Source organism: Polypterus senegalus, chromosome 9 (assembly GCF_016835505.1).
Source record: "Polypterus senegalus isolate Bchr_013 chromosome 9, ASM1683550v1, whole genome shotgun sequence".
In the NCBI taxonomy this organism is placed as follows: domain Eukaryota; kingdom Metazoa; phylum Chordata; class Cladistia; order Polypteriformes; family Polypteridae; genus Polypterus; species Polypterus senegalus.
Genome location: NC_053162.1, coordinates 50616717 through 50688805, shown reverse-complemented (window position 1 = coordinate 50688805; position 72089 = coordinate 50616717). Strand labels below are relative to the sequence as shown.

At 38.9% G+C, this 72089-nt stretch overlaps 1 long non-coding RNA gene across 1 annotated transcript; it reads right to left on the bottom strand.

Moving 5' to 3' along the window:
• Window positions 1-39628: 39628 nt before the first annotated feature.
• LOC120534947 lies at window positions 39629-46954 on the bottom strand. The gene is made up of 3 exons (XR_005634816.1): window positions 46723-46954; window positions 40434-40536; window positions 39629-39740 (listed from the first exon to the last, which is right to left on the bottom strand). It is a non-coding gene; the product is annotated as an uncharacterized LOC120534947 (long non-coding RNA).
• Between the last annotated feature and the right edge of the window lie 25135 nt (window positions 46955-72089).

The window sequence follows — 72089 nt, the reverse complement described above, 5'->3', positions numbered from 1 at the left end:
TGCGAAGCTGCGAGGGGGGCACATCACCGCACCCAGAGCAGGGGAGACAAGATGGCCACGGGCCGGATGTCCCGTCCGCTGACAGGCACAGGATTGGCCGGTGTGTCTTGTGTGCCTGCCAATGATTGGATGGAGGCGGGACCAAGGAATGCCAGTCTCGTGCCTAGGAGAGACCCGATTGGGCCAGAGGGAGTGGCCCACAGGAGGCAGACGACGAGTGGGGCTGATCGACAGGTAAGCCCACTGACGTCTGCCTCTCTGTTTTCACCAGCAGCTCGGCGTGAGCCGGAGGAGTCCCTTCGGCCTGCCGAGTCGCCTTTATTGCAGTTGCTGGGTGTTCTTGTCATCCGGTTGGAGCAGCTGAAGGGGAAGGCAGTCGCGTGAGACGGAGAATCAGTGTGATGCTGGAGCCTTTGGCAGACAAGACACCGCGGGGGAGGTAGGTTATGCCGTCCCCGTAAAGCATGAGGGGGGATTCGCCGAACATGGCCGTGACTGTATAAAGGAAGACCGGCTCCAAGTAGGCAATTCCCCAACAGCGGACGCGACGCTGTAGACGGTCTGCGAGGCGAGGAGAGCGAGAACACAGGGGCTGGCAGGATCGGGGTTAATAAGTACCCTGGGTCCTAGCGCCCTGCACTCCAAGCCCGCAGCAGTCTCCTGTCGCTCTGCATGGACGCAGACGGGGCTGGATTTGAACTTTCGCCATGTTCAGAACCAGACCGTCAGGGCGCCCAAGAGAAGAAGGAGAAACCGAGGGGTGAATGCTGGTGCCTCCGATAGGAGGGGACGCGGCGCAGGGTGCGCGCGTTCGGACAAAGGCCGTCCTTTGTGGAGGCAGAGAGAAAACCCTGGGCGGCTGGGCGAGGCGCCTGTGAGAGCGGACCCACGGACATCACAAGGATGGCAAACAAGGCAAGTCGGGGGCTGTCGATGGTGGGGGAAGCGCTGCCGGTACAGAGACCGACAGGACGTTCGGGGTGAGTGTCCAGGCAGTGCTTCTAGCCCTCCCTTTTGTCTTTCCACAGGATCGAAGCCCCGATGAGCGCTGGACCCGACGCCATCTGGAACCTGCCCTCCTGGAACAGGTCGCTCCGCGGGAGGGCTCCGTGCCGGGATGCCGATGGTGCCCCGGCTGGCGGGGACCGTGGAGGCGAGAGCAGCACAGAACGTAGGGGCACTTTGGCGTCGGAGGGGGTGCCGAAAAAGGGTGTCCCAGGGGGCCGTGTTGGACCCTGGGAACGTAGTAGGACCCTCTCTGGGAATGTGCTGCCCTTTTGGGGAGTGTCGCTCTGACCCACATGTCTTCGCTAGTGGTGGGGCACTGTGGTCCCCAGCCGGGATGCCCAGGAGGACCGGAGGAGGGCTTGTGCCTCCTCCAGACCGCGAGGTGGTGTCCGTCCTGGTTATGTTGGGGGCATCGGGTACAGGACTTGGAAGCCCAGCCCTGTAGGGACCCGTGGCCACCACCAGGCGGCGCCCAAATGCCTGCATATCCCTGGAGCCCAGCACTTCCGCCACACCAGGAAGTGCTGGGGGGAAGACGATAGGGACACCGGACGGCTTCCGGGTGTGCAGCGGCACTTCCGCCACACTGGGGTGTGGCTATGACTGATTGCCGGGAAGCAGCTGGAGCCCATCCGGGTTCCCATATAGCCGTCTCCTCCAGTCAGCAGTGGATGTCGGGTGGAAAAGACAGAGCTGGAGAGAGGACGGGAGGCGGCCAGGAGAAAGGCATTGGACTTGTGTGGCCTGGACAGTTGGGGGAACGGTGCAAGAGGCACTGGGGGTGCACGTGAGCACAATTTGTAAATATTGTTGTATAATAATGTGTGTGTTGGAACTATGTTGTTCGTCTGCCTGTGTCTGGGTCCCAGTTCACTATATATACATTATGGGGTGTTGTGTGTAGAATTCTGAGGAAAAAATGAATTTAATCCATTTTGTAATAAGGCAGTAACATAACAAAATGTGGAAAAAGTGATGCGCTGTGAATACTTTCCGGATGCACTGTATATATATACTGTATTTACTCGTGTACCACGTGCACATTTTTTCCTGAAAATGAGCATTAGAAAATCAGGTGCGCATCATACACGAATAAATGGTGCACGTCATACACGAAGAATACGGTAGGGGGGTAAGTTTGTTTTTGAATCAGTTTGGCGTTGTCATTCAGCATTGATAGTAAACGTTTACGCTTCTTCACGGCGGGAGAGAAACTAAAAGTGATTTTGGAAGCAGAGAAGATAGGAAATCGGGCAGCAGGTCGCAAGTACGGTGTTCCAGAGTCATGTGTTCGAGATTGGCGACAGAAGAAAGAAAAACTTTCATCATGCAACATAAACAGATGGGCATTTCGCGGAAAACGTGCCCAGTTCCCACAAGTTGAAGTTACACTCGCTGATTACATTCAAGGCAGGCGTCAGCTTGGATATGCAGTGTCCACGGAAATGATTCAAGTGAAAGCTCATGATATAGTGAAAGAACGTGGAATACCCATCACTCAGTTCAAAGCAAGCTGCGGATGGGTTACGCGCATGAGAAGGAATGGCTTATCAATAAGATGCCGCACGACCATTTCGCAGTGTCTACTAGACGCATATGAAGAAAAGCTACTAGCTTTCCAAAAATACATTATTCGGTTGAGGCAATAGAAAATTTATTTAATGGGGCAAATCAGTAATGCTGATCAAACGCCAGTTTATTTTGAGAACCCCTACTGTTAATGCAGTCGGAGACAAGAGTGTCTCGGTACACACGGGAAGCAGAGAGAAGCAGTGGTGTACCGTGTACCGTATGGGATGTCAGTAGCGGTGGCAAATCCAGCAGCGAATCGGCAGATGATGATTAAACTGAAATATTCTGGTGAGCACAATAATTTTCCATTTGCCATTACAGTCCTTTACTGATTGTCTCTATATGGTTCTTTCTTTTCTCATTTCACAGGGCTATTTGTCATTCCCACCTTTTGCAGCATGGTGTGACAAACACTGAACGTTCTGCAGTAGGGGTACTTCTTACAGTTAGTACAATATACTGTATCATGTGCAGAAAGAATTAAACAAGACATTATTATTCTCAATTACAGTTATTCACGTCGGTGTCTTACTCCAACCTCACTCGCTTTCTATACAATCACAATGCATGTCGTACATGGGGCAAAAGATTTTTTCCTGATTTTCTTTGTAAAAATTAGGGTGCGCATCTTACACAAGGGTGCGTGGTACAGGAGTAAATATGGTATATATATACTGTATATATATATATATATATATACTGTATATATATATATATATATATATATATATATATATATATATATATATATATATATATATATGTGTGTGTGTGTGTGTGTGTGTGTGTGTGTGTGTGTGTGTGTGTTAGGGACCTGTAGTCCTTGATCAAGTAGGGGCTCCTATCCTGTCTTTATCAACCAACAGCCATGTTGTTCTTTTATGTACAATGCAGAAAAACCATAAACCAGCAACTGCTACATCCTTTATGCATACCACAAAAGATTTTAATTGGCCACAAGACAAAGCAAGACGACACCTGGTTGAATCTGTTCAGTAGTCGCACAGATGTATGGCAAAAAGAACCACAGCTATCATCTTTGTTCCTGTTAAAGGTAAGTTGTATATTGTAAAAGGAAGAATTGACAGATCAGTTGATTAATTATCAGTGGTACCTTTGGCATTACCAGTAATATACTACAAAAATAGTAAGGCACCCATCCAGGGATGCCAAATTAATGTAGTGTGTGTGAGGATTTTAACTTCTGTTCACCCAAGGATCTCTGTTTCAGAGAGAAAGAGGGTCATAAAACAGTTAAAGTCTATATTACATACTTTCAATTTCTCTGTTATAGTCACTCAAACATGACACAATAAATCAAATATTACAATGTATTTATAACATAATGTTAATAGAGAACGTATATGTGCAAGTATATGTATAGATATATATGTATATAGATATATTGACGAAGTAGTCTACAATAACAAACAACAACAATACATAAAATTATGATAGCTTAGTTGAACTTTTTATCTGCTATAGAAAAAGGCACATAACATTTGAATTCTGATCTTTCAATTCATGTAGTCACAGTGGTTAATTTCTTTAGATAGCTATATAGTTCCTAGCTCCTGCACTGTTAAAGTAACTTTGATTTACTCACATCTAAGCTGCACTGGCTTAACAAAAAAAATCCCGTTTCTGCATATGAGTGCATGCATGTGAGAAGCTGCTCTGAACATTCCTACTGGAGTTAGGAAAAATCTTATGAAAGCTAAAGACTTTCTAGTTATTATGTTTCAGTTACAGTGATACCAATGCCATAATACATTAACTGGACTAACCCTAAAAACTAAATTACAATTAGTAATACTCAGAATCAAAGAAGTTGTACTTTAATGTAAGTAATGCTTTGTTCTTTTACTGTTTGGCTTTCTCCGGCATGTGAAAAAATCTGTTGTGCTTTTCCGTCTTCGTTCAGAAGCTCTTTTCCTTTATCGCCCTGGTTGCAACTTCTGGTTTTGAGTGGTGCTGAAAGTTTCCTCTTCAAGGGTTTTTTTTTTGTTCAATGTACTAAGTTCCTAGCAAAGTAATGCCTTCTGGGTGACTAGTGATCAGTAAGTTACCATTGTTAGCAAGATTAGTGGATTGTATGTGCAGTCTGTTTCTGCTCGCGCACTTTTTTTGCTCAGCATGATTTAGACCTGAATTCAGCAAAATCACTGTAATATTTGGGGTCTTCATGAAAATCAAAGAAATGAGTTGAAGTTTGTGGGGAACAAGGAACTGAATTATGTGGATTATAATGGTACAATGGTCTTTTAAGTGTCCCTGAGGACTACACACAGACAAAAAGATATCCATAAACAACATGTAACAAACAGATGATCACAAACTAACAATAAGCAAACAAAAAAAAAATGACTTTTGTAATTCTTATTCTCCTCCTTGCAGCTCGGTTCCTCATGACATAATGCTTTCTACCGTCCAGGCTTGACTCACCCCTGTAGCGCTAAATGAGCTAGTGTCACACTGCTGGACATTTGTACCCTGCACAACTGCTATTCTTCTATAACCAGAGCTCTCACAGCACCATCTTTTCAACCTCTCAAAGGCAGTGCCACCTTGTGTAACTATTTACACCATCCTATAAATCCATAGTTTCACACACATTACCCACAGGCAAACATTATATTTTCTGTAAAGAAGCATTGTAGTAAAGTTACTGGGAGCACAAATTTAAAATCGTTGCTAACAGTCTCAGTGTGGGCACCCAATCATGGCTGTGATGCCCAGACCTAGCCCCACCTCATTGCACTCAGGTTACCATAAAACTAGATGGGCCCAGAAGGTGGCATCTTGTTCATAACCAGGAGCCAAGCTCCCATGCATCTTCCAGGAAGGAGAAAAGAGAGAGAACTCTGTGTGAGTTGATTTTTCAGTCGATTTTTCTGTTGTGTCACAGTGCACCCTGTTTGCTTTTTTCAGCTTGCTTGTTAAATGGAACTACCAGGTTGGTACCCCAATAATTTCTGCTGCATTGCTGTAGTCTGTCTGTCAGTCACAACTATCCTTTCAAATTCCAAAGATGTTCATATTTGGTTTATCGATAATTCTTAATTGTTTAAATTGTTGAGGTTAATCAGAGAATACCAATTTTCAAGCACTTAATGGGACTGCAAATGAATGTATTTCTCTATTGCTTTAACAAACATGACTTACAAGTTACAAGTGTGCATAGCACAGATGTAGACATATTTGTACAGTTGGAACTCTGGCAGATAAATGAAGGAGAATGAACTGTCAGACTTGAGGTTTATACTCTGGTGCTCTAATCAGTAAGATACCCTGCCTGCACATTTTAAAATAATCATAATTACTTTGACTTTGAGTTATGTGTTTGAAATTAATCAAACAATCTCCTTATCTGCTCATGACAACTTAAATTTTCTAAATCTCATAGCTTTTAATTATTTTTTAAATTAATTACCCAGTAAGACTTTTTAAAACATAAGTTTTCCTACTGTAATGAGCACATTAGCTTTTATGACCATCTGGCGTTGTGATCATTAATATATGTAGGAGAAGAGCTATATGTGTAACAAAAAAGAATGCTGTCAAAACTAGTCTCTGAAGAACATTTGTATCAAAAGTGAGAGAAAACTGGACATGCTAACTCTATTACTGGCTGAAAGTGGTGCAAATGAAAACATATACTTGAGTCCACAGATGGAAGTATTTTACAGTGTACTGTTGATTATTTGTTTTGATGATTTGTAAATTTGTACTTATAGCTTACAGCAAATCACTAGTGAATAATACATGGTACAATAACCATTAGTTATAACCACAGGTACATTTACTACAGTAAATAGTGTACTGGAAGTTTAATTCCAGATTTATAAAACGAAAAGAAAAATTGAATTACCTGAACAACACATTAGTCATAAAATTAAATTGTATTTCCTATTGTAATGAAAACCATATCTTGGAGGAAGTAATATTTTATTTCAAAACTGTTATTTGTAAATGTTCAGTAACATAAAGTTAGAATTTTTACATACTTACTAGATCAAAATAGTTGATCATTTTTATATTTTATAGACCCAGGAATGTTAATATGCAGTACATGAATAATAACTCAGGCTCCCACCGGAACTGAATGTATCCAGTAGCAAGTCAGAATGGGATGCCAGTCAATCACAGGGCCCTTGCATGCAGAAGGGACCAATTTAGAATAGCCAATTAACCTAACAGAATACAAAACAAAATCAAAGAAAGAGTCACATTTACATTGGGAGAATGTGCAAACTCCATACAGACAACAACTTGGCATCTGTAAACTAGGATCCTGGAGGCAGCTGCATAAATTACTCCATCACTGAAACTCCCCAGATGATAGAAACCTTTATATATATATATATATATATATATATATATATATATATATATATATATATATATATATATATATATATATATATATATATATATATATATATATATATATATATATATTATTATATTGGGTAAAAATGCTCAAGGAAGGACCAGTTTAATTTGGTTTAAATTTGTTGTCAGATGCACAATTGTACAAAAATTCCATGTGTTTATACTGTCAGCAAATGTTGCCAAGACATGGACCCTAAAACCAATTATGTGGCAGAGGTAGTCCACACCTCCAATTCGGGGATAGCGTTACATGTATCAAACCATAAGCTATCAATTTATACCAAGATCAAGGTTCAAGGCCCAGTATTTAATTTTTATGTGACAGACGGATAGCTCTTTTTACAGTATATATACTGTACATATAAGTAACTGTATGCATATGTTACTCTAAGTACAGCTGGCAAGGTATAAAAAAAATCTAATGCTACAACATTTAGAATCACCATTAAATGCATTTAATTGAGGGAGGTAATTAGAAAACTACTATGGGAACAGGTCCATCCATTATTCCATCTGTCCAGACATCCATCCATCAATCTATTCTCTTAGCCTGTTATCCATTGTCACCGGCAGCAATGGGCTCCAGGTGACAGAGACATTTTCTTGACCTCTTATCTATTTGAGGGATACAGCAATGTGCAAGTGATAGCCAACCACAGACAGGACACAGATATGCTCACAAAATACGGGACCAATTCAGAGTCACCAAGTAACTTGAATTACATATCATGGGGACATGGCAGGAAAGCCCACATGAACCCATGGAGAACCAAGGAATCCAAGCTGTGAGGCTCCAGCACAAATCAATACACCACTACACCATGCCATGACTTCCTATACAACATTAAATACATTTTCTTTAGGTTTTTTGGCTGACATTAGTCTTAATATGCTTTCACAAATTTACAAATATAAAAGAATAACAGAAAGTAACATCAATCTGCACCATTCATATACAAAGGAAACCTTTCTTATTCTCATCTTGGGCCTGATGCTTGCTGGGGTGGGCTGCTGCTTCCCTGCAATCCTGTTCTGGATGATGGGTTGATGGATGGAAAACATTTCTTATACAGAATTTGTGTTCATCATAAGTACACATCAATAAGAAATATTATTCTAAATAAAAAATAAATAAATAAATAAATCTTTTGATGCAAAGGTGTTTATTTGGTTTCTTCCAATCCTTATAAATTTCCTATTTGCTTAGAGATAAAAAATAAATGTTGAAATTTGACCTAAATAATGTGCAGTCTCCATAGAGCTAATCATTATTTGCAGTCAGGCTTTATTTTTAAACCATCAATTGCTGCCAAGTTCTATGCTACTAATAACAATTTTATAAGAGGAATGCCAAGTGTCTCGAGTAACTAATAAAACTTGATCAAATTAACCTCCTGCTTCCCTTTGAATTCTACACAATGGCTGGCCAAGATGTTAATAGCAAAAACATGTTTCTGATTATATTATACTGATTTGTTAGTCAATAAAAAAATCTTCACATTCGGAAATACATACTGTAGATCACAGTTTGGCACACTTTAGGGCTGGTTTACTATGCACAGGTTAATATCATAATAGTTAAGTGCATCTTAGCCCTTAACTACTATAACGTTAACTAATTCTGAAAGTTTTTTGAAAATGTTAATTTAAATGTGAGTGGTGAAGTAAGTCAAACTTAAACGATGATTTTGATATATATATATATATATACATATTGTCACGCATGCGCGAGTAGGATGCCGCGGATGGACCTTAAAACACATCGAGAGACATTCGCCGGCAGGGAATGGCGGGGTACTAACATTTTTCCTTTGTTTTCCAGAAGTAAAGACGCTCCGCCATGAGGCACTGTACCGCAGTACGTCTACTTCCGCCCTTCCTCCGCCATCTTCCCTGACGTCAGCAGTCCCATCATCCCTCACGCCTCCTTCCCAGCATTCCTTCACTTCCGGCTCCTCTCATATAAAATGGCCGACGACGCCTAGTATGGCGTTGCACAGTTGAATGTTTTGTTTTGCTGTTTTGACCCGTTTCTTTTGTTCAGGATCTGGATTGCTGACAATATACGGGGCCGGAAAACCCCAAACCCTTTTTCTGTTTGGCATTGAGTTTATTACAATATATATACATACATATATATACAGTACATATATATATATATATATATATATATATATATATATATATATATATATATATATATATATATATATATGTATATATATATATATATATTTTAAATTATGTTCTTTCAGCCAGATCAGCAAAATGCACAATGTATAGCAGTGCTTCCTCATGGCAGCAGAGACCTGAATTCGAGTCACAATCCTGTTGTTGTGTATGCAGAGTTTAGACAGTCTGTCAGCATGCGATTTCCTCAGCATTTCTGTTTTACACCTGCATTCCAAAGACAAAGTTTTGAATTGATCACCCCAAAATGATCCAGTACTATCCAGGTGTCCTATTCAGGGTATTATATGTTTAAGAAAAAAAAAAATTAGATTAACATTAGATAATGTCTCATCTACTGTAGTTATCCAGGGGTCAGAGTTATAAAATGTCCATACGCACAAAAATAAACTCAAAATGTGCATATAAAGCTTTACATGCAAACATTGGGATTTATAAAAGATACAAATACAAGTCTCTATCAGAAACAATCCGATTGATGAGCTGACAAACTTGAGACCTTGGCCCCAACTCCTGGTCAAAAGAAAACAAAGTCTTCCTCATTAAGTGGGGGCAGCAGCTTGGAAGCAGCGACCGGAGCGGAGGGAGTCTGAGGGAAGCGAGACAGGAGAGTGAGACCAAGGATGGCCGTGGCTATGTGCATATATTTATGGCAAATATGACCCATCTGTACACAACATTTCTGAGAAGTTGGGAAATCACAACACCATTGATCAAGTAGGGAAATGCAGCCAGACAAGCTAAATGACAACTGCCGCTTATAATAATTCATATCCCTGAGATGTAATTATAATGTGCATTGACATGACAAACATTACACTTCAAAAATTATCATTATGATGTACAGACTGTATTTTAGTTCCCTTTTAAGAGGGTCAATGCTGAATATTTACACTGAAGAACTGTTTTGGTTTCTCATCAGTTTATATGTTACCTGTTGTCACTTTTCTGGGAGCTGATTGACAAGTCAAGAATTTTTACTGAAGTTTCACTTCCTTATGCCTGCTGTGCTGGAAGCTGCAACTGACTGGTAAGGAGCTACATCCAGTTTTTGAATGGTGTAGGTGTCAGTCAGTCAGTCAGTCATTACCCAACCTGCTATATCCTAACACAAGGTCACGGGGGTCCACTGGAGCCAATCCCAGCCAGAATAGGGTGCAAGGCAGGAACAAATCCCCGGGCAGGGCACCAGCCCACCACAGGGCACACACACACACAATTTAGGATTGCCAATGCACCTTGCCTGATTGTCTTTGAACTGTGGAAGGAACCCGGAGCACCCAGAGGAAACTCATGCAGACACGGGGAGAACAAGCAAACTCCACGCAGGGAGGACCCAGGAAGCGAACCCAGGTCTCCTTACTGCGAGGCAGCAGTGCTACCACTGTGCCACCGTGCTGCCCTGGTGTAGGTGTACATGCATAAAATAATGTATGTTTTTGCCAACATAAAAAAGTAATTTGCAGCAGTGTCTGGTTCACCTACCAAAATAGTAGCACTTTACTGCAGTTATATTGCATTAACGACATCTAGCGAGAATGAAATTGCTTTCATTAACTGTAAGCAGTTACATTCCATTTACACACAAGGCATCTGTAATCCCAAGATGAGACTGACAAACATCATGGCTCAGTAGACTGGGTTTGGGGGATGTTACAGTGCTATACGTGATGGCTGGCTTGTTAGTAAGATAATTTGTTGAACCCTCAGTTTTTTGTATGGCCTGTTTTATTCATTGTAACAGGAAAAACAAACCTTTCCTGAAGAATTAACAGCGGCTACCTGCTCAGACACTGATGTCTTACAGCTTTCCCCGACAATCAGAATGCAGAGGTGAAGTGCTATAACGCCACACATGATTGTACATCGTCAGTTGTGGAGCAAAGCCTTGAATGCAAGTGTGGGGTCTGAATGTGTCAGGAGGGAGGCTGCTCTACTAGCCAGAGAACATCTGCAGTATTGTAGTTACATATGCACAAGAATGCTAGCATATTCACATATGGTTGTTTCAGGGCAGCAACCAAGGAGAGTTTGAGGTGCGTTCCTGTGCACATATTTGTAAAATGATTGTGATTTACAAAGGGTAAATTGTGGGGAATGTGTGTGTGCCAGTTCACATAATTTAATGCTCAAATCCATGAAAAGTTTTAAAAATGAGACCCCAGGTCTTAATTTAAAACATGGAGTAGTACATTGTACTTGTCATTAAAAACTTAATAACAATAATGTGCCTTTTTATGATTCCACACTAAAGAAACAGTTGTGTCAATAATCATAGTCTTAAAAAAATATGAATGTAAAATAATACTGATTATAAAAATAATGCCATTTACTATTCTATGGGTAAAGGAATTATGATCTTTAATAAATTTAATTGCGACTGCTTATTTTTTCCACATTGCTAAATTTAGAGTTTGTGTCTTAATATAGAAGATTGAACCATTTGGCACACATGATAAAATGCCCATACCCTGTCAGTTTAGGGTCAAAGTTTCAATGTGTTGTGTTTATTTTAAAGCAATCATGCTTGAAAGATCACTGATGTTATGTCCACACGGATCACCCTGGAAAGGCCTCATGACTTAAGGGTAAAATGTACATTTTTGAAAGCACTGCACAGGCTGTTGTGATGTTGATTCAGCAGAAGACCTAAGTGCTAGCTTCTTATAAAGCAATGTTTTAAACTTAACAAAGAAGAGGGATGACATTTCATGTTGATGTTATTATTGTACTTTTAGCTCTGTGGGTTTCAGACATACCAGAAAAAAGTATACTAAACACTGTAAATAAATTCCCTTAAGCAGATTATCTTCGTGCCATCTCATTTCAGGGCCCCTTTGCAGCCCAAATGAGAATTCTTGTGTACCTGACCTTTTCTCTCTGAAGTGCTAACTCTTTTTTATTTTGAAAATCACAAAGAGAATCCTACTGCAACCTCAAGCAGCATTTCCTAACAGCTGGTACTACTTAGATCTGAAAGCATTATAAATTATAAGAGGTTTCTTTCTCAAACCAGTCAATGCTTGCTGTTACTCAGGCATGCACTATAATTCTACGCCAATAAACAGGTTTGTACAATGTCAAAGTGAAATATCATGTGCAATTTATGTGTATTGTATATATGTGTGTGTGTGTATATATATAAATATATATATAAACATCTATTTCATATATATGTATGGATTTGTGTATAAGTGCATAAGAGTGTTTGCATTTATTAGTCTCTGATATTGTAAAGCAGGAACTACATGACCCACAAAATTCCTTATTTCAAACAAAAGGAGATGGGTCCAGCAGCAGACCCCCACAGCTCCATTGGATAGACAATTGAATTGGAGGTTTTTGTTACTTGGTTTACTTGACTTGAGTCAGACAACAACCATAATCTTAGACAGAAAGATAAATAGATTGAACTTTATTTGTCCCCTAGGGGAAATTTGGCTTTGTTCAGGTAAATAAATACTGTACATAAATAGGTAGATAAGTAATGTTAGAGAGAGGTTAGAAGCATGAGCTGATTACCACAACTACCACACGACAAACCACCTGGATTGGGATCCAAGTGCAGCAGCTGGCACCACAGCTCCACACTGGAACATGTGATGTTTTTTTATGGTGGCTGGAGTGCAAATCCCACCACCAACCTCCAAGTTATCCCTGTAAGTTGGAGGATCGGCTTGCAGGGCAAGATGCAGATTAATGTCATACCCAGAACAAAGCAATTGCACATTAATGGCCTTGCTCAAGGGCCCAACAGAGTGGAGTCAATTCTGGCATTTACATGATTTGAACCAGTAACCTTCTGATTGCCAGCACAGATCCCTAGGCTCAGAGCCACCAAATCATTCAACTTAGTAAGTAAATAAATAAATATACATGCATACTTTAGTCAAAAGGATGACTATAAAGCTAGAAAATTAAAAAGAAAGAAAAGTTCTGACTTGGCTGTCACAGTCACAGTTAGGCATTATGCAGATGTATTGCTATTGGTATAAAGGAGCCCCAGTAGTGTTTCTTGACACACTTTTCCTGAATACTTCGTTGGATAAAAGTACTCATTGTAAGTGTGTCAGAAACAGCATTGTTCATAAGTTCAGAAAAACAGTGAGAAATATGAAGCTTCTGTAAAAGGGCTGCTGCTGCTTGCACAGCACCGGGAAGTAGACTATAGTGTAACTGGGTGTTATCACTGACATATAATATAAAGTGACAGCCTCCTCAGTGGAGTGGACCTCTGGAGATCCTCATCTAGACTCTATTGATAAAAAGAGACCCTTTCCTTACAATTTGCAAATATGTGTGCAAAATTGTTTGCATTTAGAGGGGAAAATGTTGTGATTATTTAAATTCTTAAGAAAAATAATATGAGCTGTGGAAAAAGGCAGTATTGTATAAAAGAATAATGTTAAAAGAGACTGGAAAATAAAGTCTTACTTTTAGGGTAGAAGTGTCAAACTTATGGCCCGCAGGCCAGATCTGGCCCTTGGACCAGTTCAAAGAAGCCTGCTTCATGAATATTTAATACAGTGGTAACCATCAACAAATGCCCTCTAAAATGGCATACAAAAGAGATGCAAATTATTTATAACTCTTACAAATACTGTTGGAATTCAGTTCAAAATATAAAGAAAAATTAAACATGACACAAAATCATAACAACTAGGGTGTGAATTCTGACTTATTTTTTGTGCATAATCTGCACTTTCTTTTCCATGATCAGATTTTTTTTTTTGTAGTTTTATTTTTCACCTAATTGTCCAAAACCATTGTGTAAAATGAAATGGTGATTATAGATTGTTTGATCTAAATTAATAAGGGTGTGTATGTTTTGTGTGCTATAAAGGCCTTGTGTGCAGTTGGTTCATAAATTACACCCAAAGCTACCTAGGTAGGTTCTGGACCTCCACAATCCTATTGGTAGATAAAGTTGGTTTAGAAGATTGATAGCCAGAATGATATAGACAAAAATGTTCAGTTATGTATTCTGTATTAATTGTAAATTCCTTGGCCCAGCAGTCAAATTTTTATATGGATACCTTATTAAACTACCACATATATAGAATGGTGGCTGTCTGGCTAAAGGATCTAAGCTTTTAACTGGAAGGCTGATGGTTCAAATCTCAGAAGTGCTAGATGGAATGCTGTGCCATTGGGTCGTTGAGCAAGGCCCTCAAACTGCAATTGCTCCAGAGCACTGTACTAATAGCTGACCCCGAGTAACTATATTTTTATAGCTGGAAATCACACAAAGGGAGAAAATGAATCACATATCTTAAAACAGTTTTTTTATTCTTAAGCTTATCAGGGGGCATTGATGTGGTGGCTTATGGAGGGTGTTAGTCATAAAGAATTATTTATTATTTATATGTTCTTCTTTTCAAGCCTGCATATGCTGGGTTCATGTCCAAATGTCTGTTCATAGCATTTTCATTGGATAGCCACGTTTGAGCCATTTCTCTGGTACTTTTAGTATTAGCCTTGAATTTAAATATGTGGTCGGTCAAAATTGTATGTGTGTAAATCAGAGACCGAGGGTCCTTCCTTCTGACTGCACTACAATGTACCTGTATACGTATGGCAATTGTTTTTGATGTTTGTCCCATGTATAAAGCTGGACATGAATCACATGGTATGCTGTAAACTGTGTTCTGTGTCTCTGTTGCTGCTTTTAGCATTAAAAAGCACTGTGAGCAGAGAGTTTGTAGGCTTGTGTGCTATTTTAATGCTTCATCTGGGCAGGATATGTGGTGTACCTTCTGATGATAAGAGATCAGGTTAGAGCTGATTGTTTGCTGAAGTTTCTTGTGTCTCCTATGTAAGCATTGTTTAATGAATGTTTTTGGGTAGCCATTTCATGTGAACAGTGGGAAAAGATACTGCCTTTCATTATTTTTAGTTTACTTGCTATTACAATGGGTGTGAATTCCTCTGAATAGTGTCTTAACACTGCTCCATCTATGTAATGATGGGTAATTGTTAGCACAGTGTAATATTTTTTCTGTATAACATTCCTATAACATGAAAGGCTGAAAGTGCTAGAGAACTGGCTGAAATGTGGATATCCGAAAAATGTCATTAACAGACAATTGGTCATGAACCCAGCATATACAGGCTTGAAAAGAAGAATATACACATAAGGAATAAGACTTTATGACCAACACCCTCCAAACCCCACTTTATGAATTCACTCCAACATCCATCTACCCTCCCCTCCTTATCTTCTATATATTGCCTTGGATTCCTGTACATCTAACCATTTCCCTCTGATGATGATTCCTGACAAGAGTCGAAAGCTTAGGAATAAAAAACAATTTTAAGATATCATTTTCATTTTCTCCCTTTGTGGAATTCCAGCTACAAATATGCAAACTGTATCACAGACCTTCACTTCCACACACACACACACATATACAGTATATATATATATCTTGTCACACACGTGCACATGGGAGACAGCTATAGGGCCTGAATGAGAGTAATTCCATGTCAAACCCAGGGGTGGTGGAGTGCACTAACACTTTCTCTCACTTCTCTGCACTTCTCTGTTACGAGAAATTCTGCCTGGCTCCAATGATGTCACTTCCAGTTCTGGGCCTACTGATGACATCACTTCCGGTCCCGGGCCCAATGACGCCACTTCCCGTCCCAGACCTACTGATGATGTCACTCATGGTCCCGGCCCCAATGACACCACTTCCGATTCCAGCCCCAATGATGACCTCACTTCCTCTGCTCTCCTTTAAAGCCGCCATCTTTGTGCCAGCAAATCAGTTCTGTTTTGGACTCAAACCTGTATACATCTGTACACTATTGAAACCAATTTTGCAACCAGGAAACAATATACGGGTGGCTGCCCAAAGCCTTTTATGGCTCTTGTCTGTTCTTGTGACAATGTATTTATCCATGTGTGTATGAACAGGGGTGGGCAAAAGTAGGTTTACAGTTCTTTGTATGAAAAAAAAACTTTCAGGTTATGATTGCTACACTCAAGCACACTTTAATAATAAGAATACAAAGAAATATTACAATAATTAATAAATACTGTAATTGATAATGCAAGAATAAACTCTGTGTTTCAAGTACTCACAATTATAAGCCAACTTTTGACCACCACTGTATATACAGTATATATGTACATACATGTACAGGCTATAGTTTCAAAAGTATATTTAGCTTAATTTTCTCTGCCTCCCAAAGAAAAACACATTTTCTCCCTATATTTGTTGCCTTTATCTAGGGACTTTTAAATATTCCTTACTGATTAGACCTAATCATTTAATCATAAATTTTTCAATCAGTGGAAAAAAGTGACACTTTAAACTTATGAAGGAATTATTCATTTTAATTATAATCTTTGCACATGATAAAGATAATAATTTGGGATTTCTAATTCTGCAAACGGTTAACTTTCAGAGGAATATTTAAGCAGCTGTGTTATTACTTGACTAGTATCACAGGCATAATCAATGTCTCGTGAGAATTTGAAAGTCAAGTGTAAATTACAGTATTGGCAGGAAAGGTGAGCACTAATTAAAATTCAACAATTATATTAGACCTCTCACTGTAATAGAGATGCAAAATTAGTGTGTCGAAATTGGGTGGAGAATCTTAAAGTTCTCCTTTAAGAATAGCAGTAGTCTGATTATCATACCAAAGTTAATAATTCTAATTTAATTCCACTCAAACCTCAGTTTCCAGAAACAGTATAACTCACATTTTGTGAAATGACCATTGCAATATTTCTAATCTTGTATTACAGAACAGGAGGACTACAAAGAAAAATAGAGCAATGCCTCTACCACTGCCAAACAAAAACTGAAAAAAAAAAACCAAACAGACTGGAATACAGTGTGATCAAACTATAAACGTCTACAATATTATTACTTTATACATGGTTTTATACTTGGAAGCTGCATATAGATATTGAAAGGGAACTAGTTTGCTCCATAGCCTTCTGTAATGCATTTGCTTTTTCTCTCTTGTTTTTTTTTTTTTAGTTAAACTTAAAATTTTCCTTTTACCTGCACAGTCCAAACTTATTTGTGCGAGTAATTGATGATGTTAAATTGCCCGCATACATGTTACCTTGTTCCTACCATTCACAGTAAGATTCTGCTTTGCACCTGTTGTGCCTATGATTGGTTCTGGCTCTTTCACAACCTTGAATGGGATAAGTGGCTCTAAAAATTGATCAATAGACACAAGCAGGGTTTTTATTTGGCAGACCTAAATGTGGAAACTTACTGTTCAATCCACCTGCTAAGCGTGAGAGATGAGAAGCTATTTAAAAAAAAAAATCTGTGCACCAATTTAGTCAAGATACATCACTATTTTTTCGGTAAAGTAATGAAGGAAGTAATGTCATCTTGTCAAGGCTCTATCAGTGTCATTCTTAGTTCTGGTAAACAATTAAGACTGATGTCATTCAGGCTGATAATGAAGCATACAAGTCTCACAATTTATGCTTTTTTTATGTTGTATTATATAAACTGAGAGTTCCTTAGATTGTGTGAGCTGATGGGATCAGGATGCCAGGCAGGATACCTAAAGCTGAATAGTGCTAATCTAAGTGTATAAAGTGCAAGCTGAGTTATACTGTAGACTAGGACATCACTCTACGTCAATACCGAATATGCCATATGCACTTTTAGATTATTCATTTAAGATATCATTCAACCCTGAGTAAAACAAATTGCCATGAAGTAGTTAATTTCTATGTCATATATTATCCAAAATCATTTTGAAAACCACTTAGAAATTACACTAAGCAAAATATGTCATTGCTGATAAAGCAAAGTATCTGGCCAAATAAGATGGCTTATAGAGTTTTGCTGTTCACATTGATTTCTGTAGTCTCTTTCAGTACTTTACTGCCAGACCCTGCAATAAGCATGTAGATAGATCTGATTGATTTGCACCCTTCTTAGCAGTTGATCCCAATTGCAATATATTTTAAGAAGAGTATGGTTATGATAAAAGACTGTGTGAAACAGGAAGCACTAAGTCCGTTATGTGCACCACAGCTCAGCTATGAAAAAGTATAATCAGTGCTCTATGTCTGGGTCTCAAGAATTTGGCCTTTTCCCCATATTACAATTATTTGATGAACCAAAGAATCAAAGGGCAATTTCAAAGGTAATTATATCTACTGAGTTGCTTGAGAATTTAGATAACAGTGTTAACAGGACATCATTCAATGATTAACAAATTCTCTTGAAGCATTTCTTCTCATTTAAATTGTTTTTTTTCATTCTTTTTAAGTTATTGATTCAGAGGTACATGATTATTTATTTATACTTCAACCAAAATGTATAAATACTCAACATATGAGATATCTGTAAGTATACTATTTAAGGATAAATATTGTTTGCAACGTATATACTGTATATTGTGTATATATAATGTACATTCACTGAGCACTGTGCTAATACTGGGTAGAACCTTGTGGTCTCAAAAGCAGCCCCAGTTCTTCATGACATGGATTCCACAAGATGTTGGAAACATTCCTTTGAGATTCTGGTCTATGGAGACACAATTTCAGGCAATTTGTGAAGATTTGTCAGCTGCACATTCATACTGCGAATCTCCCATACTACTAAATCCCAAATGTGTTGTATTGAAATTCAGATCTGGTGAGTGTCATGTCTATGAAAGCAGTCTGAGCCAATTTTTACTTTGTGACATGGTGCATTATCATGAGGGAAATAGCCATTAGACAATGGTCAAAATGTGGCCATGAAGAGATGCACATGGTAAGCAACAATACTCTAATAAGCCGTGGCTTGGTATTAAAGAACCCAAAGTGCGGCAAACAAAACATTCTCTACACTACACCAAGACCTGCTGTGTGCATGGATTTATGTTGTTGTGCCAATTTTTGACATTACCATGTCTGTTCCTCAGCAGAAATTGAGATTCACCAGACCAGGCAATGTTTTTTCCAGTCACAAACTGTACAGTTTTGGTGAGTCTTACCCATTACAGCCTCCACTTACTGTTCTTATCTGACAGGTGTGTTACCAGGTGTGATCGTCTACTGTTGTAGCCCACCCACATTAAAGTTCAACATCTAGTTCAATTTGAAATGTATTTCTGCTCACCAAAGTTGTACTGAGTGGTTATTTAAGTTTCTGTAGCCTTACTGGAAAAGTTGTAGAAGTAAAGTTCACACCTGACCCATCTCAAGTAGGCAGTTATTGACCAGTCTTTCTCTCCTCTCACTTCTATCCAAAATGTTTGAATGCACTGTCTCTAATCAAGTCTCTTCTTTGCTTATACAGAACAGATTGCTTGATCCTAATCAGTCAGTCTGCCATTCTACTGAGACAGCTCCACTGACTGTTGTCGAACTACCAATATGTCATCAGTGCTTTTCCTACCAGATCGCTCTAGCACCTTTGGCTGACACAGTCAAATATTAGATCCTACTTGTCACCCTCTCTGACACTGACATCACTGGGACTACCCTCAGGTGCTTTGAATCCCACCTCTTGGGTATATCCTAACATGTGTCCTCTCGAGGAGAGATGTGAAGGCTGCATCAAGCAAGGATTCCTTAGGACTGGTTCTTGGTCCTCTTTTCTTCTTTTTATAGACAACCTCACTAGGCAAATCTCACGATTTTTCATATTGGTTCTATGTCACTGACACACAGCTGTACCTGTCGTTTCCTCCAGAGGACCACACTGTATCAGCTAGTAATCTAGGCATGTTTTACTGATATCTCAACCTGGATAAAGAAGCACCATTTCTGGCTCAACCTGGCAAAGATGACCTCCTTTTTATCCCAACCACAGAGTCTATTCAACACCTCATCTCTGTTTATCTTGGCTTATTATTGTTAACACCTGTCAAGTCAGTGGTGACAAATGACTGGACATCTTTTACTAACCATTTTTCACCCATTTAATCAATTATGTGTCAGGCAGGCCACAGTTTGTGAGACTCAAGGATTGTGTTTCTGATACCGATGTGAGCAACACTGGAGCACCACTAGGAACAGTCCTGTTTTCTTTAATCTTTATTCTATACACGTCAACATATAAATATAATGCCAGGTCATGTCACTTGCAGAAATTCTCAGTTGATTCTGCACTTATGGGGTGCATCGATAAGAGGATGAGACAGAGTATAGAAGTCAGGTGGAGAACTTCGTTTCAAAGAAAGAATTGTCTGCATATTAACATCAGCAAAACCAAGGAAACTGGATATTGATTTTTGCCTTGCCAAAATTTCTGTACGTCTGGTCACTGTTCAAGGAGTGAATGTAGAGTTGGTCCACTCCTACAGGTACTTGAGCGTCCACAGTAATGACAGTTTGGACTGTTCTCGGAACAATGGGGAACTATATAAGAAAGGGCAGACCAGACTGCTTTTCTTTAGGAGACTGTGTTCCTTTAAAATAGGAAGTGACATCCTTCTCATCTTCAATAACTCTGTAATGGCCAGTGCAATTCTCTACATGTGGGTATTCTGGGCTGGTAAAATCACTTCAAGATAAGCCCACCAAATCAACAACCTAATTAAAAAGACAAACAAAGTTACAGGAAGCACTCGGCACCCCTTGGAGGTCATAGCAAATTAAGAGAGCTGAAAGACAACTGGGTGTTATTATGAACTAAGTTGCATATCCTCTCTCTGATACACTTACACTGAGTACCTTCAGACAACAAATCATTCAGCAAAAGTGTTTCAAGAAACACTACTGGGACACCTTTATGCCAATGGCTATACGTCTGCATAATGCCTCACTGTGATTGCCAAGTCAGGACTTTTCTTTCTTTTTAATTTCCTTGCTTTATAGTCATTCTGTTGTGTGTTTAGATCAAAATGTGTGTCTATCTATCTATCTATCTATCTATCTATCTATCTATCTATCTATCTATCTATCTATCTATCTATCTATCTACAGTATCTCAGTCCTGAAGATTCATCAGTTCATATCTGACAGAGTATGCAGCACAATTCCTGCTCCAGGCTTTAGTCTTGTTATGTCTGGATTTCTGCATCTTTCAACTGGCAGGAGTTACTCTATGAGCTACCAACCAGTTCCAGTTCCCCTGACTGATGTTTACTCGATTGTGTTAACCTCATTTGTAAATTGCTTTGGATAAAATCGCCTGATAAATTAATAAATATACATGTTATAAATGTAAATGGCAGATAACTTCAGATTCCTGGGCATAATTTCTAGCACACTAACACAGAGAGCTATCCCATCCTTTATGTTCAAGTTCACTCGTGATGTTCTTTCTGATGAAGGTAAACACATTCTTAATGTTAACTGAAGCTATGACCCATTACTAAATGTCTTTTGTATTTTGACCTTTTAAGTCACATTGTGATATTTTAGCATCTTTACCAAGCAGGAAAAGCAAGGAGAAGAAAATGGTATGCTCTACTCATTAAAAGGCAGGATGCTATTTTTTGCCAAGGGCCTATTAAAAGTCTTATGGGAAAAAAATTTCTTGAGTATTTCTGATAACCAGTTATCATAATGGGTCATTGCGTTTTTATGTATCATTGAAGCTTTGGAAATTAACACTTTAGAGGTAATCCTATACCAGCAGGACCATGGTGGAGACTAAGCAGTGAAACAGTACACTAGGGAGAAGATGAGTGGCCCTTTAAAAGAAGGTTGCAGTCCAACAGTGTAGGGAAACCTAGTGTTGATATGGGGGGTTCTAGGATCACAGCCCCTGGGAATCCCTAAGTCATTTCTGAGTAAGAAGGTTATACCTGTAATAAAATGGATCCTTTTCTCATTTTCATGAATCATTTTTGTTAAGTTTTATTTAATTTTGTTTAGCGTCCCTGGCATATAATTATTTATGTCCTCTGCTGGCCACTTCATGTATTGCATCAGCATACACCACTTATTTTAGACTTGCAAAACACCCGTGCTTCTCAGTGGAAGAAGTTGTGTGTTAAAGAAGTAATGAAAAAAAAGGAAACATTTTAAAATTGTCAATGTAATTGTTTTGTCACTGTTATGAGTGCTGCTGTCATATATATATATATATATATATATATATATACACACACACATACAAACATATATACATATACATATATACATATCTACATATACACATATATAGATATATATACATATACATATACACATCTACATATATATGTATATACAGTAATCCCTCGCTATATCGCTCTTCGACTTTTGCGGCTTCACTCTATCGCAGATTTTAAATGTAAGCATATCTAAATATATATCACAGATTTTTTGCTGGTTCATGGATTTCTGCGGACAATGGGTCTTTTAATTTATGGTACATACTTCCTCAGTTTGTTTGCCCAGTTGATTTCATACAAGGGACGCTATTGGCGGATGGCTTGGAAGCTACCCAATCAGAGCATGTATTACATATTAACTAAAACTCCTCAATGATATCAGATATGCTTCCCGCGCGATGCTTGATTGTTTGCTTTTCTCTCTCTCTCTCACCCTCTCTGACATTCTCTGCACCTGACGGAGGGGGTGTGAGCAGAGGGGCTGTTTGCACTGAGGATTTTGCCTAGAGGATACGGACGGTCCTCTACAAAATGCCGCTTTATCACGGTGCTTCGGCATACTTAAAAGCATGTATTGATTTTCTGATTGTTTGCTTTTATCTCGCTCTCTCTCTCTGATATTCTTTGCTCCTGACGGCGCTCCTTTGAAGAGAAGATATGTTTGCATTCTTTTAATTGTGAGAAAGAACTGTCATCTCTGTCTTGTCATGGAGCACAGTTTAAACTTTTGACTAAAGGGTGTTATTTCATGTCTAGAGGGCTCTAATAATGTTAACAGTGTGGGAGAGTTTATAAGGGCTTAAAATATATAAAAATAACCACACAAACTTATGGTTTCTACTTCGCAGATTTTCATCTATCGCGGGGGGTTCTGGAACGCAACCCCCGCGATCAAGGAGGGATTACTGTACACATATCAACATATATATACACATACATATACACACATACATACACACACACACACACATATACATATACACTGTGGTCCCCAGGATGCCCAGGAAGACCAGAGGAGGGCTTGTGCCTCCTCCAGACCGCAAGGGGGGCGATCGCCCTGGTTGTATTGGGGGCCATGGGTAGACGGCTTGGAAGCCCAACCCTGTAGGGGCCCATGGCCACCGCCAGGCTGCGCCCAGGTGCCTGAGGAACCCTGGATCCCAGCACTTCCGCCACACCAGGAAGTGCTGGGGGGAAGACGACAGGGGACACCCGGACGGCTTCCGGGTGTGCAGCCAGCACTTCCACCACACTGGGATGTGGCTAGGACTGATTGCCGGGAAGCAGCTGGAGCCCATCTGGGTTCCAATTTAAGGGGCCGCCTCCCTCCAGTCAGAGACAAGAGTCAGGTGGAAGAGTGGCAACGTCTGGAGAAGGGAGGAGGCAGTAAGAAGAAAAGAAAGAGAGAGAGAGAAAAAAGAGAAGAAGAAAAGAGAAGGCATTGGAGTGGCCTGGACTGAGGGGTATTGGGGATTAGTGAGCTGAATTGTAAAACGAGATGAAGAATAAACGTGTGTTTGTGGGTGACATTAACATGTCTGCTTGTCTGTGTCCGGGGCAAGGTTCACAACACATACATACATACAAATAAATATACATATATACACACATACACATACATATATATATATTGTCATGCACGCGCGAGTAGGAGACCGCGGACGGATTTGAACGCACCTGGGAACACATTCGCCGGCAGGGAATGGCGGGGTACTAACTTTCTCCCTCTGCTTCCTCATAGGAAAAAGGACCCTCCGCCACCATAAGCCGGGTTTTGACCGCAGTACGGTACTTCCGCCCTTCCTCTGCCATCTTGTCCTGACGTCATCAATCCCATCCTCCCTCACGGTCCTTCCCAGCATCCCTCCACTCCCGGCTCCTCCTTAATAAAATGGCCGCCGATGCCATGATACGGCGTTGCGCATATGAACAGTTTTGTTTATGTTTTGACCTTTCTTTTTGAAAATATATTGTGGATTGTAGACAATATACGGGGCCGAAAAACCCCAAACCTTTTTGTTGTCTTCTCCTCGGTCTTTTACAGTGGCGTAGTCGGCAGGATACAAGATCCCTAGAGATGACGGAGGGACAGGATCTGAATACGGTGCTGCAGACGATGAATGCCCAACTCCAGGCCCTGCAGCAAGCGCAAGCCGCTACTACTCGGGAGTTGGAGGCTACGAAGGCCAGGCTGGCAGAGGCCCAAAGAGCAAGACCAGACCCGGCCAAACTGACGCCTCCCCCTTTGGTGCCTATGACAGAGGCAGATGATGTCGAGTCATACCTCGGCATATTTGAACGGACGGCCACCCGGAACGAGTGGCAGCGGTCCGAGTGGGCGTCCATTCTGGCGCCTTACCTGAAGGGACCCGCGCAGCTCAGGGAGGAGGCCACGAACTACGACCTCCTCAAACCAGAGATCCTGGCCCGCTACGGCATCACTCCGGGCCAGCAGGTGGCAGAATGGCGGAACTGGCAGTTCGACCCTGAAAGGCCTGCCCGTGTCCAGGCGTTCAAGTTCTGGGGCAAGATGGGGCGCTGGCTACGGCCAGAAGGACCCCAGGCTCGGAAAGTAGTAGAGCAGGTGGCCTGTGAAGGCCTGGTGAACGCGATGCCCAGTTCCCTCGCCCAGCAGGTCCGGAGACACCCCTACAAGGACATGCCGTGTCTTCTGGAAGTCCTGGAGCGCCAGCTCGCGGTTCTCCGAGTTGGGGGGTCAGAAAGGTCTGCTGCGGAAGAGCCGTCAAGGCCTAAAGAAAAGCCGGCCTCGCCATGCTGTTACAAGTGTGGCGAGACCGGCCATTTGCTTCCAACCTCTCCCCTCAGCAACACGGCGGAGCCCATGGATTGCACCTGGACAACAACGGAGAGGTACTGTACCCCGCCGCATCCCTTGGCGAGTCTGAATACGGGAGTGGTGTTGTTAAATGGGCACGCAGTGGTGGCTTTGTTTGACTCCGGCAGCAACATAACCATTGTGGCTCGCCTTTTTGTGTTACCGCGACAGTGGCTGAAACAGCACCTATTGGTCACTTGTGTGCATGGGGGGACCAAGTCGTATCGTTCCGCACAATGTTATATCACGTGGAAGGGGGAGTTAACTCACTTGATGGTCGCTGTGTTGCCCGAACCCCCCTATCCGGTGATTCTGGGACAAGACTGGTCGAAAAAGAATTGTAGTAAGACACACGCCGCTCCTAGGGCCTCGTTGGATCTAGTTATGAGGGGGAAAGGCGCCCCTCCCGCGGTCTCCACACCGTGCTCCGGGGCAGGCCCGAGTGGCGCTGGCGCTTCGGGGGGCGTTTCCGCGGTGACGGACCCTGACCCGGAAGACTCCGCCGGGGAAGGGACTAGCCAGGGAACTCTTCCAGTGCCCAGATCACAAGACCCAATCGGTAGCCTGGACTATCAATTTCGGTCCACGCCGGCCTCATTTAAGAGGGAACAGTGGAATGACGATTCCCTGCGCTTTGCCCGGAATGCGGTAGTTCTGCCAAACAGCTCTCAAGCCGACGGTTCCACACCGCGTGAGCCCTTTTTTGTACTCAAAAACGATCTGTTGTACCGAGTGGCGACCCACGAGGGCGAGGTGCGGAAGTTGCTGCTAATTCCACGTACCTTCTGGCGGGAGGTATGCGAGTTAGCTCACGCTCACCTCCTTGGCGCCCACCTAGGGGCCGAAAAGACGTTGGAGAGAATTAATGAGGAGGTCCGGTGTTTCTGAGTGTCAGACCCGCCAGATTCCTAGAAGGGACCACGCTCCTCTTGTCCCTATTCCCCTGATTGATGTTCCTTTTGATAGAATAGGGGTCGACTTAGTAGGACCCTTGGAGCCCTCAACCCGTGGCCATAAATACATATTAGTCATGGTGGATTACGCCACCCGGTACCCAGAGGCGGTTCTCCTGCGCTCCGCTAATACAAAGAGCATCGCACGGGAATTAGTCAGTTTATTTTCCAGAGTGGGCATACCCAAGGAAGTCCTCACGGACCAGGGTACACCCTTTACCTCGGATATGTTCAGGGAAGTGGCCAGATTACTGAGAATAAAGCACCTGAAAGCGTCTGTCTATCACCCGCAGACTGACGGGCTGGTGGATTGATTTAACCAGACGTTTAAGCAGATGCTCCACAAAGTAGTCAGCGCGGACAGCAGGAACTGGGACCAGCTCCTCCCGCTCGTGCTTTTTGCTTACCGGGAGGTACCTCAGGCCTCTACGGGCTTCTCCCCGTTTGAATTGTTGTATGGGCGACAACCCGAGGCATATTGGACATCCTAAAAGAGGGCTGGGAGGCTGAGGCCCTTCCCTCCTCTAACATATTGGAGTACGTAGTGCAACTGCGCGACAGACTTACAAAAATCAGACCCCTCCTAAAGGAACACGTGACTCGTGCGCAGGCAGCGCAGGCCCAGTGTTACAACCGCAACTCCATCCTCAGAGAGTTCCGCCCAGGGGACCGAGTTATGGTGCTCGTAAGGAAAGAAAGGGGCTCGTCGACTATTTGGTGAAACAGCCCAATCGTCGACCGAGTGAGAGGATCTATCATGTCAACTTATTGAAACCTTGGAAAGATAGGGAGGAGCTTCCCAACTCCCATAGATCACTCTCCCTCTTCACATGCACGACTGCCTTTAACCTCGTTGAAGAGCTAAGACACTCCGGGCCGTCCCCGAAGTAGTGAGCGAGTCGCCTGGCCGGACCTCGCTGATTGCACATGACATAGTCACAGACCCCGGTGTAATCGTCCGGGAGAGGCCCTATAGACTCCCGGAGGTGGAATTAGAGGTGCAACGAATGTTGGACATGGACATAATTGAGGAAAGCCATAGTCCCTGGTCCAGCCCTATTGTCCTCGTGTCTAAGCCAGACGGCTCCTGGAGATTTTGTAACGACTTTAGACGTCTGAACCAAGTCTCAAATTCGATGCCTACCCGATGCCCGCATTGGCGACCTCTTTGGCGGCTGGAGTGCGGCTCGATACTTGACTACTCTTGACATGATGAAAGGGTATTGGCAAATTCCCTTAACGGCATCCGCGAAAGAAAAAACGGCTTTTAGCACCCCTAGCGGGCACTGGCAATACAAGGTTCTCCCATTTGGGCTGCACGGGGCCCCAGCAACTTTTCAACGTCTGGTAGATAGAGTGCTGAAGCCCCACCAGTCCTATAGTGCCGCCTTCCTGGATGACGTCGTCATCTATTCCGGCACCTGGGAGGAGCATCTATTGCAGCTCTCGGCTGTCCTCAGAACACTAGCTAAAGCCGGCCTCCGCATAAATCCTCGGAAATGTTTTTTTGGCTTAAAGGAGGCCAAGTATTTAGGCTACCTCGTGGGACGGGGGCAGGTGAGACCACAGTGTTCAAAAGTTAAAGACATCTTGGAATGGCCCCGTCCGAATACCAAGAGGCAGGTGCAGGCTTTCTTGGGGCTAGCGGGGTACTACCACCGGTTCGTTCCCTGTTTCTCCGAAAGAGCAGCACCCTTGACCAATTTGACAAAGAAGGGTGCTCCCTTATATGTGGTGTGGACCGACAAGGCGGAACACGCATTCAGTGACCTAAAGAAGGCCCTAACGTCGGCACCTGTATTGAGGATGCCCTATTTTGGGCTCCCTTTTATTCTCCAGACAGACGCTTCGGACACAGGCCTGGGCGCAGTGTTGAGCCAAAGCGTCGATGGTGTCGAACACCCTGTAATGTATCTAAGCCGGAAACTGATGGACCAGGAGACCCAGTACGCGGCAGTGGAGAGGGAGGCCTTGGCCATTAAGTGGGCAGTGACCCATCTCCGTTATTACCTGCTGGGTCGCGAATTCACTCTGGTGACTGATCACGCTGCTCTTCAGTGGATGTCCCTGCATAAAGAGTCGAATCCGCAGGTCACCAGGTGGTTTCTGAATTTACAGCCGTATAAGTTCACTGTTACTTATCGGCGAGGCACCCTTCAGGCCAATGCCGATGCCCTCTCTCGTATTCACGACCTCTCGGTTAGGTCCGCCCGACCTGACGGTCTTGGGCTAAGGGGGGGATCATGGCACGCACGCGCGAGTAGGAGACCTCGGACGGATTTGAAGGGCAGAGAATGGCGGGGTACTAACTTTCTCCCTCTGCTTCCTCATAGGAAAAAGGACCCTCCGCCACCATAAGCCGGGTTTTGACCGCAGTACGGTACTTCCGCCCTTCCTCCGCCATCTTAGTCCTGACGTCATCAATCCCATCCTCCCTCACGGTCCTTCCCAGCATCCCTCCACTTCCGGCTCCTCCTTAATAAAATGGCCGCCGACGCCATGATACGGCGTCGCGCATATGAACAGTTTTGCTTATGTTTTGACCTTTCTTTTTGAAAATATATTGTGGATTGTAGACAATAATGACACCCTTTAGTCAAACGTTTTAACTGTGCTCCGTTACAAGACATAGATGACAGTTCTTTCTCACAATTAAAAGAATGCAAACATATCTTATCTTCAAAGGAGCGCCGTCAGGAGCAGAGAATGTCAGAGAGAGCGATCGCTAAGAAAAGCAAACAATCAAAAAATCAATACGTGCTTTTAAGTATACAGAAGCACCTCTGTGCAAACAGCCCCTCTGCTCACACCCCCTCCGTCAGGCAGAGAGGGTGAGAAAGATAGAGAGAAGCAAACAATCAAGCGCCGCGCGGGAAGCATATCTTATATCATTGAGGAGTTTTAGTTAATATGTAATACATGCTCTGATTGGGTAGCTTCTAAGCCATCCGCCAATAGCGTCCCTTGTATGAAATCAACTGGGCAAACAAACTGAGGAAGCATGTACCATAAATTAAAAGACCCATTGTCCGCAGATATTTAGATGTGCTTACATTTAAAATCCTCGATAGAGTGAAGCCGCGAAAGTTGAAGCGTGATATAGCGAGGGATTACTTTATAGCAGCAAAATCCCCGCTCTTCGCATCGACGAAGTACTGCTTTTAAATTTTTATTAAGAAGAAAAGAAAACCTTTTTAAGCTGAGAGAAAATATACCGATAACTATCTGTTAAGGATCTCTTTGTATAGCACGTTGTCAGTTCAGCACTCCAGTTGTAATATGACGAAGCTGCGCGAGCTTACTGTTGAGAATGCAACGTATAGTTGTCCCAGAGAAAAGCAATCTTGCCTCAAATCAATGGCAACCTCTTGTAGGGTCTGTCCCTGAGACTTATTAATTGTCATCGCGAAGCAGAGCCTCACTGGAAATTTGAGGCATTTGAATTGAAATGGGAGATCAGAGGGTATAACGGTGATGTGAGGAATACATTTAGAGTGTGGCGCTCTGCTGTTTTTTTGTGTAGCTTCCTTCACACAAATTCTCTGCTGCTTTATAAACGAATGCTATATAAGGCTGTCGTTTCTCCTTGCTTCGCAGTTCTGTACTGTTTTATTGTTCGTTTATTACGATTGTTATAGTTAATTGTGTAGCTATTTGAGACTTACTTTACTGTTCAGGTACCCATTTCCTTTATTTAATCTGCGGCTTGTATGCTATTTTTTGTTCGTTTATTACGATTATAGTTATTTATTGATTCCCTTCTTTAGCTGACTGCCTGCTCATATAAAGCGCTCCGCTGGTTTTTTGTGAAGCAGCCTTTACACAGCTTCTCCGCTGTTTTATAAACGAACGACATATAAGGCCATCATTTTTCAGATGCCTTTTTTTTAATCCATGGGTTCTCCGATGTTTTATTGTTTGTTTATTACGATTGTTATAGTTCTCTTTATATAGCACGTTGTCAGTTCAGCACTCCGTTGTAATATGACGAAGCTGCGCAAGCTCACTCTTGCGAATGCAATGTATAGTTTTCCATGAGAAAAGCAATTTTGCCTCAAATCAATGGCAACCTTTTCTAGGGTCTGTCCCTGAGACTTATTACTTGTCATCGTGAAGCAGAGCCTTACTGGAAATTAGAGGCATTTGAATTGAAATGGGAGATCAGAGGGTATAACGGTGATGCGAGGAATACATTCAGAGTGTGGAGAAAATCTAGAGACAGCTTGTGTATTAACTTGTGGATTTTTCTGTGAGTATTTGGTGGCAGCGTGAAGTTGCTTCCAAGACCGCGCTAGCTGTGGAGCATATTCTTTTCCTACCTTGTCAATTGTGTAATGTGTTTTTGAACAGGTTTGATGCATGGAAGTGATCACTCGTACTGCGTTCAGTCAGTTCATGTGAGCTGCTCTCTTGTGTGATGTTGCAATGTCCACGGCTTTATTTAATGTTAGCTAAGACCCGGCACTTAAAAGTTTCTCGCTACAGCAATTTTAACTCCATTAGAAAGTGATCCAAAGTCTCGTTTATACCTCGTGTCTTCTCATTAAACTTGTACCTCACGAATAAAGTATTCATCGAAGGCATGAAATAAATTTAATTTAAACTTACACTTTACACCGTGCTTTCTTTCCGCAGTAGCTGCACTTATGAATAAGCTTGTATGCGTTTTTTCTTCAGTGCTCTTTGGAGCTCTTCCTTGTTTTCTATGTACTGCGTTCACAGTCAGTTCACGTGATTATGTGGGAGGCGTGATGATGTAAGACGCAACTCCACCCCCCACGGCCATCGAGCTGAAGTCCATTACAGTATATGGAGAAAAATAGGTTCCAGTTATGACCACTACGCGTAGAAATTCGAAATGAAACCTGCCCAACTTTTGTAAGTAAGCTGTAAGGAATGAGCCTGCCAAATTTCAGCCTTCTACCTACACGGGAAGTTGGAGAATTAGTGATGAGTGAGTCAGTCAGTGAGTGAGGGCTTTGCCTTTTATTAGTATAGATATCAGAAGTATCTGACATCTCAGCTTTGGGATAATTCATATTGTTTGCTCGTGTTTGCTTTGATATTTTTTAGTTAGAGATAACCTAGCTTGTGCTTTTTCATTTATTACATCAAACATTTGATTTCAAGAGTTCAGATCCACTTTTTGATTTATGATATTTGATATTTTGACCTCATGATTTTGACCCTCTTCTTTCATCTTGAATTCTCCCATCCTTTTTGTCAGATCTTCCATTGCCTGGTCTTATTTTTCTGTTGTTTAACATTTAGTGGCCACTTAGCCTACAGTGTTTCATATCAGTACCTCCAGAAGCAACTTCTTCATCATGGCTTAAAAGCCCTTCCAACATTAGTGGAAGTATTCTGATTCAGGGTGTTTTCTGATTCAGGGTGTTATGATTCATAACATTTCAAAAATTTCTCTCTAGATTATTTTTTCTTCCAACTTCTGATAGCTGGTTTTGGGTGTTTTTGAGTGTTTTTCTTAAAGGTGTAGTTACTAAGTCAGTTTATATTTTCATTTTGTTGAATGTTTACCTAATCAATATTTTATTTTTAGTGCTGTGGCTATTTCTTGTTAGAAGCATCGTTTCAGATGGTGTGCAACTATATGTCACAACCATGATATAAAAACTGTCATTTAAGAGCTGGCATCAACTGAGATTACAAGTAAAGAAAGGGGTTTTGTGCATGTTTTATTTAATCCTTAGTTCCAGTCTATTCCTTTTGACTTTGATTTTTGGTTAGTGTTTGGGCTTCAATGACAATTGTTCCAACTTCCTGGTTGTTACCTGTTTGCATTTTGACTTGCTATCCTCCTTCTCCATTTTAACTTTTTTTCTGTGCAGGGTTCCCTGGCAGTGCACAATAACTTTTAAGATACAAGTACCCAAGGTATGATTTAGAAGAGCTGCTGTGTGTATGGAAGTGGGTACAAGCATTAGACACACCACATAGTATTGAGGGATTGATTCATGTGTTTATTTAAGCCCAGTGTAGCAGGCAGGCTTTTACTTTCTCTGCTTATTTTTTATTTTTTTGCTTTTCACCTCCATATGTTATCCCCATCCTTGTGTTTTATTTTGTTAACAAAGTGTCTATTTTAATAACTTTGGCCTTCTTGGACTTTATTCTGGGTTTGGGGACAACGAAAGAGTGCCTGACATCATCTGCAAGCTACACTTCTTACTGAATTACATATTATGCTGAAAAATACTATAAGTAAAAGTTTTAAAAATGGCAGTATTAAATTACATATGCTCTAGGTATAATTTATATTTGTTTAATGACTAGTTAAAATCTCCTAGGACACAGAAAAAATAATTCTGCCATGTCTAAAGGTAGTCAGTTGATATAGTGAAGGCAATAAACAACCATGAAAAGGGCCTTGTTCCAGGTTCATAGAAAGTACACCTCTACCAGAACAAAACACACTTTCAAATCGTATGACTGAATGCTGAATTTGCTCTAAAAATGATTAAACCAAGTTTATGATAATGTGTTTTAATGAGAGAAAGATAAGTGTTTACTTCCAAAGGTCCACCAAAGCAGACCTCTGTTGTAGATTTAGACATGGTCTAAAGCATTGGTGTAGCCAGGAATTCATTTATTGGGGATGATGATAAAGTAGATAAATCATAATTCTATATATTATCAATCAGTTGGAACTGTCATAACACATATTTGGGAGATATTCAAATCCAAAAATCCCCCTCTACCACCAGCTACACCTATAAGTTACCTTTCAATTTATTATACTCTGATCTGCACATGTGAAAGCCCACTGAGCGTTGCCGTCAAAAGTCCCAATATTTAGATCTTTGTCTAAGTTACTACAAATACTACTGCCTACACTGTCCATACCTACAGTATAGTTTACAAAATTATTTGTTTTCTACAACTTAATTCATTATTCACAGGAAATACACCAAATACTGAAACGCTTACAATGTGTACTTAAATGAATACAAAAGTAGTAAAATACATACACTCTATATGAAACACATACATTATAAAGTGGGATTTTGTTTCATAAACAATGTACTGAAATGCTTATTGTATATACTGAAATGTGTACATCATGTGCTGAAATGAATACACTCTCTGTTGGGTTTGTAAATGGTCAACAAACTTTTTTCACTTTCCCAGTGTTTTCTTCTTCTAATCTCCAAATACACACACCTTATGTTAATGTTTTGTTTCATACAATTTATACTTGTACAAACATTTACTGACTTGACTATAACAGACCTGGGACAAGCAAAAAAATTACGAAGGTTGTGAATTTGTGTGTTTTATTGTGTAAATGTCCTGCCATGCAGCATCTAGGACTGAGCCTCCAACTACAGTGTGAAAATCGTGTGACGCATATTCTCCTCCTAACACAGAAAAATCTATCAATCGGTATTTTTAAGATACATTCCATTAATCATAGATTTATAGTTCATTGCTTTTTTACATGTAAGTCCATTCTCAAAACCGCTCAGTCCAATTCCTGGCTCAAGGAGGTATGGTGGGGGATGCATTTCAGTATGCAGTGTATGCGTTTTAATTTATATCATAACCATTTCAAACTTTTCATTTATTGCATGGGCCACAAAAATGTGCAGCCTGTAAGCATCATTGTTTTTTGTAATAAGCTGAAGTAAAACATGGCTCAGTGGTACAATTTAAAAAAAAAAGAACTGAAGCTTGAACATACAACTAATAAAAAACATAGAAAGTAATGCTTGAATGAACAATGTAAATTGTGAATTTGTAACAATAATAATAACAGTAATAGTAACCCATCCCTCCATCCATTTTGTAAACCTGCTTTATCCTAGGCAGGGTTGTGATGAACCTGGAACCTATCCCAGCAAGCATACTGCGCATAGCAGTTGGAGATAAATACTGAAAACTCCCATTATTATTATTAATGATAATCCATTTCAATTCAAAACAATATAGTTTTCTGTCAAATTGTGTTTCACATTGATTATAAACAGTTGTCAAAATTAGTCACTAGGAAAAACAGAATTGACCTATGGCAGAAATGTTTTACTCATGGCCAATTGGATGTAGCATGTTCAAGTCTCAGCAGCTTCAGTAAATTATATTCATAATATTAGTAAGAAAACTACAAATATTGTATGCAGAAAGGACTTAATTAGTTAAATAGCACTTAACTGATAGCACTACAAAAGAGGCTTATTGTCATAGGAAATCTGCCAAGTGGAGCTGGGAAAAACAGTTAGTTTTAGTTTAGAATTTATGCTACTTCTGGGTTTTTTTTCTGTCCCTCTGTCATCTTTTTTTTTAGCTATTTTCAGTAATGGTTGTCAAAGAGTCAGAGCCTATCCTATAATGAATCCAACTTGACTACCTTAGATAGCACTCAGATTATACAACTATGAACAATTACACTTGGTCAACTTAAAATCTCTAACTTCAAGTGCAGGTCTTTTGGATCTGTATGTTGAAAGAACTATCCAACTTCACTCAGACAACCAGTTTGGGAATTTATCCAGGCCATAAAAGTGTGGTGTTATTTTTTCATAACACTTACAACTGGAGCCTCTTTGGTGATTCATTGTAGTGTATTACTGTTTGTTTAGTTATGTTTTGAAACTATCATATATGGAATCACACTAAAAATGTGTCATATGAAGGACAGGTGGAGAAAGGGGATGGGGCTTTTCATGACTGACAGCAACTTTAAAAATACAATCAAACAAGAAAGATGAGATGAGGTGGCCAGGACACAAGAGAAAAGAGAAATTTCCAGCTGAAAACAGTTCTTCATACAAAAGATTTCCTGGATGTAATTAAGAGGCAGCGTGATGCCATGTGTTGCCTGTGGCAATATAAACACTATTTCTGGATTAAGGCAACAAAAATCCAGTTAATTTTTTCATACTTTTCTGGCTGCTATTGTGATTAAATGCAAGTAAAACAAAAATAGCACTGGACTCAAACATCCACCATTTCAAATCTTATTAATAAGGTAAAAATAGGTTCAGTAAAATCTGCTTTTACTACAAGTTGAACCTTAGCAAATTCACATTTTTACAGGACCACAGTCTTTGTTGGTGTAAGTGGTTATTAATAAAGTAAGAATGCACGAAAACTTATTATTACTAATACCCACTTAATCAGGATGCAACCTTGAGGTGGTGAGTGATGAGAATCTACCCTTCGTTGACCACACTGCAATTGCCTCTCATTCTTTTAGATTCACAAGATCAGACCATATCTGACAGAGTATATAGCACAACTCCTTGTCCAGGCTTTGGTCTAGACTACTGCAGGTTTCTACTCCTAGAAAAAGCAGGAATTGATCTACGGCAGGATTGTTTTACTCATGGCCAATTGGATGTAGCATGTTCAAGACTAAGCAGCTTCAGTAAACTACACTGATGATGAACTAAATGTGTTTTTGTTGTTTTGAATGGTGTCTGTTTTTGCATGTTATATTAAGTAAATGTCCTTCTATCCACCAATTTTCTCACCGTGATATCTAGTAAATGAAGACTATGGCCCGCCAATCTAGCCTGACAGTGGTAGGCACAGGCGGTAACCAACGCTAGGGAAATTTCCATGCAATCACAAGATATACTAACACAACCACAAACATTCAGTCCAGGCCAGTTTAGAATTGACAATTAACTTAACTTGCAGTTTAATTAACATCTTTGCCAAAAATATTCTTTTTGTGGTATATTCCTGGTGCACTTTAATTTTACACTTCTTTACATTCATTGTTATATTCATCCCAAAATTATCATCAGGTAATATATTTTTCAAATACCTGTAAGCTGCCAATAGCAAAACAGTTAAATGTTTAAATAAAATACACCCTGGGAATCTAGTGTTTTTAATATAAGTTTCATGTCTACATGCCAGCTTTAAGGGAAGACCAAAGATTACTATATTTATATTTGTGTTAATCATTTGCTGTCAACTGTATGCCTATAATTGCTCAGTTCCAGGAACACAACACACACACGCTGCTCCTTCATTCTTCACCTTTTCCTTCTTCAATGCTTTTTTTTTTTTTGGTTTCTATTTCAGAGAAAAGAAAAGATTGCACAGTTATTGCTATTTTATCTTTATACATATTTATGCTGGCCACTTTCATTTCTGTGGATTTGAAGAAACTTGATGAGTGTTCATTTTGAACAATTCTCACCTTCCCACATTATGAAAAAGAAAAAAAAAAAGAAAAGAAACCAATCTGAATTCCATCCGGTAAATTTAAAATACAGCTGCCGAACATTTTTTACCATTATTCTTAGATGCTAAAACCACAGAAGCCACCCAGGCAATGAGATATTCTTTGATCACGGCATGGTCTGAATTATAAAATTTGGATTGCCCACTCAATCCTAGTTGCTTTTCTTGAGTTTAAAATGATCTTCATCTGTGAGGTGGGGGTGTGGGGCACTGTAATATGGATCTTATCATGCTGGGAGCTTTGCAATAAGCACATGATAGGAATACATGTTACTAGTTCATCAATTTCTCCACAACTGCAGCATTTGCTAAGTAAGTTATACATAAAAGAAATTTAATGCCTCTAAACATACATGTTAGGTATCATTCTGTAGGAGTGGGCCTTACCTCTTTTTTCTAATCACTGAATCTGCTTAACACCAAGACAGGAATGAAATAAGCAATCAGCTTCTATTGGATATGGTGGCATAGTGGTTAGCTTGCTGCCTCACAGATTCAAAATTCTGCCTTCAACGCCTGATCTTTTTCTGTGTGCAGGTTTAATCCCAAAGATATTAATTCCTGGTAAACTGGCAATTAAAATATGTGTGTTTAATGGGCAGCGATATGCTCTGGAACCCTGCAACCCATCAATTGAAGTCATAGGGCTTGAGAATGTTACGCTAGGTTTCTTCTACTAGATAAGTTGATTAAAATATCTAAAATTAATAAAGTTATGCTTTTCACATTTGCATGAAATATAAAAAATGCTGACTGATTACATCACTGAGTGGACCCCAGTGAGCCCCCACCCCCCTTCAAAGGAATACCCATCCCATGTTATGGATGAAGACACTCTACAAGTTCTCCAGGAGTGACCGTGTGAAAGAGCCTCAGCTTGCACTCACAATATTAGTTTACACTTCGGCTCACAACTCCAGGAAACTGAGTTTGAATTCAACTCCAGGCTTTGCCTCTGTGGAGTACTCTGTGGGTTTTCCTCAGGACCCTGTAATAATGCATTCTTGCATTTGTCCTGCAATGGGCTGACTCCTGCCTTGTAGTCCTGAATTGGTTTAAGCATGTTGAAAAATGGAGGAACAGAATTGGATCTGAAAATTTTTGTACTTCTGAACAATGATAGATTATATTCTGTTTTGAAAACATTTACCTGTATATTTATCCAAAATTACTTACAAAAGAGGTCAACATAATCAAGTAAACATCAGTTGGCAGATTGATAGAAAATTAATCGTCACAAGTAAATAGCTCCAAACCGAAAAAGAAGATAAAACTCATGAATCTTTCTTTATTTAGAAGCACCTATTGAAGCCATTAGGATTGAGACATATATTCAGATTAAGAATTGGACAAATATTCATATGCTTCTTAAAAACATTTCAGATGGAAGTGGGTAGCTAATTCCACTTGCTTAGAGCTACACAAGAAAAGAGTCTGGATTGATATTTGATGCCAGGCAGAGCTACCATCCCTAGATCTTGTTCACTAGCAGATCTGAGTGAGTGAAAAGGAGCATAGGACTTAATGAGTGTCTCCATATACATAGGCACTGACACAGTGTCTGTTCTGTAGGTAAGTATCAAAGAATTTGAACTTAATATGTGCTGCTATAGTTTAACAACCAGTAAAAAAGAGTGACATACACCCACCTCAGCTGGTTGAACACAAGATGTGCCACTGCAGTGGCTTGGTGGCACAACAAGATACCCCTGGCAGTACAGACCTGCAGTAGCTCCGACATGACATCACCAAAGCCTGTCAGATACGGTCTGATCTCGTGAATCTGCACATGAGAGACAATTGCAATGTGGCCAATGAAGGATAGTTGGCCATCGATCACCACCCCAAGGCTGCATTCTGACTTGGTGGGTTTTAGTCCTGACTTGGTGCATTCTTACTTTATTAATGACCACTTACATCAACAAGGAATGTGGTTCTTTCCATTCATCCATCCATCCATCCATTATCCAACCCGCTATATCCTAACTACAGGGTCACGGGGATCTGATGGAGCCAATCCCAGCCAACACAGGGCACAAGGCAGGAAACAACCCCGGGCAAGGTGCCAGCCCACCGCAGTGTGGTTCTTTTAAAGTGTTAATTTGCTAAAGTACAACATGTAGTAAAAGCAGATTTTACTCAACCTATTTTTATCTTATTACAGTAATATAAATTGAAATGGTGGATGTAAGAGTCCAGTGCTATTACTTGTTTTGTTTGCATTTACTCACAAAAACAGCAAGAAATGTAAGAAAAAAAATTAAATGGATTTTTGTTGCCTTAATGGTGTTTGTATCATCACAGGCGATGCGTGGCAACTCGCTGCCTGTTACATACAGCCAGGAAACCTTTAGAACTGTTTTCAGCTGGTCATTTTCTCTTTTCTTTTGCATGTAGGCCTCCTCAGCTCATCTTTGTTGTTTGACAAACACATTGAAATGGCAGAGCAGCATGCTGCTGACTAAACATGGGCTGCAAATGAAAGCATTGAACCAAAAGATAGGAAAACACGTTTCTTTGACAGGTTTGGGCTTTCTAACAGGACTGTTTGTGTGAGACGATAGCCTTAAAAGCAAAGGTTTTTTTTTTTTTAATGGCAAATAATTCAGTTCATTGGCTTATTTTTGTTGGCATTTGTGCACATTCTATGAAATGTCATTGCTAACAAAAGTTTGTTATCCTTCTGCTGCCTTTCAGTAAAGCATAATTGAACACAGATGCTTCTGGAGGTTTAACCGAGTGACGTGGCTGAAGAGTTCATTAAAATGAGCCCAAATGTTGCTTTTCATCACACACTGGGTGCTGCACATATGCAGGCAGGGAGCCAAATGAGACAAATAATAAGGCAGACTTGTGGCTCCCCTTTGTATGGCAAATACTTATAATTGCAAAAATATCTATAAAAGCACAAATCTATTCTTGCATTATTTTACAGTATTTTTTTACCGTAAGCATAGAAATCTAAACCTAATATCTTACAGTAAATCACAGTATGTATATTGCAAGAAATTCAAAACTTGGGATTTTATTAGATTTGTTCTTTTTTTCTTCTTTAAAGCTAGAGATTTCTAGGAATGATAACCATTATTTATTATTATTCCAAATATTAATTTGTCATGTTTAGAATGTTGAGGAAAATTCATTGACATTCGCTATCGGGAAAAAAAAATGTAGTTCCATATGCCATGATATTATAACTCTACAAGAAAAATATTACATGTAAATAAAGTGCTGATTAGGAGCACAAATGAGACACAGCTTGAATTGATTTAGCATACTGGTAGGTTTTTAAAAGTTCCTGAATATAGATACTTGTCATTTTAGGCAAAAGATTGTTTTGTTTTTCAGTTATTAATATGAATTAATTTAACATTATTTTATTTATTAGGATTACACAAAAAATGTATTTACGTATTTGGAGAGTGTTCTTATTAAGCATTTTTTTTCTTATAGCTGAAAGGTGTTCAATCTGGGAGGCCACGTCTTTGGACATCCACAACCAATCCATCATCTAGGCATGTTCATATTTGGGAAAGCTCACTCTGTACAGAAAAAAATGGAAAAGCTCTAACATTGTGTGCTGCTCTTTCTTAAAATATTAATTTGATTTGCTGTCTTATTTTTACTCAAAATAATTTTGTGTTCGTTTTATATACAGTATGTATTTGTGCTTTAGTGCCCAAGTTACTTAATTTGTTTTACTTAAAAATATTAAGCATATGAGAGGTGACCAAAAACTTTTGGTATTCTACAATGCTGATTTTGTAAGTGGCCTAAGGATTAGCTCCTGTATAATGAAATATGGGAATAACAAAGTTATAGCTTTGATCTAGCTTTTCTAGGTTTCTAGAAAATGTTGCCACCTTGGCATGAATTGCTATGAAGAATCGAGCAATGACAGTATATGAGGTGGTAGACGGTATAGCAACTTAAACATGAGCAAAACTGAGCACATTAGATATCTAGAATTTTGACTCCTGATTTAATAATAATTTAAACTCCAAGCCTATACTGGCAAGATGGGCAAGAGGGTGTAGTCTATATAATTACGTGTGAGAAAAGGCCCACATAACCCATCAATATATTACACAATTATACTTTGGGTTTTGTGGCAGTCATTCAGGAAATATCAGTAAGAACAACAGTGAACCATCCCCTTTTGGTTCATGACAATTAACTTAAAACCACACTGCATATGTTGCAAAACTGTGAATTCAAACAGATGCCTCACTCACCTTGTTTTCCATATCTGGCCCCATATGACTATGTCCTGTTCTCCATTTTGAAGGGCCACCTCCATGTGACATACTGCACCAATAATGAAGACTTCAAAGTCAGCTAAAGGAGAATGGTTACACAAGCAAGACAAAATGTTTTATTATCTGAGCGGCACAGAAAAAGCGTCAACATATTAACAGGTTTTTCAGTAAGTGTATTAGTGTTCACTAGAATTACATTGTTATGTGCTTCTCTTAATAGGTCTGGCTAAAAGTGTTCTGATCACCCCTTATGGGTTTGTGTGTGTGTTATATATGCATGTGTGAATAGGGAGAATTCAAAGGGATTGTGTGTTGCCGAAAGTTCCACCTCAAGTTGAGATGGGGGATTCTGTCCCTTTTCATCCACGGCCCAGAAGCTCAGAATGTCAAGGACCTATGAGGTCAAACACCTTAAACACCCCCACCATCATGAAGACATTTTACTACATAAACTCATATCTGCTGTGTTTTCAACTTTCTGCTTAAGCTTACAATTGAACATTTACAATATGGGATCCATGGTTGGTGTCACAGCTCTTTTTCTGACTTTATTCATTTTTTACAACACATATATACATAGTGGACTGTAAGGGGCACACCAGCTCCCCAAGCACCCAACACAAACAGGCTCTGGACACAAGTCTCAAATAAAACAAGAGGATTTATATTTGTGATAAACTCTTCCCCAAGAGTTTTCCACAGCACAAGCACCAGTATAATAAGCACAGAAAGCGCACCACAACTCTTTGCCCCTTCTTCTCTTCCTTTCTATTACAGCCTCCTCCACTCCTCCCAGCAGCTTTGTTTTTCTGACTTTGGTCTCTAGGGCAGTGGCAGGCAGCACCTTTTAAGTAATCCCTGAAAGTACTTCTGGTGTCCCAAAGGCTTGACTCAGGTGTGCTTTCGGATAAAACAAGAGCCACATGAAGTGGGACTAGCTAGTCCCTACAGCATCCTGGCTGGGAGCCTGGTCCAAAAAAAAATATATATATATATATATATATATATATTGTAAAAGATTTAACAGGAGACAACAAAAAGGTTTGGGGTTTTCCGGCCCCTTATATTGTCGACACTCCAGTATTCAACAAATAAAGCAGTTTGGTCAGACATAAACAATTCACAATTCATGCGCGACGCCATACTAGGCGTCGCGGCCATTTTTATATGGGAGGAGCCGGAAGTGCAGGAATGCTGGGAAGGAGTGTGATGGATGATGGGAGAAATGACGTCATCAAAGATGGCGGAGGGAGGGCAGAAGTAGTCGTACTGCGGGCAGGTCTTTATGGCGGAGTGTCTTTGGGTCTGGAAAACAAAGAAATAAGGTTAGTACCCCGCCATTCCCCGCCGGCGAACATCCTTCCTGTGTTTTAAGATCCGTCCGCGATCTCCTACTCGCGCATGCGTGACAATATATATATATATATATTTACAGTATATATAGTAAATGAATAACAGGATGTTCCATTCAATGAATAAGTTCAAAGGATGAAGCTGGGAACAAAAGAACCGAAGAAAAGTAATTGGCGCTTGCTTCTTTGAAAAAAAAAAAAAATGAAGAGACGTGCAGCTCCGATCTCCTGAAAAGAGGGTCTGAGACTGAACAAAGACTTCTATTGGTCCGTCAATTCAAGTTTGGTTGCAGCCGGAAGGAGTGGAACTTTGCACTGACCGGACTTGAACTCAGTGGTCCTCCAGACTTTCCTCTTCCTCCACACTAAGGAAATAGATGGAACCAATTTTAGCTGCAGTGTCACATTAAATTCCTTCCCAGTATTTGTTCAACACAAACCTGTAAAATGCTCCCAATGCTTACATTCCTGTTTGACAGTATACATGTATAACATATATACTGCCAAGAGCTGGGGCTTCATGAGTGTCTTATGTGGACTGATGTTTTTGGGGCAATAAAAGGTCTGTTAACAGAGCAGAAGACTTTCTACCTGAAGACTGATTTCACAATCTAGCCCTCGTCACTTGACCGGCAGAAAGTGTAAAGAGAACACACCTACAAACACAATGCTGTTTAAAAAACGCATAGCATGCCTTATTCTTCTTAATAATCAAAAATTGTCATCCATTTAAAGGAGTTTTCCTGACTGGGACTAAAACCCTTTTTCATCTCCTTTTCTGCTTTATTACAAAGTGTATACTAAATAAGGCTAACAGACATACTGTTTGCTGTGTACATTTCTTCTGATCCTTTGATCGCTTTCCTTTGTCCTGTTAATAGTAAGATTTTCATGTAGTATCTAATCCTTAGTTCCTGTTAAAGTCAATTTGCAAAAGGTTTACAAAATTGCTTCTGTAAATATGGAAAGGAGGAATAATATTTTCTGCTTTCACTAATCCTCAGGTACAATAAGGTACTGCTTTGACATCAGTATTACTGCTGTGAAGCTATTCTGCTATGATGTTTATGAAGATACTTTCATTTTTGCTTTCAGTGACACTCTCTGTTTGAAGCAATAAATACACATGAGGGACAGACAAATATGAAAAACCAAGTTACATATGTTGATCTTTTTGTGTTATGTGATGATTCTCTGTTTAGGTTTCAACACTTGTTTTGTGTTTATGCTGCCCTTCTTTTTCATACTATAGTAGAAGTTATTGTATGGCACATGGGACTCATGTAGTATGCTTAATGAGAAAAAATTGAACTTTATTAAATTGAACAACATAGCAACAATATAATGACTGCATAATGAATTCAAATTTAAAAATGCTATGAAATAATGACAAAGTTTTGACAGGTTAAACTGTGTGCTGACATTTTGCAAACAAAAAAGATTATTGAATTTACCTACTTTTTTTTTTGCACAGTCGTTATAGAGCAGTACTATTAAACATGCACAGGGGTTAAAAGAGGAAAGGAAAAATGGAACCCCATGCTGAAACTGAAAGAAAAATAAACATTCTTCTGGCAAAAGAAAAATAGGGAAAGAGCGAGGGGGAGGAGAGGGAGATGTCTGTTTTTCATTAACATTTTTATAGGGAAAAAAAAAAAACTTAACAACTATGAGATGCTAAAATTGTCATCTGACCCCATTTCATAAAACACAGCCTGAAGAACTGTAAAAAGAGGAGCTTCAATTAGAATAAACATTTTAACATTGCTCAATAAACAGTGCTCATTTTAAAAAGATGGACTGCTATTAAAATATCTATATGGTGGAAATGCATTTTCTGTGTTTTACGAGTGAAGCAAACATTTAAACAATACTAGCAACTTACTGTGGTAAACCACTGGATTTTTTAAAGCTAATGTGTTTTTCTTCTGAAATTTTGTTTACAAAAAAATAACATAAAGTAAATATACATACATATTCTGTTTGATTTACAAAATAGGGCATTTTTGTTTTTAAGGTAGGGCTCACCTGAATACATTTGTATACAAAGTTGGGTATGTAATGAAAAATCGTTCTGTAATCAGCACTGTACCTGTGAATTTCTGGTGAGGGAGGTAAAGTGGACTAGTAGTTAGTGAAGCCACATCGCAGATTCAGAGTGCTGGGTTTGAATGCTGGAAACTCACTTTCAGTGGGCAGTCTGCATAGTATCCTTGTGTCTGTGAGGGTTTTTCTCTGGAAGATCCCTGACATACATTGGTTAGACTAATTGTTGACTGAGCCTGTGCGAGTTTGTGTTTAAATGTGTCCTGTGACGGGTGCTTTGATAAGAATTTTACTCCTTGATTCCACTACTGCCAGGATACCCCTTGGCTCCCAGTGGTCCTGAACTGAGTAAATTTACTAAACAATAGGTGGATGAATTGATGAATTTCTAATAAAATGCTCTAAGGTATCAAGCACAACATAATAAGTAGATTGACAACAACTTTGAAAAAGCAAGAAACAAAAGGAGAGTGGATGTATTTGTAAAGGTCACAATGAAACACACTTCATTATAATAGAAATTGTTCAATTTATGTTGCCAAACTGCCTAGATCATTTGTGGGCTTTGGCAAACTGCTTTATAATGCCCCATTTGGAAAGACGCCTTACAGGTCTTGAAATATTTCACCTTATACAATTTCTCGTATTAGGAATTTGTTAGTTTTCGCATACCCCTTGGGGTCAGAGCGCAGGGTCAGCCATTGTACAGCACCCCTGGAGCAATTGAAGGTTAAGGGCCTTTCTCAAGGGCCCAGCAGAGAAGGATCTCTTTTTCGAGTCGGTGACCTTCAGGATACCAGCGCAGATCCTTAGCCTCAGAGCCACCGCTCCGCCCGATATTGTAATGGTTCATCAAATGACAGTGTTTTCTTTTAAGAATTACGTACATTTTTATTAAAGAGAGACATGTCTTTTTTGATTTCTTTTTTAGAGGAAAACTGAAAATTTGATGAGTAGTTACTAGGTCATTCAGATGCCTATAAAAGGAATGAATGGTAAAGTCAAAAGTAGGCCAAAGCAGAAAATGCAGACAAAGTGTTAGTAATACTTTGTGGTAATTCAAAAACATTTTTTTTTTTTGTGACATGAAGAAATTCAAATGCTTTAAATTGAACATGATTGCAGGTCCAAGCTGATATAGAGTATGAATTGTTTCTTTTTAAGATGAATCAGATCACCACTAAATTCACAACAAACCACTATACAGAAGTCATAAAGATTCATACTCTATTAAGGCACAAATATCATGACAAAAAGCTGCAAGCAAATCCCCCACTGCAGGGCAAACTGAAATAAGTGATTACAAATATACAACATCAATAATTATAAAGGCTATGAATTTTGTATAATTGTTGTTTTTTTCTGTTGGACAGTACTTGTTCATTTTTGTGAAGGGTTAAATGTATTTTTTCCCTTTCTTTTTGTCAATAATATACAAAAGTGCATATTGACTAAAAATGTGGAATACATTTAAGCCAACTGTGTTTTTATGAACATCTGCACTACATACATACATAGAAGAAAGCCACAAATGAACATTGACGTTCTTCCTGTAATGCTGCCTTTGCTGCTTACTATAATACAACTGACAGCTCATACAACTATTTGCGTCGTTCCAATAATGAGACTATGACACATTCTGCTTATTAATGCAATACAAAATACAAAAGAACAAATTGGTGCCATTCCAGCAGCACTCTCCATAATCTAAGTCAGAGTTGCACAATGCCTTTTTTTTTCACTCGCCCTCCACTTTCTTTGATCACAGGTTTCAGACATCTGCACTATATAACCAGTTAGTGTGCTCAGGTTGGCAATATCAGCCCTATTGACTTTCTCTAACATTACCTTGCTATTGATCTCAAAAGGAAACAAAGTCCTTCATTAGCTTTCAATCACATTTTCCCCCTCTCATAATCATAAGAACCTCAGAAACCGATATCATTATCATTCACTTACAATACTCTCTTATTGATCTAAGGGATAAAACGCCTAGTTTACCCTTCAACAATACCATGCTTTTCATAATCGTAGAAAATGAAATTCAATTCATTATTCTTGACTTGTATTATTCTTTCTATTGATTGAGAGTAGGTGTAGGATTAAGAGCATATATGCAGACTGAAATTAAACTTGCCATTTTCTTACCAATATCTATACTCATATTTATTTTGATAACAATCCATGCACATATGTATTTGATTGTCTGGGCATTTTATATAAGAAAATTCTCCTTTTTAAACCAAGAAAGTCAGGATCTAATTCTGAAGGGCGCACCACTCTATTATGTGATACAGTGTCACACATGTGCACACAAATACATTCAAACTATGCCATTTTAATGTCACCAATTAACCCAAGATTTATTGTAAAACCTGATGTCAATAATTTCTGTTTATTCCAGCCCTGCTGTGGAAGGGTTTCAGTTAGAAATGTCTTTTTTCTTATTACTTACTGTACAATGATTACTACATTACCTCACCTTATTTCCCTTACAAAATCACTTGCATGAAACTTGATACAAACAGACAGTACCACATAATGTGAAAGAGAGTAAATCTGCGCACAGACATAACGATTTTGTGGGAAATTGCTATATTACGTTGTATTTGTTTGAACACTGTGGTGTTGCATATTGGTTCTTGACATCACCTTTCAACACTTCATACCTGTTATGTGAGCTGGAAACATTAACATCACTGTAATAAATAACAATTATATTTAGTATATTTACTATACAAATAGTCTATGTATATTTACTTATTTATAAAAATTCTGCACTTTATGTTTAAAAAAATATTACTGCACTCCTAGCTGTAATTTAGACTGCTAGAACGATAGGGTAATTTTCACAATAGACTACTCACTTAATCTGGTTAAGTGAGTTGACAAGAAACATCAAAAGTCTCCTTGAAAAGCAGAAGGTTAACTGTCTTGGCTATTTTTCTCACTCATTTATCAAGAAATCCAATGAGGGTAAACACGCTCCTTATCTCCTCATTTTCATGCGATGCAGTATCCAACTAAAATGTGGTGCCTCTCTTCCTTTAGCCTGGATCCAATTATATTAATTTAGAGCAAATGTGTGGAGCTAGCGCAACAAGATACTTGCTGTTGCTCTTAAAAACCTACATCAGCCGGGGTCTGTTGTTGTTTTAGTCAGGAAGGGTCGCCTAGAACATCAGTGGGCAGGCTACAAAAACAATGCAAATAAAAGCTGCCAGTCCCACCACTGCAGGAGATACATTTCGGCTTAAATAATTCTCTTGAGGAATTCACATGGATTCAGAAGTCCAGAGTTTATGTGAGGCAGAAGAATTCAGAGCTTTTTAACGATTAGTCTTCTATTACAAGGTGCTACAATTTCATTTAAATTATACACTTTCAAAGTTGATTTTACATAATTAAGATCATTGTTTACTTAAGTTCTTTTCTTCTTTTTAGATCTTAAATCTCATTTATTTTGATACAGATCTATTATGTTTATACCTTCTACGGTCCAAGTATGATACCTGCAGAGCCTGTATGTATTTATTTGCTTAAATTAAAATCTTATACCTATAATAGTACAGAGTTTCACATGGTTAATCTAATCTTTGCAATCAGTATGAAGAATCTTTTAATTTAGTCATTGTGCGTTCTTAGGGAAATGAGGCAGAACATTGTGTTTTACAAGGACCAAGAGTTAAACTATCTAAAGATAACATTACTTTAATTAAATTAATTAAATGACAGCATGCTCTCTTTGTTATGAGGTAGTGAATGTTAAATTAGAAGGACTCAGATTACCCTGAGATTGGTATAAATTGGTTTGTACTCATTTTGTATTACAAAATACGAGTTTGTGCATAGAAACCATATGGAGTGAAAAAAAAAAATGTTCAGGGGTCTGCTTTAGCTGTGGTGGCGCCACTGCTGGCATGAGACTGGTAAACCGAGGATTAAAATAGTACTGGGTGGGTCTGTAATTATAGTTTTAGATATATATTATTAAATGTTATATGTTTTGTTAATCACATTCTACATTGAACAGGGGATGGGGGATTGTTCAAGCTAAAAGCACACAGCCAAGACCATTGAAGAGAGAGTCTAATATGGGGAACCAGTTTCCGAAAGGAACAGATTATGCAGTTCATATTTTCTTTTGCAGTATTTATGATAGAAGCTGAATATTACTTTGTCACTCAGTCTTATTTTTAGTTGCACAGTGGTGTAGTGCTTAGTGCTGATGTGTCAAAGCTTCAGGTTCCTGGGATACACTCACCCTCACTTATCTGTGTTTAGCCTGCATTCTCCGTCTGTGTGCCTTTCTTGGTTACTTCAGTCATCTCCCACTACACATAGACATGCATATTAGGTAGATTAGAAAACCCCTGCCTCACTACTTTTTGTGTGGAACTTGTATATTCTTAATGTGTCTGCATGGCTCCTCTATTCTACATCCCATATGAGATTAATTACATAATGTAAATTGGATTCTGTATGAATACTGTAAGTATAGGCATGTGTATGACTGTACTCTGCCATGGACTGGCATTCAGCTAAAAGCATGGATCCTGTCCTGTGATAGAAGTATCAGAATAGGCCCACGAAAGTTTTATGAAAGGATAACCTAATTCCTAAAGTGAATGGAAGGACAAAACAGATCCACATTGAGACATCAGTAGATCGGTACTGGGGGGGGGTTAGGGGGTGTTATCCCTAAATATTGATATATTGAAATGTCCTTTCTTTGCAGATATCTACTGGTCTAGATGTGCAATCCTGTCAAATTACAGCTTTTTAACTAAGCTGGAAATAATGTTTTTATTGATGAGTGAGTGAATGAGTCAGTCATCATGACGGTCTGCCTTTCTTTTTCACTTGAATATCATCACTGAGCCCTATTTGTGGAAGAATTCATCCAAACCCCACAAAGCTTTCAGTTTTAATACACTTTATCCACAGTCAATGCTGCCTTCCTACAGCTGGTGATGCCCGCTCCATTTCAGGAACTGGGCCACACCACACTTATTGTATGACAGCATTATTTACAGACCTAATAAATGAACTTTCATTGTATTCTATGTCTATTAAGAGATGACCATTTAATAAATTAAATAGATAATATTTATTGTCCGAACTGTGTCATGGCTATGGTGATTAATTATTAGAAAATGAGATGCATTTGACTAGTAATTAACAAAAGCAAAATAAATAACAATTGTAGCTGAGGGTACACTGCCTGCTTTTGTAATGTCTATGTTATAAAAACAGGAGCGATTTAAATTCCTTAGTTCATTTCCTAACACACATAAGCACTCAAGGTATGGAAAGTGATACATCTTCATAAAATTGAGAAGTTCCAGACTCTGGTTTCAAAGGGATTAAGGATCCAGTTCTAGGCCTCTTGGGGTTGACATATGGGAATGTGCAGATTTAAATGAATCTATAAACTAACCATGCCATGCACAATAAGCTTGTCTGTGAAATGAAAGGCCCTGTAATAGGTTTGAATGTCTTTGTTATGGGAAACTACAAGCTATAACGACCTTTGATAGTCTGTCTCTAGATGATAACAAGCTGGAAAGAAATGGATAAATATTCAGGCTTAAAAATAACCAGAGCAAGACAGTTCCCATAAATGGACATTTAGTAAGAATGTCTACTGAATTAAAAGAATGGTAAACCTTTAAAAAAAATAACAAAACAGCAAACAAAAATAGAGTACTGTTTAAAAGGTGTGTCTAAAAAAATTCATTACTCAGAATGTAAGCTTTACTAATTTATTTAAAATACCTTTTACTATGAATGTGAAGCGAAAAGTTCCAACACATGTAGCTTTTTTAGGGTTTCACACATTTTCGGAAGGCTTTTATTTACTTTGAAAAATGATTCCTCAAAAATGCTTGTGATGTTACTCAGCCAGTATGAAACAGCAGGAGTTACTTTGAAACTTGGATTGTGTGAGCGTACACATTTTATAAAGTAAACTGTGTGCTCATCTTTTCATGTTAGGTGGTACTGTCATGAAGAACTAATGAAACTGCTCTAAAAATAGCTCTGGGGTGGTGGCAGATGAAATAATTGCATTTACGGTTGTAACATTTTATAAGAAAAATGTCTTATCTGAAAAGAGGAATCAGCTTCTTTCCTAAAAAAATCAAGTGCTACTACAAATTGAAATGGGGAAGAATTTTCAATAAAGACATAAATGCAGGTCAGTGTTAGTTCAAAGTCGCAAGAGAGCCCTTGCAAGAATAGTTTCAGCATCTGGTACTCTGCATAAAATATTTAGAAAAATATGATTTTCTTGATAACATTTTATGGAAATAGAAAATTGCATTTTGCATGACCCACTTTATACTGAAAAGAAATACTTTTGAGGGTAATTTCAAAACAAAATATAAAATGAAATATTGTGCAAGATATGGATTAATGCCACACATAAAAATAAAGAAAGAACATGTTAATTATATGTTACATATATAATTATAAACAACATTTCTTTTTTCTCTTTATTTCTCTATATATATAAAATCCCAAGCCTAAAAGTGCAACGATTTTATGTGACGTTTTTATTGCACGTTTTTTGTCACGCTTTAAATCAAGCTTATTTTAAAACCTACATATATATGTTTGGTATCATTCTTTTCAGAATTTATTGAACTTTAATGTGATGTTGTTAGATTTTCAGATTCTTATCCCGCTTTTAAATTATAAACTAAAAAATATCAAGAACTCACGTCCCGCGAGACAAGACTTAACCAAGAGTGCCAGGAGATTTAAACTGGCTGGGGCCAGAAATAAAAGACAAAACGTAGGACAGCTGCTGTACAGGCTTTTAAATGTTTGAAGCGCAGATCATGCAGCATGGCAGCAGCAGCAGCAGCAAGCCAGCAGCTGATCAAGCAAAGAGGACATAAAAAAAAACTGTATTTGTTTCCCATTGTATCACCATTTAAGAGGGGGTTTCAGAGGAGCAACTGCGTCTCTTCATAACACAAGCAGCAGACTGGCACACAACTGGCTTTCCCCCCCAGTATATATATATATGGTTATACACGTGCACATGGGATACAGTCAGTCATTGTCCAACCCACTATATCCTAACACATTGTCACGGGGGTCTGCTCGAGGCAATCCTGCCAACATAGGGTGCAAGGCAGGAACAAACCCAGGGCAGGGCGCCAGCACACCGCAGGGCAAGCACACACACACTCACACACTAAGGACAATTTAGGATCACCAATGCACCTAAACTGCATGTCTTTGGACTGTGGGAGGAGCCGGAGGACCCGGAGGAAACCCACACAGACACAGGGAGAACATGCAAACTCCACGCAGGGAGGACCTGGGAAGTGAACCCAGGTCTCCTTACTGCAAGGCAGCAGCGCTACCACCGCACCACTGTGCCACCCGGGCGACAGTTGATGGGCTCAAATGATGTTCTTGCTCAGTCGGACCAGAGGCTGACACTGTCATCTGATCCTTTCTCCTTTTGCCCTCTGCAGACCAGCCAAAGAACAAACCTCCAAAAGATGTGATCACCAGCTCGCCCCCTAATGATGTCACTTCTGCCTCTCACTGATGACATCCTATGCATTCCAGAACCCACTTACCAAAGACCTCATTTCCTGTTCCGGCCATATTTAAGAATCCAGACACACTCTGTTAATTAGTTCTGTTCTGAACTCCAATCTCTAAAGATGTTTTTAATTTGTTTTTTGATATTTTTCAGTATAAAGAGTGGCCATCCCCAAACCTTTTTGTGTTTTCTTCCTGATTCATTTTACTATATATATATATATATATATATATATATATATATATATATATATACATACTGTATATACTGTATATATATATCCCAGTCATTTACAAAAAAACTGTTTACCATTTAGCTAAAGGATAAGTATTTTTCAAGTCAGAGTTATTTCTTCAAAGACATAATATACAAAGTACAAAGACAAAGTATGCATGCATTTACCACATGAAATTGTGTTCTAAAATTAAGTATTTCCTAAAAATTAAAAAAAAAATACAGTTCTGATAAACCCGTAGGGTTCATTGTATGAATTTTAAAATTCCCAGTCAAATGCCAGAAAGAACATGCAACACAGCTCACACAGCATCACCTTCTCCTGTTGCTTTAGGTAACCTAACTGTTAGAGTACAATAAAAAATAACTTCTCTGGTAATAAATGTAAAGGGAAAACAATTATTTAAGCATGTACAATATAAGACCGAATCGACTGAACAATATTATCTACAGATTATTATGGCAAAGAACTAATTTTATCAGCCTGCAGCAAAATGGTATTTGAACTAATTAAAAGCACAGGAATGGTGCAGCTGTCCAAACTGATATAAACATAGAATGAGTTTAAAAATGGACACTGGCATGGGAAGATGGGAGGCTGCAGTGGCTTAAGCCCTTGATCTTTGGTGCCCAGACACCCTTGTGATATACACAAACAATCATGGCAATCCCCAGATCTTCTTGCCCATCATGTACCAATGAAATTCTCATTATACAATAAATCAATTCCTTTGCAACTTTTTATTTATTTATATAATTTTCATGAATTACTTTAATTAACAGTTTTTAGTCCCTTTTTTCACAGGGTAATATCAATACTGATTTTATACTGGTATTGGTAATTTTGTATTGTGGCTAATTTTTCAAATGATAATTATTAGGTATTACTCTAATGGGTATACTTTCAAAAATGTTATGTTTAAGAAAATTGAACAGCAATTAGAAACAGATCCTTAGTTGCCAAACACACCTGAATGTTGTGCCGTGCGTATACTGTCTAACTTGTATGTAAAATGTAAAATGTAAATGTAAATTTAAACTGACAGAAGTCACTTATGTTGGACACCTGTTCACAAGTGCAGGGTTAAAGCCAGATCCTTCAAAGCATACAGCAAACAGTGAAATGCCAGATCTAGTGAATATCAAATATTTACATTTTCTAGGTAAGATTAATTATTTAGGAAAATGTATTTCAAAGTATAGTGAGCTTTCTGCACATAAAATGGTGTTGGCTTGAATAACACCAAAAGTCATTTGAAAAAAATGAGTATTGTCAATCCGTGATACTATGATGTCAAGAAACCTGTGACATTCATCTGGAAGTCTTCAGAAAGGCATATGTATATGCATCCTTTACCTTAACTCAAATAGAGATGCTCTATGCACAGATACAAAAAGTACTTCTTGCTGTTGTCTTTACATGCCATAAAAAAGTTGTCGTTGCATGCCATAGATCCAGTTCTCCAAAAGTTAAAAAATATGATCAGCCAAAGTTGACCAACTTGTCAAACAAATCAAGCACTTGAAATTCACCAGTATTTGACTTTCAGAGATGAGCTCATGGTGGATGACGGTATCATTATGAACGGTTCAAAAGTAGTAGTCCCTAAATTATTGCAAAAGAATTATACTCGTATGAAAGTTCAGCCCAGAGCTCACCTAGGCACAGAATCAAGTAGATGTAAAGCTAAAGGCATTGTGTCTAGAGATATTGAAAGAGAGGCACTTTTATGTCTGTTTTGCAACAGTAATAAACCACATAAGCAGAAAGAACCTCTTGACCTATACCCAGTCCTTGATTTACTGTGGTCAACAGCAGCTGTTGAGATTTTTGAATGGAATGGTCAACATTACCTGGTACCAGTTGATTCATACAAGTACTCTGGATGGTTTGAAGTTAACTTACTCTGAGATCTCAAAATCTACAATAGTAATTACAAAACTAAAGAGGTAAATTTCAGTCCATGAAATCAATCAATTCACTAATCAACATTTTAAAGAATTTGCTGTACATTGGGATTTTATTCATATAACTAGCAGTCCGAAATACCCACAAGCAAATGGCTAGGCTGAAACAGCAGTTGGCATGACAAAGCATGTAATGGATAAATCCAAAAAAGAGTTAACTGATGCGCTCCTTAATTTACTAAACCTTTGAAACATTCTTTGCAACCACAGAATTGGTTCAAGATAACAAAAAAGCAACACTCACAGAAATTACTCTATGACAAAACCACTAGGCCTCTTCGACCATTGTGCAAGATGAAGTTGTGAGAATGCAGAAAGGTCATGATCATGTAGGAATTGTGAAGAACAGGTGTGCAGAACCTACATATAGTCCTACATAATAAAGTCATAGGGAGTCAGTGACATGCAGTGAGGTTCATGGCTGGTGAGGCACTGACTCCTTCAGAATCAGATTTACAAATATATTAACCCAAAAGAGTAGCTTATTCACACTGCTGGTTATGTTTCATATCTCATCAGCATTCTTTACACACACATAGGTAAGGTACATATCTGCCTAAGAAAGAACGTTATAGTTATAGCGACGATAGAGAGCGGAGAGAGCACATTTGCTCGGTACCCTCCATGTGTTCTAAAATTTGCCGTTGCAATTGTACAATTCATACTCATTTGGTGCAAACTAAACTATAGAGTGGTGTACAGAAAAAGGATTTCAGTTTTGATCTTAATTGAAATATTTAGTTGTTTTAAAAAAGCTTTTAATTCTGATGCTTTACTCAATTTTAATAACAAGAAAAACAAAATATTTTATTTAAGGTTAAATTGTAGTTGTCCCTTAGTTTGCAGCAAACCTTTTAGCTCTGGCATTTTTCTTCTGTTATTTATCACTTCCTGTTTTGATTAACAGTCCAGTTTTGAGGAATTTTTAAGCTTAGATATATAATCTTCCATTTTGGCAATCAGTCAGAACAAAAAATAAAAATAAACAGACCGCTGCAGTGCGCTTCATTTTCTAATATTACTATCTTATTGGTGCCCAGAGTTAATGTGTAGAAGAACAGCAGCAACAAGCACCTGTTGGGCTCACATCTGCCCCCTTTGGTGCAGCAAGGTGCTGTCTGCCTCACCTTGTACATTTTCACGATGGTTTTATGTCCGATCAGCAAGAATAAATACAAAGCTTGTCACACACATACATTAAAGATATTAGGCAGGCTGTGGAAAGTCAGGGTGTATAATAAACATGTCAGTAAACATTATATTGACGACATACAGAGAGACAGCAACAGGCACACACCAACTGCATGCATCAACCCAGTGTGTGAGGGAGAGTGCAGTCCAAGGCTCGGCTCAGCTCGTCGCTACCACACTTCACGTTTCTCCCATGTATTAGAACAGGAAATATGCATATTCAACGATTTTTGCTATAAAAATGATCACAATTATTGGAATCATACAGAAAAAAACATTTATAGCACAGACCAGTGGTCAAATGTATTTTCCGTTATAATTATTAGTTTTTTTACATATCATGCACCTGTCTCCCCTGACCACACATCCCTGGAGGAATTAGTCTACATGAGAAATCACACACACATTTTTCCTGTCCCAGAGCGAAGGCCACAACAGACTGTGTTTACTAGTGATTCTAATTCCTTGATTAAATCACTAACCAGCCAACTCAAAGAACACGTACAGTCATGTTCAAACAGCTCTGAAATACAAAGTGATATTTCAGTACCAAATAAACCTCTAGAGAAATTTTTCCTGTTTCTAATTTAAATCAACATCCCTATGGACAGTGAAAGAAAACTGGAACACCAGGAGGAAACCTTTCCAGAAGTGAGGTGAACATGCAAGCTCCATGTAGGAAGGACCAGGACACAAAAACTTGGCTCCTTAGTCTTACCGCTGCACCACTGTGCTGCCCATTTAAATTATATTAGCTTTACAAATGAATCTCCAGTTTTACTTTGTTTCTTCTTCTAATCCTCAAAGCACCTTGTGTTGTACTTTATTCATTTAATGGTCAACAGAGACATCTAAATAATTGTACAATTATGTTCTCTACCATTAAATCAACACTACTTTTCTTGAAAAATGTAGTGGTCAGTTTAATGTTCTGCTCAGGATCTTTTTTGTTAGGGTTAGGGTTAGAAACAGTTACAACGTTTTACACTATGGTTTGTAAAATGTGTTAAGCAATTTGTTGGACTAATAATAATCCACTATGTACTGTAGTTTACAAAACTATTGGATCGATTTCTATGGCAAAATGTGCGCATTTTTTACTTTGTCTATTGCAGTATGTGTGCCTGATGGCTATTTTATATGTTACAAAATTCCAAATGTGAATTGCACTCATGATGTAGCAGTTGATTATTAAAGCTTTATTTTTGTAATCTTTTAAAGCATTCTAAATACTGTATGATGATTAATACAATTGCACATTAACTTAGACTGAAATGTTATTATAATGGTACAGCAGTCAGTGGTAGTGCTACTGCTGCAATTTGAGCTACATTGTTTGAATGAAAATGTGCTATATAAATAAACATTGTTGTTGGCTTACAGGTCCAGCATTGTATATTTGATTCCTGCACCAGGATATTATTTGTGTGGAGTTTACAAAGTATTCTCATGTCGGTGAGGGATTTCCTCTGGGGCCTCCCAAAGATAAATCCAATCCATCTCAAACAATTCTCAGATATGTAATTAGCAATCAATTGTACCCAGTTTAAGACTGACTGACACCAAAGAATCTAACACAAATAGGATGCAAGAAGAAAATAGAACATTCCAAATAAACTAAGCTGTGATTTTTGCCAAAGGGGGTATTACTATAAACTGACTTAGTAGGGTGCCCAAACATTTGCAAATGATACATTTACTTACATTTGTATACATCTTTCAGTTAATCATTCAAATTGTAACTGTACATTAACACTTTTAGTAAACTGCCATTGGTACAGTTGGTTTGCTGTTAAAGTTGTATTTGCTGTTTTTTGTTATAGATGTCATGAAAATGTGCAATTTGGTCTAACTTTGCATGGAACTGTATATATAATCCTATTTGCATGGAAAAGTCTCTTGCAGGGTCTGGTGTAAATGTCACACAAGAGAAGTAGTTAAGAGTCACACTTCAATTTAAATATCCTGTGCTTCTGACCAGTCAGAAGACACTTGATATCATCACAGACCCACCTCCCCTCTCACCTTTTCCAGTCCTTTCACTATAAAAACAACCAGACAACAGGAAGTAGCTGTCATTATTGGACAAGCACAGGAACTAGACACATCCATGATATATGTTTTACAAAGAGAAAATGTTAACATCATCATTAAATGAGGTATGCCTTGTATAAGCTTGCTTTCTTGTACCAAAATACGTATATGCCTTTACATTCCACAACATGCTGTTTAATATTCTAATCGACTAATACTGTTGCAAACTTCCCCCTACAGAGTATATAAGTTTATTCCAACCAACCTGTTAGATTTTAAATGATTGCATTACTTAGACAGGTAAAATAATGAAAGTGTGCACTAATTTATTATTAGATAGACAGACAGATAGATACTTTATTAATCCCAAGGGGAAATTCACAGCTATTATGTCAATGTCATAATTTTTTGACATTTTAAAATATAGAAAGTAATGATGAAGGGTGCATTGGAGCAATGAAAAAAGCAGCTGCCTCATAGCTCCAGATCCTGGGTTTGAATCCTGACATGAGCATTACCTGTGTGGAATTTGGACATTCGGGTGTGTCATGCTTTTGTCTTTAGTCGACTAGATCACTGTAATGCACTCCGCTCTGGACTACCCAAACAAGACATCAATCGATTGCAACTAGTGCAGAATGCAGCTGCTAGAACCTTAACTAGGAAAAGAAAATCTGAGCACATCTCTCCAGTTTTGATGTCACTACATTGGTTACCTGTGTCATTTAGAATTGATTTGAAAATACTGCTTATGGTTTACAAAACCTTAAATAATGCTGCTCCATCTTATATTTCAGAATGTCTTTCACCTAACACTCCAAATCGTAACCTTAGGTCTTCAAATGAGTGTATGCTTATTATTCCAAGACCTAAACTTAAAAGAAGTGGTGAGGCAGCCTTCTGTTGTTATGCACCTAAAATCTGGAATAGCTTGCCAATAGGAATTCACCAGGCTAATACAGTGGAGCACTTTATAAAGCTGCCAAAATCACATTACTTTAACATGGCTTTATCATAGCTTCATTTTAGTTTAATCCTGATACTCTGTATATTGAATTAATCATCATTCATGGTGGTTCCAAAATCCGTACTAACCCCTACTTTCTCTACTGTTCTTTTTCCAGTTTTCTGTGGTGGCGAACTGCGCCCCCCATAACCAGATTAAAGCACTGTGATGTCCCCACATTGATGGATTAAAGGCCAGAAGTCCATATGACCATCATCATCAGTTTTCTTCCATGTGAACCCGGAATACAATGAGGACTGATTGAGGTCATTTATGTTAGCTAAAATGCCTAGAAGTGGCTGGGTGGTCTCGTGGCCTGGAACCCCTGCAGATTTTATTTTTTTTCTCAAGCCGTCTGGAGTTTTTTTGGTTGTTTTTTCATCCTGCCTGGCCATCGGACCTTACTTTTATTCTGCGTTAACTAGATAGATAGATAGATAGATAGATAGATAGATACTTTATTAATAACAAGGGGAAATTCACATACTCCAGCAGCACCATACTGATAAAAAACAATATTAAATTAAAGAGTGATAAAAATCCATAAATGCCTAATTTTATTTGTTATATATTTTGTCTTTTTTTCTCTTTCTTCATCCTGTAAAGCACTTTGAGCTACATCATTTGTATGAAAATGTGCTATATAAATAAATGTTGTTGTTGTGTCTACATAGGTTTTTCTCCTGTTCTTCCAGTTTATCTTCCACATCCTTAACTGTAAGTCCTTTAAGTCAACTAGCAATCTAAACTGGTCTTATGATGTTGTGTTCAAGAATATTTCTGACAAATGCATGGTATCTTGTTTTTGATAGATTTCTGCCTTGTAGCTACTGCTGATAGGATAGGCTTTAACTTAAAATGACCATGCATTAGAATAAGGATAGGCAAGGTAATGTTATGTTCACTGTTTTGTGTCCTTTCTGATAAAGTACTGAAATGTATGCAAGAAAAAAGGTTGTGCTTTTTGCTTAAGAATTTCTTTATGAAACAGAGGAGTTACTTTATAGGCACAGTATTATATAAGTTAAATATGACATTAATAAGACTTCATATTACTGAAGTTTACTTTTTTAATTATTGTTACTTTTCTACACTGATGCAGGTGCCCTCTAAATATCTACAGTATATGACATTAGCAAAGGCTGCAGCCCCATGACACACAAGCAAAACACAAATAGGAAAAGAACCCATGGCAAGAAGCAACAAGCCAACAATGCCAGGGGGTGGGGGGGCAGGTATTGTGCCTAGCTGAAATGTTGAATGGCAAAATCTTGACAATTAATAACATAAAGCAAAAAAAAAAAGTAATGCAATGCTTGAAGATCATATCAGGTTCTCGAAGTGATATAATTCACTTAAGAGTACATTACCTATCCATTCAGTAATAAGATAAATGAATCTAAAACCACTGTCGTAAGATGCAGGCCGGTCATAAAAAGGATAACATGATTAGCAAAGAACTCTTCTTCCTGTAGAGATCATTTGTGGTGGCTGAAATGGGCTTTCTTATTAGTGTTACAGTTCCCTTTAGATCCATCTTTCCTGGAATTCTAAAACAAACGTTCCTGATGAAGGGAACACTTGTATTACCGCAGGTCTCTTTTATTGAAACACTATCTTTTCCATCGCACAACTTATTTCATTAAATCTATCTTTTAACTATGGCTCAAATGTATCACAAAGTAATAGACATTTCCAGCAAAAGCAACATAAAATCTGTTGGAAAAAATATTGCATTTTCTGGTTTAATATACTTTTGGCACAAAGTGCATTTTATTTATGCATTCAGCTGTACAGTTTTAATGTGGCCATTTGACATGTGTAGCCACAGAAGTTACATGTTTAACGCATTGTATTATACGATGAAAATACTATATGGAAATTGTGGAAAAAAAATGTTTTTTTCTGTATCAGAATAGCTGCCATAGTCTACTGGTACATGAAAACGAAGAACAAGAGTTCAGCAGATATTGGGAAAGATGGATTGTTAGAACGGATTGTCATTTTTTAGGTTTATCTCACACCCTATATATTTCTGGCAATGCTCCTGGAGACTACAGGATGCCTTGTTAGCCACACAGGGTGTTGTAGCAGGTTGATTGATATAATCCATACTACTTAGCCATCCTTTATCTAGACCACCTTTGAGATTTTCAGATCTGTGTCATGCTTGCTTTCCTCTCTGACTACATACTCCTTTATATTAATGAATATTCCCTTTAACATGTATAACATAAAAAGTGAGATAAAATCACAGTTGCAAACTAGTCAGCAACATTTATTTAAAGGCTTAAAAGCAAAAGCCGGGAAAAGTCAAACATTATAGAGCCCAATTTAAGTCAGTTAATGGACTGGCCAGATATGAATACTGTCATTGACACTGATGCACAAGTTGAAAAATTACTCAGAAATTGGTCACAGAAATATTGACTGTTGCCTATAATATCTGCAACTGCAGAATACAAATATAAACATGATTTGTACTGAAAAGACCTGAATTAGATACCTAGTGCAAATGGGATTTTTTTGAAAAAGGTCCTTACTGTGAAAGTTTTTAGAATACTTTAGACAAATATATATCCTTTGGAAATATCCTCCCGAAAGTAGAAGTTTGGTAAAAGTAGAAACTCACTGCTTTAGATTAAGACTCCCCTATATTTCTATAGAAAGAAAAAATCATTTTCATGCTGGGTTAAATAACAAGGATCCTCAAACCAGACATTGCTATAACTGCCTCTCCACCCTCTGGAGAGGAGTTCCACAAGATTCTGGAGTGTGTCTGCAGAAATTTGCACCCATTCAGCCAAAAGAGCATTTGTGAGGTCAGGTTCTAGAGTTGGATAAGACCTTGGTTGCAATGAACATTTAATTCATCCCAAAGATGTTCAGTAAGGCTGAGGTCAGGATTTAGTGGACAACACTCTCACACCAAACTTGTCAAACAATGTTTTTATGGACAAAAATGTATAAAATATATATATATAGGGAGTTGTCAACAAACCCCAGACAACTAGACCACCACAATCATATGCACAATTTCTACTCCTATTCCTTTATCCTTCTCCAGACATGCCTTACAAATGAGATAGCCACCAGAAAGATGCTACCACCTAATATATAAGAGGAATACATGGCCCCAGGAAGGAGGCTCCCTCTGTTCTTCTGTTATGGCGTCTTGGATAGGAAAAGTACTAACAACTAAACCAGCTGAGATGCTCTTTCATTCATATCTTTCCATAATGGTTTCCTGGCCAGGTAAGGAAATCATAAGGCTAAAAACTACCCTGGAATAGTGAGTGATCTTCTCAAGTCATACCAAACAATGGGTTCAATATGTAATTGAAGATTAATTTTTTGGACTCTCACTTGGAATATTTCCCTGAAAACCTTGGTGTAGTCAGTGATAAATGTGGCAAGCAATGTCATCAAGATATTTCTGACATGTAGCTACAACAAACGTGGAAGAGATATCTAAGATAGTACAAGAAAGTAGGTTGAAGTAGTGTGGATATATGATGAGTAGAGAAAATAAGTATGTGGGCAAAGTAGTGATGGGAATGGATATGCAGGGAAGAGAATGCGAGGAAGGACAAAGCAGATGTGCATAGATAAAGTAAAAGAAGATTAGATGGAAAATGGCTTGACTGGTGAGAAGATGCAGGACCAAGCTGTTTGGAGAAGACTGATCAAAGACATTGACCCCACATAGAAGTGGGAAAAGAGGAAGAGAAAGAAGAAGTGAAGGCAAGTGAAAATCTAGTTTGCTAGCAGACTGCTTACTAGTGAACGTCTATGACATTCCTGAGGAAAGCTAGATCAGAAAATGAAAAGTGGCTAAGTGTTAGATTTGAAGTTTGTCATTTTCAAAAGCATCAACAACAATAATTTATTTCTTGTATAGCCCAAAATCACACAAGGAATGCATCAATGGGCATTAACAGGTCCTGCTTTTGACAGCCCCACCCAGAGCCTTAACTGCCTAAAAAAACAAGAAAAAAACCCTTCCAAAGAGAACAAAAACTTCTAGAAAGAAAAAAATGGGCGAAATCTTGGTACAGGACAATTTGAAAATGAATGTAGGTTAGGGCATGAAATGCATGGCAAAAAAATAAATACAACACACAAAACAAAAAGTAATCCTCTTCACAGAGCTAGATAGTCAATCTGTCATTGGCTTCTCAGAAATACAATACAAAAGTACAAACTACAAACAAAATGCAAGAACAGATTACACCACTCACTAAATACAAAACTATGACACGAGGATACAGATTTGATCAAATAACCTCAAAAACAAAGTAGAAACTAATTAACATAAATGAAAAACAATAGTATTTGTCCATCAGCTAATTGTAGAACCACTGCCAGATTATAGTAAAGGAGTCAGACAGGCCAGACTTGGTCAGAGTCCTAGAGACCTTGGCCAACAATCCGCCTCCTGTCTACTGTCCATTCTGCAGCTGAGTCACTGCTGGGCCACCCAATCTAATGAAAAAACCCTCTTCTCAATGTTTCCATTGCTCCTTTATCTGAGACAATTTTTTCATAGGCAGACAAACAACTTTGTTACTAATGACTAACAACAGATTTGCAGTATGCACAGCTAATTAGCAGCTCTAGTCAGGGTATGCTAAACTGAATTTGTAAGTCTTCAGCCTGGATTTAAAAGCCAAGACTGGCGAGGCACCTTTTGTATTATCAGGCAGACCATTCCAGAGCTTTGGGGATTTGTAAGTAAAAGCTCAACCACCCACTTTAATTTTATTCATTCTTTGAATTATAAGCAGGCCAGCACCTTGAAATCTGTGTGGGTAAGTAATGATGAGTTCAGTATAGTAAACAGGGCTTTGGCCATTTAAGGCTTAGCATCACATTTAAGTTGCACATAACTCTAAGAACCCTACCTGATTGAGACATAATAGAAACATATTTACTTTATATTCAGTATAACACTCAGGCATTTTCAACCTTGTGACCATTTTTTTTCACCACTGTAGTCATCCATTTTATTTAATTTTCATTAAGTTACACATAAACATGTTCCTTACAATCAAAGACTTAGAGGCAAACAATTAGACAATGTTATAAACATCACATTAAAATATACAGTATAAAACAAATCAAATCATTGATTGTAAAACAGATCTGTTGGAATGCATGTTAATACACATTAATTGAAAGAACAGACATTCATTGTGGATTGTCATGAATTACATATAAAAAGGAGCATGTTGTACGATCAATTATAAAAAATGAAACCAGACATTAATTCACATCAATGCATTTAACCATCAGCATTTTTGTGCTCATACATTGTAGCAATCAAGGCTCTTAGAGTTAAAGCACGTGAGTACTGATATCACTTATTAAATCCCTGTTAATAAAACTACTAAACCTACCTGCAGGATCTGTATGTACGTACTGACACATTCATGTGAAATGATAGATACTAGAAAGTTCTATACAGTGCACTGATATCAAACAGACAGCATGTTATAGTAAAGTGTTACAAATATATAAGCTGAAACAAGCAGAGGATATCACTTGATAAACTGAACTCCAACACATACTGTATACTAATTGTTCTACTTGAGCTGTATCATGTTTGCTTTTGTTTAATGCCAAAGCAATAAGCACTAATTTGCATGTGAAAGGTATTATTTAAAAGAAAGTATTTTATTAATTTTAACCTACAACATGATGTACATAGCATATTGGGAGAACTGGCTACCAATTAAATCACATATTCAATACAAAGTTGACCTTGCACAATCAAACCCCATCCTATTTCTTGGCCCTGTTAAAACTGTTTCTGCCAGCCAACTTCAGTTTTCTAAAGCCAATCCTCTACCTGTCATTCCTAAAACTAAGAAGAGAATTGTGAGCAACGGAACAGTCTCAGTTGCTGCTGAAGGGAAGGTTTGTGAAGTCAAATCACTGGCAATTTTTAAAAGCATACTTGAAACTTATTTATTTAATAATAGCCTATGTAAATCATTTTTATTATGTTTTAATTTTTTGAATTTTTACCAATTTAATTATTTTTGTTGTGCTTTTTTGTACTGTGTCCTTGGGTTTTAAATGCTGCTTTATATAAATCATTACTATTATTATTACTATTATTTGTTATGTCAAAACGAAACCTTGAGTTTATAGATTTAAACTTTTCTGCTGAAACTGGTAGTAAGAATTCATTTCTGGTGTATAAAGTGCATCTACTGTAGATGCTTTTATTTAAAACAGATGTCTCTTTTTGTTAGTGTGGCAAGTGGCTGGGGGTGGTACCCAGCTGGGACGCCCAGGCTTTTGGGACCACTGGAATGAGCTTGGAAGCTCAACCCAATAGGGACCCGTGGTCACCACCAGGGGGTGCCTGAATAACTGAGGAGCCCTTCTTAAACCGGAAGTGCTGAGGGGAAGAAGACCCGAGACATCCAGAGTGCTTCCTGGTACACAGCCGGTACTTCCGCCACACTGGGAAGTGCCGGCAGAAGCTAATTGGGAGGCACATGGAGCACATCCGGGTGTGTATAAAAGGGACTGCCTCCCTCCATTTGAGGGCTGGAGTCGGGTGGAAGAGGACAGAGCTCAGAGCTCAGGAGGAGAGGAGTGGAGGCGGTCAGAAGACAGAGAGAGGCATCGTGAAGAGGCCTGGTCTTTGGGGGTTTGGGGTTGTGTGTGCACCATGTAAATAGTAGACAGTGTAAATAAACGTGTGGTGGTGCTTATTACGATGCCTGCCTGTCTGTGTCCAGGCTGTCTTCCACAGTTAGCTAAACTTGAAAACAGAAATTATAAAGTTTAATCTGGTATTATTATTATACTAGCAACTTCGGGTGTCTCATTGGCATACTTTTGCCTCTTTCTTTCGCGATCACGGTGTAATCTGTCTTCTCTCTCTGTAGGGGTTTCAGTTGCCTTTTGTTGTGCGGCAGCGACGCGTCATTGAGCTAATCTGTGTGAATGCTGAGTGTCCGTTTCTTGCGAGGGACTGGGGCTTTTCTACGGGGCGGCTATACAGCCAAAAAGAACGTGGACCCAGACCCAGACACGGACACCGCGCTGGGCTTTTATTATATAGATAAGCATATGTCAGTTAGGCTATTGCAAATTAAATGTTAAAGACTTAGGGAAAAAAGTGAAATATGTCAAAAGATTATAAGTGGTAAACAAAAATAGTCTTTTAAGTGTTTATTCAAATGTAGTTCATTATGTTGGAGCTTATTTTGAATTCCTAAATTCAATACGGTTTGTCACTTCTTCAGAAAGGAGTCTAAATATCACAGACTGAGCCGTCTTAAGCCCTTAATGGCAACTGAAAATTAGTGTTGAAATTTAACAAATGAACCTTCTGGTTTAGTCCTATTAAATCCTCAGCTGGATGGTGTCTCCATTAGTCAGGGAGGTCTGATCAATAAATTATAACAGAGGTAAACACAATAAATCTTATCTGACTAATGATGATGAGCAATTTCCTAAGACTACCTTTAATTGATCTTTCCTTCACTCTGAACTCTCAATAACCTGCCATGTAAAAATGGGCGAAAAAATAAAAGCCTAGGTCTGGAAGCAAAAACCACCACCCGTCTCATTCTTCTCCTTCATCTTGCAAATAAATTGGCCTGTCTGGCAAAGACTATTTAGCTTATACAGATGTGGAAAATCTAATTAGTAAAGATTTGAAGTTCCTGAAGTTCTCAGGCTTTCAATTACTGGCCATTCTTAAGGCATGCCGAGTGCCTTCATGTTCTTGCCTTTAACTTTCACTTAATTTCAATTATCGGAAACTGAGGTACTCAACATTTAACACGAGATCACTGTCAGTGTGTTTGAAAAAAAGAGAAATCATAGAGTTGGAAGACACCGGCAGCTTTGTTTAGCCAGTTTTGCTGTACTGCAGTGTTTTTCAGCATGAGTTAAGTGTTTCTTACATGTTGTGAAAGGAAAGGCACTTTTCCACAAATTTACTCAAAGAGGCACTTTTGGATAAAAACTGTGTAATCTTTCTGGGCATTTTGTATCCATCCATTTTTTCACAAAATCATTTAATGTAGTTCAGAGTCGCAGGGGTTACAGTCTAACCACGTTTTTTTATTTAATAGATAAATGTAAATACCAAGCTAACACAGAGTGAACAGTTAACTTACAGCAACATTCTTTTAAAAGAAACTTGAGAACTGCAAAAAAAGAATTTGCTCCCTTAACATAGTGACTAAACCCTGAGCCCAGATACACAGAATTGTTAGTCGTCAGCATTAACCCTCAAATCTTGATGTCAAGCAAAAAGTAAACTTTATATCTGAGAAAGTGAATCATTTTAAACATCACCCACAGTGTTAAAGTAAGGGTAACCTCTTTGAAAACTGATATCTTTTATGAGAAGGAAAGTATACCATGCATGTGTCATGGCAGACGGCTCTTTAAAGCTACCACAATATTTACACTGGTTTAAATCCAGCTTACATTTTTTTAAACAAAAATAAATCTTTCTCCACCATTTGAACTTTCCTTTCTGCCAGGAGCAAATTTAATACATAATAAACATTATATCTAGATTAAAACATTTATAACTCATCAAACACTAAAGTATTTCAGCTCAAACACTCCTTTTAGAAAGAAAAAACAAAGGCAATCTTATGGTTGTTTATCTTTTCTACCACCTGGAATAAAGCAATGAAGTGCAATAGGACTTATTAGTTGCTGCTGCTGCTCCAGTGGTCAAATCAGAAGGCATTCCACCATTGTGCCCTGCTGTTAAGGAGCTCAGTTTAACATTCATACATTATGGCAATATCAGCATATAATGTCTACCTATCAATTCCACTTTTCATCAACATTTAGAGAATTTTGCCTTCATTAGGATCAAAAAATATATATGTATATTGTAGCTTATTGGGGCTTCTTTCACTCCATTGCCCTGGTTTCTTGAGACTGTGAGGGAAAAAGGAGACAAGTCTGTTAGTGAAAAATGCCATCCTCCCATCCCAGGGTGGTACCGCATACCTTAGGTGACTCTGGAAGGTGATCCTCTGATGTACATGTGTGACAAAATATACTACCTAAATATATTTAAACATATTGTAACAATGCATAGATAACAGGATAAATGTTTGGGGACAGTCACAGTAACCCCTTTTAATGTCTTGAAAACAAAAGTTTCAACACAAAATGACAATTGACGTTCTATATTCAGGATTTCCAGTTTGGGAGGTGCTTCTGTGAGGAAGATCTGTTACAGAAAGATGTGGGTTCACTATCGAATGGCAAATTCGATTCTGGTGACTCTTTAAATAGTCAGTATGCTAGAAAGGCGGTGGCTTCCCAGGATGGAACCGGACATGGTGTTAGTACTAGGAGTCATCTGCTGTTCTGAGGCTAGAAAGACAGAAGGAGTTAACAACTGAATCACTCTACACTCTGATTTCTGAGTTCTTACCTTGACATAGCCCAGAAGATGCTCCCTACGCAGGTATCATCTGACAATATATATTGCCAAGCTCTCAAGTCTGGCAGGTGTCTTATGGGGTTTTACTTTATAGTGCACACTGGGAAGACTAAAGGCTAAGGGTGATTCACAGTTGCTAAAATATCCTCCATTTGTGCCTTTCTGTTATTGAAACTTCTTCTGTTCTCGTCACATAAAAAAGACCCCCACAGGAAGTCATTGGCAATTTAATGGGGTATTCCCAGCTGGCACCCTAACTCTCCTTACAATTTCTTGTGTCTTTCAGAATATTTATGCACAGTATGAAACTGAACTTTATTGTCAAGCACTGTAGTTACTAGGAATTTATGTTGGTTTTACATCACAAACATAAATATGATTAACAGCAAGATACACTATAAAGGATATATTATACCTTCACAACAGTATAAACAGCAGTAGTGGATAATAACATATTACACACACACTCAAATATATAAAACAATTTGAAAATGTACACTTGCACTCATGTCCAACAATATCTAGAGCAGGGGTCCCCAACTCCAGTTCTGGATGGCCCTAGTGGCTGCAGGTTTTCCTTCTTACCTTTTTGTTAATTAGTGACCTATTTTTGCTCCTAATTAACTTCTTTTGAATTCATTTCATTTGACTTGCTCTTGAAGACGCAGACCCTTTAATTGTTTCTTTTTCATTAATTAGCAGCCAAACAATAATGAGATACAAAACAAACCAAAACATAACCATCAAACTGTGTCAATCATACAATATCTGAAAATAAAGAAAGGTGAAGGTCTCATGAATGCTGATCTGCTCGGGTCCACAAAACATTTTAACAGTGCTCTTAGAAAAGAGAAAATCAACAATTTTGGAAATGTCTGCTATTGCACAATGAGAGTAGCAACAAGCCATGGAATCAAAGAACGGGTTTAATTAACAACAAGAATCAGCGCCTAATTAAGCAACTAGTTGGAGTGAAATTGGTTGGAGTTTCAGGCCCTGACTTAGTTGGTCTTCTGTTGGCACACTCACTTCACATTTAATTTCTGTTTGGGAGCAATTTAAGGAAAGAAATGAAGCAATTCAGAAGAATGATGAAGAAATTTATGGGAACAAATGTTAAAAAACAAGTCAATTAATATTAATTCAAGAGAAGTTAATTAGCAGCAAAACAGTGCACTAATTAAGAAAAAAGTTAGAATGAAAACCTGCAGCCACTGGGGCCCTCCAGGACCAGAGTTGAGGACTTCTGATCTAGAGTATGTTTTTATAAAGCAAAAATAATTTAGCTTGGATGGTGGTGCTTGGAGATCAGAAAAAGCCAGAGCTGTGTCAGAGATTGTTTTTAACCAGAGTGACTGCTGTAGGAATGAAACTCTTTAATATCTTAAAAGGTTTTTGCTTTGAGTTACCAGTGATGTCACTGTGATAGCAGTAACTTTAAAAAGATGGTTACCCAGGTGAGTGTGGTCTTTGATTATACTTCCTTCCAAGTTTCCAACCCTTGGAGAATACAGCTCCTCAACAGAGCTCAATTTCAGGCTTATGACTGCTTTCTGTTCTCTGAATGACACAATGAAGTTTTTGTTTTGAATGAGTAAATGTATTGTCATACCAGACAGTTATGGAGAAGGTGAGTGCTTTCAATGACTTCACTATAAATGCTCAACGAACACTGATTCATACAAGTTAAACTTTTTTATACTGGTGGAGAAAAAACATGCACTACTGAGCCTTTTGATAAAAGGTTTTATGCTTTCATCTCAGCCCAGACTTTGAGTGATAGTGCTGCCAAGAAATTTAAGGGATGTTACCCTGTTGACAGTAACATCATTTATAACAGGGGAGTAGGAGGTGATGAGTTTCTCCAAAAATACACCAACATTTCCACTGATTTCAGAGCACTGAGAATGAGAATGTTGAGGCTGCACAAACTGGTCAGCCAATTCACCTCTTACCAATATGGCACTTTTTCCTTGTCTCTGCTCAGACTAATGAGGGTAGTGTCATTGGCGAATGTCAGAAGGTTTGCAGATGGATCACTTGAAGTGCAGTCATTGACACAGTAAGGAGGCAGAACACATGCCTGATGGCACCCTGTGCTCAGGGTCATTAACCCTGACCGATGTTTACACAGCTTCATTGTCTGATGTCTTTTTTCTGCAATGTCAGAGATTCACAGACATATGACAACCCAAGATCACACTGAAAGGTTTGTTATGGAGAAGCTCTGGTATGACCAGGACTGTCTTAGCAGCATTTTAGACCCCCGAGCAAAGCAGTGCACTGGGGCCCCTACCTACATAACCACTCAGCAAGTCACATCATACATAAATTAGCATGGGCCCCAATGCCTGTGGGGCCCTGGGGCAACTGCCCACAGCGCCCATGAGTTAAGACAGTCCTGGGTATGACTGTTAAATAATAAAGTAAAATCTACAAGTAAGATCCCTACAAAAGCAACTGGTGCAAGATGTAATGGGTAGCCATGTTTCTTGCATCCTTAGCTGACCTGTTGGCATGGATAGCACACTGCAGTGGATCAAGTAGTGAATTTGTGACCGACTTGAGATGCAGAAGACTTATTTGTTCAAAGGACTACATTATTACAGATACAATTGGAAGATATAGTTTAATGAGAAAGGACAATTTATCCCAGTGGGTCTGAAGCAAAAACAAAGCAAATCTTAGAGAGACCCGGGCTTTCAACCTCACAGATTGGTGTCTAGTTTCATGTCTAGTACTGTATTATTAGTGTGTAAACTACATTTTCTGAAACCTGTGCAAAATGGATTCTCCGTTACTTTCTAGTTGTGCTCCAGTCTCACTTTTGAAGAACTTATTTAAACATGGAACAGCAGAAATCCAACGTACTTATTGACCTTTGTGGTGTATGGCCGGCCGTTTATTCTGGTCAATACCCCCAAGCCGCCAGGTGGAGCCCTCCCTGCAGTATGGAGGTTCCCCGAAGACCAGCAGGGCATCATGGACATTGTAGTTTTTATATGTAGCCCTTCTGGATGCCATGGGGGCCACTAGGGGATGCTGCAGGGGGCACAACGGTTATTTACCTTACGCCCCGGAAGTACGTCCAAGTCACATGGACAAGGGGAATGATGTGCTTCCGGGGTGAAGAAAAGGACTATTTACCTGACCCGGAAGTGGTACAAGATCACATGGACTGGGGATTGGGAACACTTCCGGGTCAGGGAATATAAAAGGATTGTGGGAGCTCCCAGACGGCGAGCTGAGCTGGATGGTAGGAGGGCAACACGTCTGGGAGTCGGGGGATTGATTTATTGTATTTGTAATTGTTATTGTATGAGTGTAATGGAGGAGAGGGTGCTTTGTGCACTGTGGCGTTTTAATAAAGTCGATTATTGGACTTTTACCTGGTGTCTGGAGTCGTGGACAGGGGTTTAAGCGAGCGATAATGCCCGCTATCTGTCACACCTTATAATTTCATATGCACTACTTCTAAGATGTTTGTGTTTGTTTCAGTTTATTTAAGATTTAACTCCCTCATTCTTTTCTCATAGCTTTTTAGCTTGTGAAACACAACACTGGTGTATACATTTGGTGATATGGAGAGAGACACCATTATACAGTACTCCAGATGTGGCCTGCCATATGCAATATGCAGCTTTGGTAGAATCTCTGTTGATTTTTACTCCAAACTGTCTATATAATTCCGCATTCAATTTGATTTTAAAAATTTTCTCATGACATTTTGGCTGCATACCCTGTAAGAGACTAGCATGCCAATCAAGTACAGTTCCCACCATTGCCAGGATCAACTGCAGCTTCCAATGACCTTGTAATGAAATAAATGAGCTCAGGAAAAAGATGGACTTAGATTTTATTTAATCCATTAGCACTCCACACCAAAGTCTTCTACACATAGAGTAGTTTCAAATTCAATGTCATATAATACTATCTAGTGATTTTCCTTCAAAAATGTTTATCCAGCTGCTTTGAAGATGAATTAATTAACTTCTATGGTCACAAGTGGCTGAAGGTTATTCTGGTGTCCTTGTGCATAAGGTAGGAACCGTCCCTTCACAGCATATCAGTCTGTTGCAGGGCACACTTAAGCAAACATCGACACTGGGCCAGTTTAGAACCAATCATTAACCTAGCATACATGTCTTAGTCTTGTAAGGAGAAATATATAAAAAATGCAGGTCTGGACTCAAACCTAGTCTCTTGAAGATGTGAGGCAGCCATCGACCCACCTCCTTCACTAAGTCATGCTAAACGTGTTTAGATTAATCTTGACTTTACCAACTTTGTCATTGTTCATTAGAACTGATTTAACTACCTCCATGTTAATTCAGAGGCATATTTGAATTCTTAACATATTCTTAAAACTTAGTGCTCAGTGTGAAGGAAAGATCATGCTTCCTTAACAGAGTTATGTCAACCAGTCAATTGAGAAGGCAACAGCTACACATCCCATAAAGAATATAATTCATAATATGGTAACATATTGATTACATTTTGCCTGAAGGAGGGGCCTGAGTTGCCTCAAAAGCTTGCATATTGAAATCTTTTAAGTTATCCAATAAAAAGTGTCATTTTGCTTGACTTCTCACTATAATATGGTAACATAAAATAATTTTTCCCAAAGGTTATGCATTTTAAACAGCAGCAGGGAAAATGTTGGGGTTGAGCTTTGATGGTAGAGCTTTGATGGGGTTGCATTAGACAGAGAGAACACAGCAGACAGTCAGGATGACAGACTCCATTCCTTTAGTTTGCAATGTCCATTGTAAATAAGATTTTGTCTTTC